Genomic DNA, 72,089 nt, shown 5'->3' with positions numbered 1-72,089 from the left:
TACTTCTGTAGTATCATACCCACAGCTTCATCCTCGAACAAAAACAGCGTATCCAGCTTTTTTCTAAATAGCTCTGTATAAATTAAAGTGATTAGGGCATATGTGAGGTGTATTGTGCCACTTTCAGCAAACTCCCCAGTGAGTATGCCCACCTAGCAAGACTCTGCACCTCGTAAAGCAGTCTGTCAGGCTTTGAGGAAAGCTGGCTCCCTGGGCGGTTGTAGGGTTTCATTGCCAGGCTGTATTTTTTTTTAACGAGGCAAGTCAGTTAAGAACAAATTCTTATTTACAATGACGGCTTACCCCGGCCAAACCCCGACTGTAGCCTCAGTCACACCACAATGAGCTATGCTAACACAGACAGGGCAAATTAGTGGCCTGAAAGAGAATACACACCAAACACTGCTCATACGCTGACATATCACACAAAGATCTGTGCTAATACACATACACTACCATTCAAAAGTTTGGGGTCACTTATAAATGTCCTTGTTTTTTAAAGAAAAGCTCATTTTTGATCAGAAATACAGTGTAGACATTGTTAATGTTGTAAATGTTGTAAACGGCTGATTTCTTATGGAATATCTACATAGGCGTACAGAGGCCCATTATCAGCAGCCATCACTCCTGTGTTCCAATGGCACATTGTGTTAGCTAATCCAAGTTTATCATTTTAAAAGGCTAATTGATAATTAGAAAACCTTTTTGCAATTAAGTTAGCACAGCTGAAAACTGTTGTTCTGATTAAAGAAGCAATAAAACTGGCCTTCTTTAGACTAGTTGAGTATCTGGAGCATCAGCATTTGTGGGATCAATTACAGGCTCAAATGGCCAAAAACAAATAACTTTCTTCTGAAACTCATCAGTCTGTTCTGAGAAATGAAGGCTATTCCATGCGAGAAATTGCCAAGAAACTGAAGATCTGGTACAACACTGTGTACTACTCCCTTCACAGAAGAGCGCAAACTGGCCCTAACCAGAATAGAAATAGGAGTGGGAGGCCCCAGTGCACAACTGAGCAAGAGGACAAGTACATTAGAGTATCTGGTATGAGAAACATACGCCTCACAAGTCCTCAATTGGCAGCTTCATTAAATAGTTCCCGCAAAACACCAGTCTCAATGTTAACAGTGAAGAGGCGATTCCGGGATACTGGCCTTCTAGGCAGAGTTGCAAAGAAAAAGCCATATCTCAGACTGGCCAATAAAAAGAAAGATTAAGATGGGCAAAAGAACACAGACACTAGACAGTGGAAAACTGGAAAAAAAAGTGTTATGGACAGACGATTCTAAGTTTGAGGTGTTCGGATCACAAAGAAGAACATTCGTGAGACACCAAAAAAATTTAAAAGATGCTGAAGGAGTGCTTTATGCCATCTGTCAAGCATGGTGGAGGCAATTTGATGGTGGAGGGGTGCTTTGGTGGTGGTAAAGTGGGAGATGTGTACAGGGTAAAATGGATGTTGAAGTAGGAAAGCTATCACTCCATTTTGCAACGCCATGCCATACCATGTGGACGGCGCTTATTTAATTGGAGCCAATTTCCTCCTACAACAGGACAATGACCCAAAGCACAGCTCCAAACTATTCAATAACTATTTAGGGAAGAAGCAGTCAGCTGGTATTCTGTCTATAATGGAGTGTCCAACACAGTCACCAGATCTCAACCCTATTTTTTTATTTTTTATTTTACCTTTATTTAACCAGGTAGGCTAGTTGAGAACAAGTTCTCATTTGCAACTGCGACCTGGCCAAGGAAAAGCATAGCAGTGTGAACAGACAACAGAGTTACACATGGAGGAAACAATTAACAAGTCAATAACACAGTAGAAAAAAAGAGAGTCTATATATATTGTGTGCAAAAGGCATGAGGAGGTAGGCGAATGATTACAATTTTGCAGATTAACACTGGAGTGATAAATGATCAGATGGTCATGTACAGGTAGAGATATTGGTGTGCAAAAGAGCAGAAAAGTAAATAAATATAAACAGTATGGGGAAGAGGTAGGTAAAATTGGGTGGGCTATTTACTGATAGACTATGTACAGCTGCAGTGATCGGTTAGCTGCTCAGATAGCAGATGTTTGAAGTTGGTGAGGGAGATAAAAGTCTCCAACTTCAGCGATTTTTGCAATTCGTTCCAGTCACAGGCAGCGGAGAACTGGAACGAAAGGCGGCCAAATGAGGTGTTGGCTTTAGGGATGATCAGTGAGATACACCTGCTGGAGTGCGTGCTACGGGTGGGTGTTGCCATCGTGACCAGTGAACTGAGATAAGGCGGAGCTTTACCTAGCATGGTCTTGTAGATGACCTGGAGCCAGTGGGTCTGGCGACGAATGTGTAGCGAGGGCCAGCTGACTAGAGCATACAGGTCGCAGTGGTGGGTGGTATAAGGTGCTTTAGTAACAAAACGCATGACACTGTGATAAACTGCATCCAGTTTGCTGAGTAGAGTGTTGGAAGCTATTTTGTAGATGACGTCGCCGAAGTCGAGGATCGGTAGGATTGAGCAGTTGTGGGAGCAGCTTGACCGTATGGTACGTAAAATGTGCAGATCAAGCCAATCCAACTCGTGGGAGGTGCTTCAGGAAGCATGGGGTGAAATATTTTAAGATTACCTCAACAAATTCACAACTAGAATGCCAAAAGTCTGCAAGGCTATAATTGTGGCAAATGGAGGATTCTCTGACGAAAGCAAAAGTTTGAAGGACACAATTATAATTTAAATTAAAAATCATTATTTATAACCTTGTCAACGTCTTCACTATATTTCCTATTCATTTTGCAACTAATTTCATGTATGTTTTAATGGAAAACAAAGACATTTCTAAGTGACCCCAAACTTTTTCATGGTAGTGTATACTTCTCTCGCTGGTCATCTGATAGGGAACAAACTAGTAGTGTCATAAGGTGAGTGAGATTGTTGGCTTCTACTTAGCGGGTCATTTTTGCGCAATTTCTAGCTAGCTACTATTTGTAACTGTTACATGTGTGTCAGCCTGTCAGTCACTATCTGTCCTCGTGCAGGTGTTATTTATACGTGCCTTCAAAATAAATGTCCCACAAGCGGTGGGAGTTAAATCATTACACAAAGGCGAGTATTCGTTGGGCTTTTAATTTGAACAACAAATACGTTTTTCAAAACTTTACTATCGCAAATTCTTTGTGATCTGAGCATGATTCCACTGACCTTATTGAATCAGGTTGCGGGCCGAATACGGCTCGGCCTTTGCCCAGGCCTGCTCTAGGAGGATACTTTTTCTCTCTCTCTCTCCCTCTCTTTCATTGTTCCTTTTTCCTAGGGATATATGTATGTGGTACAAATTACAGCATTCCACACAGAAGTGAAGTATGGCCTCCATAAAAATGTCTTCAGAAAAATATTTTTCACCAATTATGTGTCATAGAATGTCAGGCACAAAACTGCTCTCTCATATTCAGAGAATAACTTCCTTTCTCTACTAGTGAGCCTAACCATTTTCCAGTCAGTAGATCAAAACCTATTGCAGAATCACTTTTTTATGGGAAACCTCATTGGTTTTTACTTCCTTCATAGTAATCAAATGTTGCAGTAAGTGAATCACTGGAAATCAAACCACTCAAACCACCAGATAAATAACTCTCTCTCTCCTTCCCTCTCTCACAGGACATCAGTAAATCGACTATGTCAGGGGGTTGGTCCATTATTCCTCTGGGGGTCAATGGGTCAGGCTCCTTAACCATGCTAATGGATCGGTTCACTGGAGCAAGGAGGTGGGGGTGTCTAGTCTATGAGAAGGATGTGATTAGAGTAGGAGGTGAGCATAGAACTAGAAAATACTTCTTTTTTTTCACTAAATGTAATCCATAGAAGGGTCCTTTGGAGGAAGGATTGTTGACATATTTTTGACATTTGTATCTTAAAGCGCAATTGAGAAATAATTAATGAGTGAAAATCAAAAAATATATACTTTTTTTGTTCTAGTTTGATGAGGAATCACCGTAGAGCAACTAGAGAAGCAGTGATCTCCTAAGCGAAATTGATTGTCCATATTCTACATGTTACAGTGGCTTGCGAAGGTATTCACCCACCTTCACATTTTTCCTATTTTGTTGCATTACAACCTGGAATTAAAATTGATTTTTGGGGTGTTTGTATCATTTGATTTACACAACATGCCTACCACTTTGAAGATGCAAAATATTTTTTTTACTGTGAAACAAACAAGAAATGAGACAAAAAAACAGAAAACTTGAGCATGCATAACTATTCACCCCCCAAAGCCAATGCTTTATAGAGCCACCTTTGGCAGCAATTACAGCTTCAAGTCTCTTGAGGTATGTCTCTATAAGCTTGCCACATCTAGCCACTGGGATTTTTGCCCATTCTTCAAGGCAAAACTGCTCCAGTTCCTTCAAGTTGGATGGGTTCCTCTGGTGTACAGCAATCTTTAAGTCTTACCACAGATTCCCAATTGGATTAAGGTCTGGGCTTTGACTAGGCCATTCCAAGACAATTATATCTTTCACATTAAACCACTTGAGTGTTGCATTAGCAGTATGCTTAGGGTCATTGTCCTGCTGGAAGGTGAACCTCCGTCCCAGTCTCAAATCTCTGGAAGACTGAATGAAACAGGTTTCCCTCAAGAATTTCCCTGTATTTAGCACCATCCATCATTCCTTCAATTCTTACCAGTTTCCCAGGCCCTGCCGATGAAAAACATTCCCACAGCATGATGCTGCCACCACCATGCTTCACTGTGGGGATGGTGTTCTTAGAGTGATGAGAGGTGTTGGGTTTGTGCCAGATGTAGCGTTTTCCATGATGGCCAAAAAGCTACATTTGTCTCATCTGACCAGAGGATCTTCTTCCATATGTGTGGGGAGTCTCCATCATGTCTGTTGGAAACCACCAAATGTGTTTGATTATTTTTTTTTAAGCAATGGCTTTTTTTCTGGCCACTTCCGTAAAGCCCAGCAATATGGAGTGTACAGCTTACTGGTCCCATGGACAGATACTCCAATCTCCGCTGTGGAGTTTTGCAGCTCCTTCATGATTGTCTTTGGTCTCTTTGCTGCCTCTGATTAATGCCCTCCTTGCCAGGTGATTGAGTTTTGGTGGGTGGCCCTCTCTTGGCAGGTTTGTTGTGGTGCCATATTCTTTCCATTTTTTAATTATGGATTTAATGGTGCTCCGTGGGATGTTCAAAGTTTCTGATATTTTTTTAGAACCCAACCCTGATCTGTACTTCCTCAAAACTTTGTCCCTTACCTATTTGGAGAGCTCCTTGGTGTGCATGGTGCCGCTTGCTTGGTGGTGCCCTTGCTTAGTGGTGTTCCAGACTCTGGGGCCTGTCAGAACAGGTGTATAAATACTGAGTTCATATGACAGATCTTGTGACACTTAGATTGCACACAGGTGGACTTTATTTAACTAATTATGTCACTTCTGAAGGTAATTGGTTGCATCAGATCTTATTTAGGGGCTTCATAGCAAAGGGGTGAATACATGCATTGCTTTTCAGTTTTTTATTTGTACGAATGTTTTTAAACAAGTTATTTTTTTCATTTCACTTCACCAATTTGGACTATTTTGTGTATGTCCATTGCATGAAATCCAAATAAAAAATCCATTTAAATTACAGGTTGTAATGCAACAAAATAGGGAAAACGCCAAGGGGGATGAATTCTTTTGCAAGGCACTGTATATTTCTATGTAAGCCATACTGTTGCCTGTGTCCCATATATGGGGTTTTAGGCCAGGGGAAACAAACAAGGAGTAATTGGTGACTTTTGTACTAAGATGTTACACTCACTTTGTATTTGTTGTTGTTGTATGTGTCGAAACTGCTTTGCTTTATCTTGGCCAGATCGCAGTTGTAAATGAGAACTTGTTCTCAACTAGCCTACCTGGTTAAATAAAGGTGAAATCAAAAATTTAAATAAAATATCTCTAAAGCATACAAACAAAGCAACATATACCACCCAATGCCCCATTTATAACTGCTACTAACATGGGTCCTTTGTCCTAATCTTGTCTACATTCTGATTGTGCCCATATTTCCAGAAATGTGTCTACACTTGGTATTAAAATGTTTCTGTTATCCATCCACTGTGGCTGCATTGTGACCAGATTACATATTGACGTAATCAGTCAATGGTGCCACTTGTCAATGATTTTAGAGGGCGGAAAAATTATGATTTAAATGGTTTCTCTATCCAGATCTGTACAATGCATGTCTGACTACCCTTGGAGGTGGGCAGGATAATCTGATCACAGACAGATCACAATGTGTCTTTTAATTGTTTAAACATGTCTAAAGATCTGGGCCACAATCAGAATGTGGACAAGATCTGGACAAAGGACGCAAGTTAGAACTAGGTATAAATGGGGCTTCTGTGTGTAACAGGAGGAGAGAGCTAGTGTGTGTACACCAAGGTGTTAGCAGTTAGTGGTAGATGTTGGAATTCTCTCCCTCCAAAGTGAAGCTCTTAATGAAGTGTGTCCATGTCCACAATGGGGGAATGCCGTCTAAAAGAGGATTAAATTCCCTTATTGTCCTGTGTGTGTGTGTGTGTGTGTGTGTGTGTGTGTGTGTGTGTGTGTGTGTATTTATGTGTGGTGTGTGTATTTACTTGCGTGCATGTATATGTTGTGTGTGTGAGATAGAGAGGGAGAGTAGCCTATAGCCTACAAGTCGCCAATTAGACCTTGTTTGTACTTGTCCTAATCAATTAGGCTCGGCATTACATTAAAGACAACCAAGGCCGGGGAGAGTGACTCATTGTCAATGACACTACACCAGCAGATGAATGAGATTACCCATATACAGTGCCTTCAGAAGGTATTAAGAACCCTTGACTTTTTCTTATTCTAAAATGGATTAAATAAAAACATTTTGTCAGCAATCTACACACAATACCCCATAATGACAAAGTGAAAACAGTTTTTTTGAAATTGCAGCAATTTATTAAAAACAGAAATACCTTATTTACATAAGTATTCAGATCCTTTGCTATGAAACTCAAAATTGGGCTTAGTTGCATCCTGTTTCCATTGATAAGATATTTTCCTGTGGTAAATGCAATTGATTGGACATGATTTAGAAAGGCATATAACTGTCTATAAAAGTTCCCACAGTTGACAGTGCATGTCACAGCAAAAAACCAAGCCATGAGGTCAAAGGAATTGTCTGCAGAGCTCAGAGACAGGATTGTGTCAAATTAAATCAAATGCCATTGGTCACATACACATGTTTAGCAGATGTTATTGTGGGTGGAGCAAAATGCTTTTGTTTCTAGCTTCAACAGTGCAGTAATATCTTGCAAGTAATATCTAACAATTTCACAACAATACACACAATACTAAGTAAAGCAATGAAATTAAGAATATATAAATATATGGATGAGCACAGATCTGGGGAAGGGTAACAAAACAGCATTGAAGGTCCCCAAGAACACAGTGCCCTGTATCATTCTTAAATGAAATAAGTTTGGAACTGTCACGTTGGTATAAAGGGATCGGGAGACAGGCACAGGAATCCATAATAAGGGTTATTATTGACCCAAAACACAGCGTGTCATGGAAAGGCACGGGGACGAAGACCAAACAAATACATATACAAAACACAGGGTTGAATCCCAAACAGAAGAGCGAGGAGTACCTCGAATAAATACACCGGTGCGAGACCCGGAACATACACAATGCACAATGATCCCACACGGTACGAAACACGTAATCATCTGCACAATACAAGCGGCACGAAAGCCAAAACAATACCGCACAGGTCCTCACACGACCAATGGACATTGTAACAATAATCGACAGGACAATGGTGACCAAACGGCACACTTATACAATTACTAATCAATGGGAAAAGGGACCAGGTGTCCGTAATGACACAGTTCCGGAGGGATCCGTGACAGGAACTACCAAGACTCATCCAAGAGCTGGCCGCCCAACCAAACTGAACAATCAGGGGAGAAGGGCCTTGGTCTTGGAGGTGACCAAAAAGCTGATGGTCACTCTGACAGAGCTCTAGAGTTCCTCTGTGGAGGTGGGAGAACCTTCCAGAAGGACAACCATCTCTGTCGCACTCCAACCAAGCCCATGGTAGAGTGGCCAGACGGAAGCCACTCCTCAGTAATTGGCACATGACAGCCACTTGGAGTTTGCCAAAAAGGTACCTAAAGGGCTCTCAGACCATGAGAAACAAGATTCTCTGGTCTGATGAAACCAAGATTGAAGTCTTTGGCCTGAATGCCAAACGTCACGTCTGGAGGAAACCTGGTACCATGCCTATGGTGAAGCACAGTGGTGGTAGAATCATTTTTCAGCGGCACGGACTGGAAGACTCGTCAGGATCGAGGCAAAGATGAATGGAGCAAAGTACAGAGAGATCCTTGATTTAAACTTACTCCAGAGCACTCAGGACCTAAGACTGGGGCGATGGTTCACCTTCCAACAGGACAACAACCCTTAGCACACAGCCAAGTCAATGCAGGAGTAGCTTCGGGACAGGTCTCTGAATGTCCTTGAATGGCCCAGTCAGAGCCCGGAATTGAACCCGATTGAACATCTCTGGAGAGACCTGAAAATAGCTGTGCAGCAACACTACCCATCCAACCTGACAGAGCTTGAGAGGATCTGCAGTGAAGAATGGGGAAAACTCTCCAAATACAGGTCTGCCAAGCTTGTAGCTGTTACGTTCGTTGTTTGAAGGATTGGACCAAGGTGCAGCGTTGTAGGCGAACATCTTACTTTTATTGAAATGAACACCGAAAAACAACAAAATACAAAACGAACGTAAAGTAACAACTATACAAAATCAAGATAACACAAACTAAGGTGGGAAAAAAGGCTGCCTAAGTATGATCCCCAATCAGAGACAACGATAGACTCTGATCGGGAACCATACCCGGCCAACAAAGATATAGAAAAACTAGAATGCCCACCCATATCACACCCTGACCTAACCAAATAGAGAAATAAAAAGGCTCTCTAAGGTCAGGGTGTGACGGTAGCATCATACCCAAGAAGACTCAAGGCTGTAGTTCCTGCCAAAGCTGTACTGGGTAAAGGGTCTGAACAGTCATGTAAATGTGATTATGTAAATGTGATATTTCTGTTGTTTAAGTTTTTTTAAACGTGCTAAAATTGATTAAAACCTGTTTTTGCTTTGTCATTATGGGTTATTGTGTATAGATTGATGAGGGGAAAAAATAAGTTAATACATTTTAGAATAAGGCTGTAACTTAACAAATTCTTTCCGAAGACACTATATCAGTAGGACTCACATAGACCTAACATAGGGATTAATACTGGCGTGTACCAAGTAATGTTTCATTCACAACTTCTGGCTAACCAATTGAGTGGTGACATGTTCATTCATAATTGTGGGGTGCTCTATAGTTAAATGACAGATCCAGTGCTAAGTGCAGGATGTATGACAGTGTGTTTATGGTTGTGCGGCAGAACTTCTTGCTGTGAGGGAGAAGTGGTGTGTCATTAACAGCTAAAACAGAGCCATGTACGAAGGAGGAAAGTGGCAATATCACATTTTCTCCCTCTTGTATGTGTGCGTGTGTGCATGCCTGCATGTTTGTCAGTCCCAGTGCTATCAAGCGGCACAATGTAAATAAAGGCCTAATTGGAGACATCCCTCTCTAACCGAGCATTTATGCCGCTCCAACATTTGGCAGATCTTATTGTGTTCAGGCGTGCCCCTTGGTCTGTGTTTTGGACTGTTGCCTGCATGTCTGTGGGTGTGTGTATGCGGTGCTTATGAGCATTGGTGTGTGTGTGTGTGTTTTAATCTCACACTCAGGAATACATTGAATGGTTTTCTCTAGACGGGGGGGGGTATATATTACCTGCCTCTCTCACTACCTGGTACATTTCTATGACTTTGATAAGAAGGAATTTCAGCTTTCATAGCAGAGCCCACGCCTAGTCAAATCAAAGCTGAATACAGAATAAACATGCTCAAACAACACACAGAGTATGTAAACCCAATACAGCAATACTGTTACTACAACAGCACTTCAGTTTTACAATCTGTTATGACATTATACTGTACATCGACCCAAGACCAGGGTTATTGCAGTGTTTCATGTTATAAAGTTTATAGTCAAATATATAAACATGTTTTTTATGGTGAAATGGCTGCCAGTGTTGCATTGTAAGGGCAAGGTGCTTTCAATGGCAGTTAAGTAAATATTTGTAGAATGAGTTCAATGAGGGTTAGCATGCTTCAAAAGAGTTTACAGTATGACACTATACTTTGCCTTTTTCCTCATCAATCTATACACAATAAACCCAGAATGACAAAGCAAAAAAATAAATATACACATTTTTGCAAATGTATTAAAAAAAAGAAACTGAAATATCACATTTGCATAAGTATTCAGACCCTTTACTCAGTACTTTGTTGAAGCACCTTTGACCTTTGGCAGCAATTACAGCATTGAGTCTACTTGGGTATGACGCTACAAGCGTGGCACACCTGTATTTGGGGAGTTTCTCCCATTCTTCTCTGCAAATCCTCTCAGGCTCTGTCAGGTTGGATGGGGAGCGTTGCTGCACAGCTATTTTCAGGTCTCTCAGAAAATTTTTGATCGGGTTCAAGTCCGGGCTTTGGCTGGGCCACTCAAGAACATTCAGAGACTTGTCCCGAAGCCACTCCTGCTTTGTCTTGGCTGTGTGCTTTGGGTCGTTGTCTTGTTGGAAGGTGAACCTTCACCCCAGTCTGAGGTCCTGAGAGATCTGGAGTAGGTTTTCATCAAGGATTTGCTCCATTCATCTTTGCCTCGATCCTGATTAGTCCTCCAGTATTGTATTTATTTTGCTGTATTTATTATGTGTGTGTGTGTGTGTGTGTGTGTGTGTGTGTGTGTGTGTGTGTGTGTGTGTGTGTGTGTGTGTGTGTGTGTGTGTGTGTGTGTGTGTGTGTGTGTGTGTGTGTGTGTGCGCGCACGTGTCTGTGCCAATGTTTGTGTTGTCAATGTTTGTGTCCCAGGCCCTGCCGCTGAAAAACATCCCCACAGCATGATGCTGCCATCACAGTGCTTTATTGTAGGGATGGTGCCAGGTTTCCTTCAGACATGATGGTTGGCATTCAGGCCAAAGAGAATATTGTTTCTCATGGTCTGAGAGTCTTAAGGTGCCTTTTGGCAAACTCCAAGCGGGCTGTCATGTGCCTTTTATTGAGGAGTGGCTTCCGTCTGGACACTCTACCACAAAGGCCTATTTGATGGAGTGCTGCAGAGATGGTTGTCCTTCTGAAAGTTTCTCCCATCTCCACAGAGGAACTTTAGAGCTCTGTCAGAGTGACCATCAGGTTCTTGGTCACCTCCCTGACCAAGGCGCTTCTCCCCGATTGCTCAGTTTGGCTGGGTGGCCAGCTCTAGGAAGAGCCTTGGTGATTCCAAACTTCTTCCATTTTAGAATGATGGAGGTCACTGTGTTCTTGGGGACCTTAAATGCGGCAGACATGTTTTGGTACCCTTCCCCAGATCTGTGCCTCGACACAATCCTGTCTCAGAGCTCTACAGACTATTCTTTCGACCTCGTGGCTTGGTTTTTGCTCTGACATGTACTGTGGGACCTTATATAGACAGGTGTGTGCCTTTCCAATCATGTCCAATCAATTGAATTGACCACAGGTAGACTCCAATCAAGTTGTATAAACATCTCAAGGATGGTCAATAGAAACAAGATGCACCTGAGCTCAATTTTGAGTCTCATAGCGAAGGTTCTGAGTAAATATGTAAATAAAGTATTTCAGTTTTTATTTTTAATACCTTTGTAAATATTTCTCGAAACCTGTTTTCACTTTGTCATTATGGGGTATTGTGTGTAGATTGATGAGGAGGAAAAAATATTTGATCCATGTTAGAATAAGGCTGTGATGTAACAAATGTGGAAAAAGTCAAGGGATCTGAATACTTTCCAAAGGCACTGTAAAAACAATTATATTCAGTCAATTGTACTTCCGGCGCCGACAGAGATGGCCGCCTCGCTTCGCGTTCCTAGGAAACTATGCAGTTTTTGTTTTTTTACGTGTTATTTCTTACACTAGTACCCCAGGTCATCTTAGGTTTCATTACATACAGCCGAGAAGAACTACTGAATATAAGATCAGTGTCAACTCACCATCAGTACGACCAAGAATATGTTTTTCGTGATGCAGATCCTGTGTTCTGCCTTACAACCAGTGTAACGGAGTGGATCACATGCAGCGACCCAAAAAAACGACTCAGAAAAAGAGGGAAACGAAGCGGTCTTCTGGTCAGACTCCGGAGACGGGCACATCGTGCACCACTCCCTAGCATTCTTCTTGCCAATGTCCAGTCTCTTGACAACAAGGTTGATGAAATCCGAGCAAGGGTAGCATTCCAGAGGGACATCAGAGACTGTAACGTTCTCTGCTTCACGGAAACATGGCTAACTGGAGAGACGCAATCCGAAGCGGTGCAGCCAGCGGGTTTCTCCACGCATCGCGCCGACAGAAACAAACATCTTTCTGGTAAGAAGACGGGCGGGGGCGTATGCCTTATGGCCAACGTGACATGGTGTGATGAAAGAAACATACAGGAACTCAAATCCTTCTGTTCACCTGATTTAGAATTCCTCACAATCAAATGTAGACCGCATTATCTACCAAGAGAATTCTCTTCGATTATAATCACAGCCGTATATATCCCCCCCCAAGCAGACACATCGATGGCTCTGAACGAACTTTATTTAACTCTCTGCAAACTGGAAACGATTTATCCGGAGGCTGCATTCATTGTAGCTGGGGTTTTAACAAGGCTAATCTGAAAACAAGACTCCCTAAATTTTATCAGCATATCGATTGCGCAACCAGGGGTGGAAAGACCCTGGATCATTGTTACTCTAACTTCCGCGACGCATATAAGGCCCTGCCCCGCCCCCTTTCGGAAAAGCTGACCACGACTCCATTTTGTTGATCCCTGCCTACAGACAGAAACTAAAACAAGAAGCTCCCACGCTGAGGTCTGTCCAACGCTGGTCCGACCAAGCTGACTCCACACTCCAAGACTGCTTCCATCACGTGGACTGGGAGATGTTTCGTATTGCGTCAGACAACAACATTGACGAATACGCTGATTCGGTGTGCAAGTTCATTAGAACGTGCGTTGAAGATGTCATTCCCATAGCAACGATTAAAACATTCCCTAACCAGAAACCGTGGATTGATGGCAGCATTCGTGTGAAACTGAAGGCACGAACCACTGCTTTTAATCAGGGCAAGGTGTCTGGTAACATGACTGAATACAAACAGTGCAGCTATTCCCTCCGCAAGGCTATCAAACAAGCTAAGCGCCAGTACAGAGACAAAGTAGAATCTCAATTCAACGGCTCAGACACAAGAGGCATGTGGCAGGGTCTACAGTCAATCACGGACTACAGGAAGAAACCCAGCCCAGTCACGGACCAGGATGTCTTGCTCCCAGGCAGACTAAATAACTTTTTGCCCGCTTTGAGGACAATACAGTGCCACTGACACGGCCTGCATCGGAAACATGCGGTCTCTCCTTCACTGCAGCCGAAGTGAGTAAGACATTTAAACGTGTTAACCCTCGCAAGGCTGCAGGCCCAGACGGCATCCCCAGCCGCGCCCTCAGAGCATGCGCAGACCAGCTGGCCGGTGTGTTTACGGACATATTCAATCAATCCCTATACCAGTCTGCTGTTCCCACATGCTTCAAGAGGGCCACCATTGTTCCTGTTCCCAAGAAAGCTAAGGTAACTGAGCTAAACGACTACCGCCCGTAGCACTCACATCCGTCATCATGAAGTGCTTTGAGAGACTAGTCAAGGACCATATCACCTCCACCCTACCTGACACCCTTGACCCACTCCAATTTGCTTACCGCCCAAATAGGTCCACAGACGATGCAATCTCAACCACACTGCACACTGCCCTAACCCATCTGGACAAGAGGAATACCTATGTGAGAATGCTGTTCATCGACTACAGCTCGGCATTCAACACCATAGTACCCTCCAAGCTCGTCATCAAGCTCGAGACCCTGGGTCTCGACCCCGCCCTGTGCAACTGGGTACTGGACTTCCTGACGGGCCGCCCCCAGGTGGTGAGGGTAGGCAACAACATCTCCTCCCCGCTGATCCTCAACACTGGGGCCCCACAAGGGTGCGTTCTGAGCCCTCTCCTGTACTCCCTGTTCACCCACGACTGCGTGGCCATGCACGCCTCCAACTCAATCATCAAGTTTGCGGACGACACAACAGTGGTAGGCTTGATTACCAACAACGACGAGACGGCCTACAGGGAGGAGGTGAGGGCCCTCGGAGTGTGATGTCAGGAAAATAACCTCACACTCAACGTCAACAAAACTAAGGAGATGATTGTGGACTTCAGGAAACAGCAGAGGGAACACCCCCCCATCCACATCGATGGAACAGTAGTGGAGAGGGTAGCAAGTTTTAAGTTCCTCGGCATACACATCACAGACAAACTGAATTGGTCCACTCACACAGACAGCATCGTGAGGAAGGCGCAGCAGCGCCTCTTCAACCTCAGGAGGCTGAAGAAATTCGGCTTGTCACCAAAAGCACTCACAAACTTCTACAGATGCACAATCGAGAGCATCCTGGCGGGCTGTATCACCGCCTGGTATGGCAACTGCACCGCCCTCAACCGTAAGGCTCTCCAGAGGGTAGTGAGGTCTGCACAACGCATCACCGGGGCAAACTACCTGCCCTCCAGGACACCTACACCACCCGATGCTACAGGAAGGCCATAAAGATCATCAAGGACATCAACCACCCGAGCCACTGCCTGTTCACCCCGCTGTCATCCAGAAGGCGAGGTCAGTACAGGTGCATCAAAGCTGGGACCGAGAGACTGAAAAACAGCTTCTATCTCAAGGCCATCAGACTGTTAAACAGCCACCACTAACATTGAGTGGCTACTGCCAACACACTGTCAATGACACTGACTCTACTCCAGCCACTTTAATCATGGGAATTGATGGGAAATGATGTAAATATATCACTAGCCACTTTAAACAATGCTACCTTATATAATGTTACTTACCCTACATTGTTCATCTCATATGCATACGTTGATACTGTACTCTATATCATCGACTGCATCCTTATGTAATACATGTATCACTAGCCACTTTAACTATGCCACTTGGTTTACATACTTATCTCATATGTATATACTGTACTCGATATCATCTACTGTATCTTGCCTATGCTGCTCTGTACCATCACTCATTCATATATCCTTATGTACATATTCTTTATCCCCTTACACTGTGTATAAGACAGTAGTTTTTTTGGAATTGTTAGTTAGATTACTTGCTCGTTATTACTGCATTGTCGGAACTAGAAGCACAAGCATTTCGCTACACTCGCATTAACATCTGCTAACCATGTGTATGTGACAAATAAAATTTTGATTTTATTTGATTTGATTTGAATTGTAAACAAAAATAATTTCAGTTAACATTAGAAGGGCCAGGAGTTTTTCTTGACCAGGTGAGAGTCTATAACTAGAGCCCAGTTTTTCTCCTCGATTAAATTAATTGAAATGGAATTGTACCCAACTCTGAATGTCATTGAGTTTACTTTTGAGAACAAAGGTCATTGACTACAGGTCTAGGGTCAGTTTGTAAGTCAACCAGTGATTCCACCATAAGAGAGATTCAAGGTTAGGAACCAGGTGGTTGGAGTTGTTAAAACTCAGATACATTATCTGGACTGTATCTGAGGTCAAACCTGGAAATGGCTAATAGCATATTTGTGGTGAAGGGTACCGATAAGGTGTGTGTGTTCATGTGTGTGTGTTTTTTTTTACTATTCTTGTGGGGACCAGGGGCTGGATTCACAAAACCTTCTTAAGAACACATTTCTTCTGAAGCACAATTTTTTCCATAACTTTAAAATTGATAAGTAACTTACGAAAAGTTGCTATTCTTGTAAAAAAGTTATTGAAAATGTTCTTACATTTTTTCCTGTTTTTTCTTAAGAAAATAGTTAAGAATAAATTAGATTCTTAAAAAAAGGTTTTCTTAATTCAAAGATAGCTAAACCCTTGTCTTAAACTAGTGGAAGTGAGAAAATACGCTAATGAAAGCAGTAAACATGTTTAATTGACTCACAAACTTCATATGAATGTTTCAGTATTGCTTTTTTATTTTCTTGAGAAGCTTTTAAAGTTTTTGTGTAAGATATGTTTTTTGAATCTGGTCCCTGAAGTACTCACAATGATATCAAAACAAGGAAAATTAAGACAAGAGGGGACATTTTGCCGATCCCCATAAGGTTTAACTTCCTGCTCTGTCTGCATATTGCAAGTCCGTCCGGTCTGGACAGGGTGGGAGAACATTGAGCGGTTATTTGCCTGAGGGATCAATGGAGGTTGAGAGCTCAGAGGGGTCACATGCGATGGTTCAATGAGAGGAAGACAGCAATGAGAGGAAGACAAGTGTTGATAAAGTGCTGATGGTAAACAAGTAGAAAATATAATAACAACAATAATAATAATAATAAAGCATGCAAGCTGGATCAATAAATTAATAGATACATCTTTGAATAAGCAAATAATATAGTAAATGATGGAAAATCATATCAAGGGATAAAGGGATTTAGGCATTAAGAGGTGGATGTAAAAATAAGTGTTAATATAAGAACATTTAATGAAAATAAAAGATAAAACAAGACAGGGCGAAAAAGAAAAATTAAATCTGAACATCCTCCTCATGTTGCTATCCCCTCTGGCTCTCCTAATTTGGCCCCCACCAACCCTTACAGGTCAAGGCTGTATACTATTCCCTACCATTCAAACCAAGTTTGGGCAATACACCTGTATTCAGCCGCTCTTCTCTGGGATAAGGCACAGAAGGCTATCATCTCCAGATCTGTGATGTGGGGTGGGTTTGAAAGTGTTTGACTGGGAGTGTAGGAAAATTTGGGTTCTTCAGATTGGGGTTTCTGGGGTAGGCTGATACAGGTCTGAAGTCCTGGAGTGGGGGAATGTACACTGAGTATCCCAAACATAAGGTTCACTTTCCTAATATTGAGTAGCACCCCTGCCTTTTGCCCTCTGAACAGCCTCAATATGTCAGGCCATAGACTCTACAAGGTGTCGAAAGTTTTCCACAGGGATGCTGGCCCATGTTGTCTCCAATACTTACCATAGCTGTGTCAAGTTATGATCCACACAGGAAACTGTTGACTGTGAAAAAGCCAGAAATATTGCAGTTATTGACACAAACCGGTGCACTTGCCACCTACTGTCATACCCTGTTCAAAGGCGCTTAAATATTTTGTCACCCTCTGAATGGCACACATACACAAACCATGTCTCAATTGTCTCAAGGCTTAAAAATCCTTATTTAACCTGTCTCCTACACTTCATCTACACTGAGTGAAATGGATTCAACAAGTTACATAAACAAGGGATCATAGTTTCACCTGGATTCCTCTGGTCAGTCTTTGTCATAGAATGAGCAGGTATTCTTAATGTTTTGTATATGCAGTGTATGTTGTGTGTGGGTGAATGTATCTTTGAGTTTTGTGTGAAGGAGTTTGTGTTTGAGAAGGCGCTGATGAGGGGTATAATCTGGAGTTCTGTCTCTGTTGGGGGGATGGGGCAGGTGTGTATCAACTGAAAATGTAATAAAATGGCAGTAATGTAATAGCTGCTAATAATGTAATAACGTGTGATTTTATAATGTAAGAAATGCTGATAATGTAATAAATTGCCAATAATGTAACACATGCTGAACGCATAACGTAATAACATTTTGCACATAATGTAATAATTGTTTCATTACGTGTTCACTATTACATTATGAAGTGGGTATTTTTTTGTTCATGAATAGTGTAATAACTTTAACCATTAATGTCATATTCACTCTCTCTTTTTTTCGTGCATATCAAGTGTCCTGCTTCAATAATTGCAGACAACACACAAAACCAAATTCCTGAATCCTAGCTCTAAACCTGACTGTAGCAGTAATGTCAAGACTTTCAAATGACACACTTGACACGCCAATACACAGCCACAATTCCAGTCAGTAAGTGAATCAACAAGTCAGTGAGTCATTCTGTCAGTGAATCAGTCAGTTAGTGAGTCTGTCTGTCTGTAAGAATTACGGAACGAGAGGGAGAGAAAGTGGGTTTGTGAGTGCGTGTGCTTTTGCATGCTAAATTGTTTTAGGAAACTACTACTAAAATTTCAACTGATATGCAATATTTTTTATAGATATAACCCTGCAAACTGAAATGAATCATTAGGACGTCTCCGAAACATCTCAAAATGGTCACCTAAAGTTGTAAGGACGTTCTGTCATGGTCCTGTGGAGGTTTTTGTGTAGTTCACGTCCCCTGCAATTTAAGTCAGGAGACAGTAACTCGTTAAACAACTTCCCGTGGTGCCCCAAATTCCTAGTGAGTTAATTGTTACATGATTCATTTAATGATTAATTTTACCTTAATTTAACTAGGCAAGTCAGTTAAGAACAAATTCTTATTTTCAATTTAACATAGTTAAAATAATGATAGTCATCAGATTAATGATAGTCACGTCATGACAGAGCCTTTTGTACCTAGGCTTGGAGCTCCGGTACCACTTGCTGTGTGATAGCAGTGAGAACAGTCTATGACCAGGGTGGCTGCAGTCTTTGACCATTTTTAGGGCCTTCCTCTGACACCAACTGGTATAGAGGTCCTGGATGGCAGGAAGCTTGGCCCCCGTGATGTACTACTGCTGCATCAATATGTTTTGACCATGACAGTTTACGATCCAGTATCACTCCAAGCAGTTTACTCTCCTCAACTTGCTCAATTTCCACATTATTCATTACAAGATTGAATTGAGATTTAGGGTTAAGTGTTTAGCAAATATCCCAAATGCACCACTTTTAGTTTTTGATATATTTAGGACAAAATTATTTATTGCCACCCATTCTTAAACTGACTGCAGCTCTTTGTTAAGTGTTGCTGGGATTTCACTTGCTGTGGTACCTGACGTGTATAGTGTTGAGTCTTCAGCAAACATAGACACACAGGCTTTACTCAGAGCCAGTGGCAGGTCATTAGTAAAGATTGAAAAAAGTAAGGGGCCTAAACAGCTGCCCTGGGGAATGCCTGACTCTACCTGGATTATGTTGGAAAGGCTTCTTTAAAGAACACCCACTGTGTTCTGTTATATACGTAACTCTCGATCCACAATATAGTAGGGGATGGATGTAAAGCCATAACACACACATTTTTCCAGCAGCAGATTATGATCGATAATGTCAAAAGCTGCATTGAAGTCTAACAAAACGGCTCCCACAATATTTGTAAGCCACAATTTTTTCCAAAGGTTTACAAATGGTTGGTAACAGGCTGATTGGTCAGCTGTTTGAGCCAGTAATAGGTTGCTTTGCTATTCTTGGGGAGTGGAATGACTTTTACTTCCCTCCAGGCCTGAGGGCACACTTTCCTGAAGACTTAGATTGAAGAGAGGCAAATAGTAGTAGCAATATCGTCCGCTATTATCCTCAGTAATTTTCCATCCAAGTTGTCAGACCCAGGTGGCTTGTCATTGTTGATAGACAACAATAATTGTTTCACCTCTACCACACTCTACAGAATAATTAGGTCAGTTATGCATGGATGTTAAGGTTCAGAATTTGTTGGTGGCAAGTAATGCTTAAGTTTGCTAATCTTGACAATAAAAAGTCATTAAAGTAGTTGGCAATATCAGTGGGTTTTGTGATGAATGAGCCATCTGATTCAATTAATGATGGAGCCGAATTCGCCTTTTTGGCCAAAAAATTATTTAAGGTGCTCCCAAGCTTTTTACTATCATTTATATTTGTTTCAAAATACAGTTTCTTCTTATTTTTGTTCAGACTTATTTGCCATTCCTTTTGCCTCATCCCCCTCAACCATACAGTTTTTGAATTCCTCATCAATCCACAGGGATGGAACAGTTTTACAGTCAATTTCTTCATGGCTGCATGCTTATTAGTAACAGGAATAATCAATTTCATAAATGTGTCAAATGCAGCATCTTGTTGCTCCCAATTACAGACCACAGGCTCACAAATATTCTTCAGATGTTCAACATAGGAATCATTACAAAACGTATTGTTTGACCTCTTATACACTATATTAGGCCCAGCCTTTAGAACTTTAGTTTTACTATATTATAATCAGTACACCCGATGGATTTAGATAGTGCTTTAAAGCAGATTTCTGCAGCATTAGTATAGACGTGATAATTAGATGTGGATGATTTCATTCCTTTGCTGTTTGTAAATACCCTGGTCGGTTGACTAATAACCTGAGCCAGGTTGCAGGCACTAGTTACAGTTTGAAGCTTTTTCTTGAGTGGGCAGCTTGATGAAAGCCAGTCAATATTTAGGTCACCCAGAAAATATACCGCTCTGTTGATATCACATACTGTACATCATCAAGCATTTCACATATATTATCCAGATACAGACTGTTAGAACTTGGGGGTCTATAGCAGCTTCCCACAAGAAGGGGCTTTAGGTGAAGCAGGTGAACCTGTAGCCATAAACCATATTAATTCAATTGCATTTGACATGAGATCCTCTCTAAGATGTACAGGAATATTACTCTGAACATCTCTTCTGAAGATGTTGAAACCATGTATTGCTACCACTGTGTCATCAAATGTATTATTTCAGTGAGTTTCACCTTTTGATCTCCACTCTGTAAGGCAAATTGGCCTGGTCAAGCCTGGGATAAAGAGGAGTGAAACTATTTTTAGGATCATTAGAATTTGGCTAATCACATGACTGTAAGGTTTGTCTTCAAAGCGAGGAGTGTTGTTTTCTCCCCTGACAGCACTGGCTGTTTGCAAGGTCAGAATGGAAGTGCAATAGTAACAGTGGTCAGGGAAAATAGGATTATTAACGGGAATCAATTATTTGGTGCCAACAAGGATAGTAAAACGAGCATGCCTGTGTGCATGCGTCTTTTCAAGTGTACAAGAAAGGCATCGGTATGGAGAGTGTGTTTGCCACAGAGAGTTCCCGAGCAACATCACACATGGGTCTTAGACAACACTGAGATGTTCCCATAAGAGAGAAGATTAAATTTGGTCAGCAAAGCTAGTCTACCAAAGCTACTCTACCCAGTCGTGGCAGGGGAAATACTGGGCTAGATTAAATCACAAATCAATTGAACAATAAGGGATTTATTTTAAATAAGGTATACTGAATGTACATTGTTTTACATAGGGTGTATGTACATTGTTTTACATAGGGTGTATGTACAGTGAAAGTATTCAGACCCCTTGACTTTTTCCACATTTTGTTACTTTACAGTTTTATTATAAAATTGATTAAATTGTTTTTTTTTTCATCATCAATCTACACACAATAGACCATAATGACAAAGCAAAAACTGTTTTTTATTTAAAAAAGTGCAAATGTTTTAAAAATACAAATGTAAAATATAACATTTATATAAGTGTTCAGACCCTTTACTCAGTACTTTGTTGAAGCAGCTATGCTTTGGCAGCGACTACAGCCTCGTGACTTCTTGGGTATGATGCTACAAGCTTGGCACACTTGCATTTAGGGAGTTTCTCCCATTCTTCTCTGCAGATCCTCTCAAGCTCTGTCAGCTATTTTCAGGTCTCTCCAGAGATGTTCAATCGGGTTCTGGCTGGGCCACTCAAGGCCATTCAGAGACTTGACCTGAAGCCACTCCTAACGTTGTCTTGGCAATGTGCTTAGGGTTGTTGTCCTGTTGGGAGGTGAACATTTGCCCAAGTCTGAGGTCCTGAGTGCTCTGGAGCAGGTTTCCATCAAGGATCTCTCTGTACATTGCTCCATTCCTCTTTGCCTCTCCATTCCTCCTCTCTGACTAGTCTCCCAGTCCCTGCCGCTGAAAAACATCCCCACAACATGATGCTGCCACCACCGTGCTTCACCGTAGGGATTGCGCCAGGTTTCCTCCAGATGCTTGGCATTCAGGCTGATGAAGAGTTAAATCTTGGTTTCATCAGACCAGAAAATCTTGTTTCTCATGGTCTGGGTGTCTTTAGGTGCCTTTTGGCAAACTCCAAGTGGGCTGTCATGTGCCTTTTACAGAGTAGTGGCTTCCGTCTGGCCACTCTACCAAAAGGCCTGATTGGTGGAGTGCTGCAAAGATGGTTGTTCTCGACAGAGGAACTCTAGACCTCTGTCAGAGTTCAAGGCCCTTCTCCCCGATCGCTCAGTTTGGCTAGGCGGCCAGCTCTAGGAAGAGTCTTGGTGGTCCCAAACTTCTTCTATTCAAGAATGATGGAGGCCACTGTGTTTGTAATAGTGCCTGTGTGTAGCTGGTGCAGAGGAGTCAGGCGCAAGACAGCAGATATGAGTACTAAACGTAATTTACTAAATTAAATTAAATTCACAAAATAAAACACAATTAATCGAGCCCACAATAACGGACCGTATTACAAACAAACAATCACTCACACAAAAAACATGGGGGAACAGAGGGTTAAATAATGAACAAGTAATTGGCGGATTGAAACCAGGTGTGTAAGACAAGGACAAAACAAATGGAAAATGAAAAGTGGATCGGGCCCGAACAAGGAGAGGGACCGACTTCGGCGGAAGTCGTGACAGTACCCCCCCCCTTGACACGCAGCTCCAGCAGCGCACAGACACGACCTCGGCGTTGACCCAGGGGGACGAGGCGCAGGGCGTTCCGGATGGAGACGGTGGAACTCCCGCAGCAACGAAGGGTCCAAGACGTCCTCCACCGGAACCCAACATCTCTCCTCCTGACCGTACCCCTTCCAATCCATGAGGTACTGAAGGCCCCTCACCCGATGCCTCGAGTCCAGGATGGCTTGAACAGCATACAACGGGGCCCCCTCGATGTCCAGAGGGGGCGGAGGAACCTCCCGCACCTCAGACCCCTGGAGTGGACCAGCCACCACCGGCCTGAGGAGAGACACATGGAACGAGGGATTAATACGGTAATCTGGGGGAAGCTGTAACCTGTAGCATACCTCGTTCAGTCTCCTCAGGGCTTTGAATGGCCCCACAAACCGCGGGCCCAGCTTCCGGCAGGGCAGGTGGAGGGGCAGGTTTCGGATCGAGAGCCAGACCTGGTCCCCCGGTGCGAACATTGGGGCCTCACTGTGGTGGCGGTTGGCGCTCGCCTTCTGCTGCCTCACGGCCAATTGCAGGTGCACATGGGCGGTGTCCCAGGTCTCCTCCGAGCACTTAAACCATTCGTCCACTGCAGGAGTCTCGATCTGGCTCTGATGCCAAGGTGCCAGAACCGGCTGATACCCCAGGATGCACTGGAAGTGGGAGAGGTTAGTGGAGGAGTGGCGGAGTGAGTTTTGGGCCACCTCAGCCCAGGGGATGAATGCCGCCCATTCCCCCGGCCGGTCCTAGCAATATGACCACAGAAACCTACCCACATCCTGGTTAACTCTCTCCACATCCCCTTTACTCTCGGGGTGAAAACCTGAGGTGAGGTGAGGCTGACAGAGACCCCCAGACGTTCTATAAATGCCCTCCAGATCCTGGACGTGAACTGGGAACCCCGATCAGAGACTATGTCCTCAGGCACCCCGTAGTGCCGGAAGACGTGAGTGAACAGGGCCTTCGCAGTCTGTAGGGCCGTAGGGTGACCAGGCAAAGGGAGGAGACGGCAGGACTTAGAAAACCGATCCACAACGTCCAGGATCGTGGTGTTGCCCTGTGAGGGAGGAAGATTCGTCAGGAAGTCCACCAACAGGTGCGACCACGGCTGTTGTGGAACGGGTAAGGGTTGAAACTTCCCTCTGTGCAGGTGCCTGGGAGTCTTGCACTAGGCGCACACCAAGCAGGAGGAAACATAAACCCTCACGTCCTTGGCCAAGGTGGACCACAAGTACTTCCCACTAAGACAGCGCACCGTCCGACCGATGCCAGGATGACCAGAGGAGGGTGATGTGTGGGCTCAATAGATCAACCGGTTGCGGACAGCAGACGGAACGTACAGACGCCCAGCTGGACACTGGAGAGGAGTGGGCTCTGTACGTAACTCCCGCTCGATGTCCGCGTCCAGCTCCCACACCACTGGTGCCACCAGGCACGAGGCCGGGACTATGGGAGTGTGATCCATGGACCGCTCCTCTGTGTCATATATCTGGGACAGTGCGTCTGCCTTAGCTTTCTGGGAACCTGGTCGGTAGGACAGGGTGAACACACAACGGGTAAAAAACATGGCCCAACTTGCCTGGCGAGGGTTCAGTGTCCTCACCACCCAGATGTATTCCAGATTGCGGTGGTTAGTCCAGATGAGAAAAGGGTGTCTCGCCCCCTCAAGCCAATGTCTCCACGCCTTCAGAGCCTTGACGACAGCCAACAGCTCCCGGTCCACCACATCATAGTTTTGCTCCGCCGGGCTGAGCTTCTTCGAAAACAAGGAAAAGGGGCGGAGCTTCGGTGGCGTACCGTTAGCACTGAGAGAGCACAGCTCCTATCCCAGCCTCGGACGCGTCCACCTCCACTATGAACGCCAAAGAGGGATCCGGATGAGCCAGCACGGGAGCCGAGGTAAACAAAGCCCTCAGGTGACCAAAAGCCCTGTCCGCCTCAGCCGACCACTGCAGTCACTCCGGTCCCCCCTTCAGCAGTGAGGTAATGGGAGCCGTTACCTGACCAAAGCCCCGGATAAACCTCCGGTAGTAGTTGGCAAACCCTAGGAACCGCTGCACATATTTTCCCGTGGTGGGAGTTGGCCAATTACGTAGGGCTGAAATGCGGTCACTCTCCATCTCCACCCCTGATGTGGAAATGCGGTACCCCAGGAAGTAGCGTGTTGGAAGAACTGACATTGACGTACAGGTCATGCTCCAACAGTCGACCAAGCGCCCTGCACACCAGGGACACATGCTCGGCGCGTGTAGCGGAGTATATCAGAATGTCGTTCAATATATACCACTACACCCTGCCTGTGCAGGTCCTGGAAAATCTCATCAACAAAGGCCTGGAAGACTGATGGAGCATTCTTCAACCCATACGGCATGACGAGGTACTCATTGTGCCCCGAGGTGGTACTAAATGCCATCTTCCACTCGTCCCCCTCCCGGATACGCACCAGGTTGTAAGCGTTCCTGAGATTCAATTTTGTGAAGAAGAGCGCCTTGTGCATTGACTCGATCGCACTGGCAATGAGAGGCAGCGGGTAGCTGTACCTCACAGTGATCTGGTTGATGCCTCGATAGTCAATACACGGACGCAGACCTCCATCCTTCTTCTTCACAAAAAAGAATCTTGAGGAGGCAGGTGAAGTGGAGGGCCGACTGTATCCCTGCCCCAGGGATTCGGAGCCATATGTTTCCATAGTCGCCGTCTCCTCCTGTGACAGAGGTTACACATGACTCCTGGGGAAGTGCTGCATCTACCAGGAGATTTATCGCCCAATCCCCCCGTCGATGGAGTGGTAATTGAGTTGCCCTCTTCTTACAGAAGGCGAGAGCCAAATCGGCATATTCTGAGGGGATGCTCACGGTGGAGACCTGGTCTGGACACCGTAGTCGCGCCGATGGAAACCCCTTGAAACCACTTTCGTGACCACCCCTTGAGAGCCCTTTGTTGCCACGAAATAGTGGGGTCATGACAGGCCGTATTACAAACAAACAATCACTCACAAAAAAAACATGGGGGAACAGAGGGTTAAACAAGGAGAGGGACCAACTTTAGCGAAAGTCGTGACAGTGTTCTTAGGGACACTGCAGACATTTTTTGGTACCCTTCCCTAGATCTGTGCCTCGACACAATCCTGTCTCAGAGCTCTACAGGCAATTCCTTTAACCTCGTGGCTCAATTTAGGCTCTGACATGCACTGTCAATTGTGGGACCTTATATAGACAGGTGTGTGTGCAAACATTTCTAAAAACCTGTTTTCGCTTTGTCATGGGGTATTGTGTGTAGATTGCTGAGAATTTGTATTTATTTAATCCATTTTAGGTTGTACCATTACAAAATGTGGAAAAAGTCAAGGGGTCTGAATACTTTCCGAAGGCACTGTATATATCATATTTCCATGTGCCTGAGGGCTTTTGCTATCTAAGGCAGTTGGAAGCGGTCACTGATTGAACTCTCACCTCTTGTGTGAGACACCAACACCTGTTACATCTGTTTTATGGGTATGCATGTTCAATGCTATGTAGTCTACTTCTTTACAGTGAAGTATGGCTGACACTTTGTCAGGTTTGAGTATATTCTCTTTCCTTTCACTTTCACTTTGTTTGTCTTCCTCTTTAAGCCACTGAACCCTCTAAACTAAACTGTAAAAATAACAAGGCCCATGAACTCATTCACTTACTGGAAATATGCTAAGAATATGGATGGAAACAGAGGTAGAGGGGGGGTTAGTGGGAGAGAGAGTGAGAGAGAGAGAGAGGGAGAGAGGGAGGGAAGGAGAGAGAAAGTGAGGGTGAGTGAGAAGGATGGAACAAGCTCGAGAGATACTGTATTTCCCATTTGGCATTTGATCCCTTGGTCCTCTTCTCAGTTATTCCAAAGGATGGATGAGGCAGGGGGGATCCCCTAAAGTTTGTCGGCGGTCATGTAGACGTGCGCTTCCTCTCCATGGCACGCTCTCCACAGCTGTCCCAGGAGAAAGGTCAAAACGCTAAGAGTGGTTTGGCCGATGATTCATAGAATGGCTATCTGTAATGACTGAATTCATCTGCTGTGCTTGGTGTCCAAGACTCTGTCAGTCCTGTTTAGGGAGCAGAGATTGAACAGAAACTTTTGTAGCTGGCTGTTATGGGACAGGAATGGGAAGATCCCTCTCAATGTTCACTACACACAGTACAGACGAAGAGACATGCTATAGAATATGACAGAGAACAGTTAAGGAGAATAAACAGTAAAGATAGACGGAGGTTTGGAATTTGAGATATTCTGGGGTTTGAGGTCATTTGTTTCTATAGTGGTCAGTTTAAGGGTGGAGAGGAAGCAATTTTTTGTGAAAGTACATTTTCGTGATTTTTGTTGTTGTTTTGTTAATTGATTCAGCCTTGAAAGCGTCTCTCTCTCTCTTTCTCTCTCTCTCTCTCTCTCTCTCTCTCTCTCTCTCTCTCTCTCTCTCTCTCTACTCTCTACACCCCCCATTCAGTCTACAATACTCATAGTATTGTGTGACACAGTCACCGACACATATACAAATAAACCCTCAGTCATTCATGCTTGTAGGTGCACTTACTGTACACATTGGTACAGTATACACACACACACACACACACACACACACACACACACACACACACACATACACATACACCTTGTCTCTCACGTGGTGTTGGTCTGTAAATGTTATCAGGGCTGTAGCTGAAGGTTCATTCAGTTTAATATATATAAGATTACTGGAGGGAGTGGTACTGTAGATATTTCACTCACAAACACGTTTCATTCTCCATCAGTCCATTCCACAGACATACCAAGGGCTTACCCTCACACACACAACCACTGCCAAGGAGTGATTGTTCACTTCTCAGCCATAATCGAAAAAGGAGAAGAGAGCGAGAAAGAAGGAGAGACATGTTTTAATTTGGATTTAGGTGAAACAGCTATGAGACATTCCCGCTCTCTGTAAAAGAACGCTCTTTGCATTCTTGCACAATTATTTGTTTACAGTATTAGAGGAAATATGCTTGGGGCACAGCAGATGAGAGTGGAGTAAGTTGAGCCAAAGGGTTAGTTGAGCCACCCCTTGTTTCTAGGAAATCATACACAAAATGTATCATGTGACCATTTATTTAGGAAGAGGTCACCATTTTATGGAGTCTATGAAGGAAGAAACCACATGGGGGAAAAAAGAAAAAAAAGTTTGCAAGCAGTGGTGTAGTGCTATATTTTTGTACCGAGAGATATAGTCTATTAAATACTATTTTAGAATATGCATAAAATGTATCCTCCAATTGCAACATCTGCCTATGCCCACACATATTGTCTCAAGAAATTGTGGATATAGGTTTTTGCCGTACTCGTATCAGAGACACAATGAAAGCACTGGAACGGCAGCGGCAAGACTGATTCTATGAGTTTCTATGGGCGATTCGAGCAGAAATGCAACGAACTGGGCCTGGCAGAAAGCAAAACTCGTAATAAAAAGCCTACCAAAGTAGAGAGACTGAATCTGCGACAACATACTGGACAATATCAATGTTCAGATGAAAGCCAAGTTTGACCACTTTGGTGAACTTAATTTCCTTGGCTTAGTGGAATGCAAAAAAATCAAAACTATGTCACAAATGTTTGATACCAGCAAACGACAGCTTGTCAATGTAATGCCAAGTACTTCGATTTTGTTAGACTTAAGGCTAAGATTCTACAGTTCACAAATGGTACAAGACAAATCACCTGGATAGCTCCTCAGCTTTTTGCTCCAGTATGACCTGACGCATCGACAAACTTACTGCAGCTGGTCCTCATTATGCCAGCCACAACAGAATCCATTGAGAAGTAATTTTCTTATATTTTTACATTTGTATTTTTTAGCCCTTTTTCTCCCTAATTTCATGGTGTCCAATTGGTAGTTACAGTCTTGTTTCATCGCTGCAACTCCCGTACAGACTCGGGAGAGGCGAATGTCCAGAGCCGTGCGGCCTCTGAAACACAACCCAACCAAGCCGCACTGACTCTTGACACAATGCCCACTTAACCTGGAAGCCAGCCACACCAATGTGTCGGAGGACACACCTGGCAACCGTATCAGCATGCACTGCGCCAGGCCCGCCACAGGAGTCGCTAATGCACGATGGGACAAGGATATCCCTGCCGGCCAAACCCTCCCCTAACCCGGTCGACGCTAGGCCAATTTTGCGCAGCCCCATGGGTCTCCCGGTCGCGATCGGCTGCGACAGAGCCTGGACTCGAACCCAGAATCTCTAGTGGCACAGCTAGCACTGCAATGCAGTGGCTTAGACCACTGCGCCACTCGGGAGACCTCGAGAAGTTATTTTCTGTGCTGAAACGGATAAAGACATACAGTCAAAACCGGACCGATCAAGGTCGAATCTCATCCATTGCCATCATCTCCATCGAGATTTGAGACCGAGAGACTTTTAAAAGGGAGGGCAAACAGGAAGGAGTTTTACAGTTTAGTCACTGAGACCTTCAGTCAGGATAGACAGACGGATGTTGTTTACAAGTAGGCCTAAATGTAGGTGAAGGTGTTCATTTACAGTAGTGCCGTCTACTATTATTACATTACACTGAAGTACACTGAACAAAAATATATGATCCCATGTTTCATGAGCTGAAATAAAAGATCCCAGAAATGTTTTATTACACAAAAAGCTTATTTCTCTCAATTTTGCGCATACATTTGTTTACTTCCATGTTGGTGAGCATTTCTCCTTTGCCAAGATAATCCATCCAGGTGTGGCATATCAAGAAGCTGATTAAATAGCATTATCCGTACACAGGTGCACCTTGTGCTGGGGACAATAAAAGGCCAATCTAAAATGTGCAGTTTTGTCACACAACACAATTGTCACGTCCTGACCTTAGTTCCTTTTTTATGTCTTTATTTTGGTTTGGTGAGTTAGGGTGGGCATTTTATGTTTTCAATTCTATGTTATGTTCTGTTTGTTGTATTGCTATGTGTTTGGCCTGGTATGGTTCCCAATCAGAGGCAGCTGTCAATTGTTGTCTCTGATTGAGAACCATACTTAGGTAGCCTGTTCCCACCTGTGTTGGTGGGTAGTTGTTTCCTGTTTTGTGTTTTTTCACCTTACAGGACTGTTTCGTGTCGTTCACTTTCTTCGTTGTTTTTTGTCATTCAGTGTTCAGTTTATTTAATTAAATTTACTATGAACACTTACCACACTGCGTGTTGGTCCGATGATTCCTATTCCTCATCAGACGAAGAGGACAGCCGTTACAACAATGCCACAGATTTCTCACATTTTAAGGGAGCATGCAATTGGCATGCGGACTGCAGGAATGTCCACCAGAACTGTTGCTAGAGAACTTAATGTCCATTTCTCTACCATAAGCCGCCTCCAACGACGTTTGAAAAACGTCCAGTACGTCCAACCGGCCTCACAACTGCAGACCACATGTAACCGCCCAGGATCTCCACATCCTGCTTCTTCACCTGCGGGATCATCTGAGACCCTCTACCCAGAGAGCTGATGAAACTGCGTTTGCACACCCAAAAAATTTCTGCACAAACTGTCAGAAACCGTCTCAGGGAAGCTCATCTGCGTGTTTGTCATCCTCACCAGGGTCTTGACCTGACTGCAGTTCGGTTTTGTAACCAACTTCAGTGGGCAAATGCTCACCTTCAATGGCCACTGGCACGCTAGATAAGTGTGCTCTTAACGGATGAATCTCGGTTTCAACTGTACTGGGCAGATGGCAGACATGTGTATGGGCAAGCTTTTTGCTGATGTCAGTGTTGTAAATAGAGTGCCCCATGGTGGTGGTGGGGTTATGGTATGGGCAGGCATAAACTACAGAGAACAAACACAATTGTATTTTATCGATGGCAATTTGAATGCACAGAGATACCGTGACGGGATCCTGAGGCCATTGGACAAATGGAATCAACAGGTTACGACAGAGAAGAACAGGTACCTATTGTGGGAGGTTTCCTTAATCTGAAATGGATTTAAAAAAATGGATTTAAAAAAATGTCATCATCAATCTACACACAATACCCCAGAACTGTCACGGTTGTCGTAGGAATAGGAACAAGGCGGAGCGGAGGTTGAGTTCCTCATATTTATTTCAAAAGTGAAACTTAAAACAAAAACAATAAATCAATAAACGAACAATGAAACGTGACTACGTGGTGCACAAACACACAATAATATCCCACAAATGCAGGTGGGGAAAAAGACTACCTAAATATGATCCCCAATTAGAGGCAACAATTACCAGCTGCCTCTAATTGGGAACCACACAAACCACCAACCTAGAAATCTATAAACTAGATAACCCCACCAGTCACGCTCTGACCTAAACACCATAGAGAACCGAGGGCTCTCTATGGTCAGGGCGTGACAATAATGACAAAGTGAAAACATGTTTTTAGATTTTTTTGCAAATGCATTAAAAATAAAAAACTGAAATATCTTATTTACATAAGTATTCAGAACCTTTGCTATGAGACTCGAAATTGAGCTCAAGTGCATCCTGTTTCCAATGATCATCCTTGAGATGTTTCTACAACTTGATTGGAGTCCCACCTGTGGTAAATTCAATTGATTCGACATGATTTGGAAAGGCACACACATATATGAGGTCCCACTGTTGACGGTGCATGTCAGAGCAAAAACTAAGCCATGAGTTTGAAGGAATTGTACGTAGACCTCCGAGACAGGATTGTATCGAGGCACAGATCTGGGGAAGGGTACCAAAAATTGTATGCAGCATTGCAGGTCCCCAATAACACAGAGGACTCCCTCATTCTTAAATGGAAGAAGTTTGGAACCACCAAGACTCTTCCTAGGGCTGGCCGCCTGGCCAAACTGAGCAATCGGGGGAGAAGGGCCTTGGTCAGGGAGGTGATCAATGGTCACTCTGACAGAGCTCCAGAGTTCCTTTGTGGAGATGGAAGAACCTTCCAGAAGGACAACCATCTCTGCAGCACTGTACCAATCAGGTCTTTATGGTAGAGTGGCCAGATGGTGTATCGGCTGTTGTCGGGAGAAGAAGGTGAGGACCAAGGTGCAGTGTGGTAAGTGTTCATCATTTTAATAAACTGAACTGAACACTAAATACAAAGTAACAAAAGAGAACAACCGAAACAGCTCCGTCAGGTGCAACACACACTAAACAGAAAATAACTACCCACAAATCGTAGTGGGAAAACAGGCTACCTAAGTATGGTTCTCAATCAGAGACAGCGATCGACAGCTGCCTCTGATTGGGAACCATACCAGGCCAAACACAGAAATACAAAACCTTCCTTGATGTAAACCTGTTCTGGAGCGCCCAGGACCTCAGACTGGGGCGAAGGTTCACCTTCCAACAGGACAATGACCCTAAGGCCACAGCCAAGACTACGCAGTAGTGGCTTCGGGACAGGTCTCTGAATATCATTAAGTGGCCCAGCCAGAGCCCGGACTTGAACCCGATAGAACATCTATATATATATATATACATATATATATATATATATATATATATAAATTTGGACAAAAATAACTGTTTTCTCTTTGTCATTATGTCTATTCTGTATGGTATGATGAGGGGGAGAAACGATTTAATCCGTTTTAGAATAAGGCTTTAACATAACAAAATGTGGAAAAAGTCAAGGGGTCTGAATACTTTCCGAATGCACTATACACTGTATTACTGTGTGTGTGTGTGTGTGTTTCTGGGCAAAGTTGTTTTCTATGCTAACTGTGGGAGTTGAGATCTCATTAAGTCGACCATGTGTGTGTGCGTGTGTGTGACACACTAATTCTCGAAATGTCAACATAAAATAGGATACACACTCGTCACCTACATTCTTGCACATACATACCCTTACACACACACGCGGACACGCACTGAGTCAGCAGAAACAGGAGCTTAGTGACACAGCTGATGAACCTGTGTGTTATTCTTCAATTAAACTATGGATGAGTTCCGAGCTAAAGAACTCTCCTCAGCCCTGTTCAAGTTACATGATTGCCAAATCCCTTTCCAACTCTCTCCCACTCAACTATATTCTTCTCTTAACTCTTTGCTTCTCTCTCTCATATATATATATATATATTTGTTTCCCTTTTTTCCCCCCCATCATTCTTCTTTACCCCTCTCTATTTGTCCCCTGCCATCCTCCATATAGGTGGGTCCAACATATCGCCAGATGGCTGATGAGTTATGTCACTACATTCTTATCTTTACCATAGACCTCCTCTATGTCAGTCAGTCTGTCAGAGCAGTGGAGGCAACAGTGGCTTACTGTGCTGCAGGCTTCCCCAACTGGTGGGTGATTTTATTCCCCCCTCTTGTTTTCTGAGAAAAAAATAAACACCAGCAAATCAGCTCCAAGTGATTTTAATGTTGGGAATCTGTTCCAAAGTACTCCCACACATAATAGAGAGATATACAGTATGTGATCGTATAAAACTGGAAGTTTGAAATTATTATGTTTTAGTTAAATATTGTATCTCGTTGGGCTTCTTGCTATCAATTTGCAGTCTACATATTATTTGTAATTATGTTCTGGCGCCCTGACCATCTGCTCAAGAAAAAATTGGCCCGTGGCTGAATCTAGTCCGTTTGTACTGTATGTTCTGCATACATGCTTGCAGTTCAAGCCTGTAGTACCACACATCACGAGCAGAGGGCATAACTGCATTCATGTGAGATTGGGCATACATCTAACCATGTCAATATATTGATTTTAATGAAAGGGGGTAGAGATAAATGCCTGATGCCTCTAGACTCAGAAAAGGTCAGATGATCATGAGAAAGTTGTCACAATGTTTTGATCCATATCCTTACATTGAGAATTGTAATTGGAAAAGGGAGAGCTGTAACCTATGGAGAGAAATATCACCATCACAGCGGGAAATTGTTTTTTTTCCTCTCCTCATTCAACAGCTGTGGTTTCGCGCACGTTCGGTGCTGAGATATTTTAAAAGGCCGGTCAGTCCATCTGTCCATCTGTCAGGTGATCTGTTGGCACCTGCTGCAAGCTAGCTTCGAGGGAAAACTGAGAATCGTTTTATCTCCCTCTTACAAACTGGTGAAAAGGGGAAGCCACGATACGCACGTTCCAACTTTCCATGACAACGCACAGTGACGCTGGCCACCGCCAGTTGGCCGGGCTGACCACCGCTCACATGCCCAGACAGCGCGCACTGGAACGAGCAGGCCTGGTGGTGTTCCCGAATGCACGAACACACACCTGTACGTTGCGGTGGACACACACGCTCATTCCCACGTTCAGATTCGGTTAAACGGTTCCCGCTGTCCAGGCAACATTGTAGTTCGACTGGGGAATTCATCGGTTGCAGGCGCTTCCAGATCGTTTTCAAATGTTTTGTGCGCAAAGATACATAACTGATTTTCAAAATTGAATCAGCGTATATAGGCAAAAGGGCACATCGAATGCTTATTGGATAATATCATACATTACAGATTGTCAACACAATGCATTCCTTTATTTATGATGGGCATGGTGGCATATTCCATCCTCACTGGGAATCGTTCTGTGCGTAATTCGACTTTTATATATGTAGTTTATTATGGGGATGATAGTTGTGGTAATAACTTTTAGAACTGAATAAAGTACATTAATAGGCTACTACTGTCAGTTTTGTTCTTATTGATTATTGAGGAAACAGCAGTTTCACAGTTTATTATAATGTAATATAGCCTATTTCTCTTCAGGACATATTGCAACACACACAGCACACAACAAAACAGTAAATCATATTTATTTGTATTTAACCCTTCTTTTACCAGGTACGTTGACTGAGAACACATTCTCATTTACAGCAATGACCTGGGGAATAGTTACAGGGGAGAGGAGTGGGGATGAAACCTCCCACCAAAGCACTCTTGGCTGAGGCATTGAAACTGTAAATATCCGGTCTTAAAGGATACAGTATCTTCAACCTAATCTCATCAAAAATATAAATGCAACATGTAATGTATTCGTCCCATTCTTAATGAGCTGAAATAAAAGATTCCAGAAATATTCCATACACACAAAAAGCTTATTTCTTTCAAATGTTTTGCACACATTTGTTTGCATCCCTGTCAGTGAGCATTTCTCATTTGTCAATATAATCCATCCACCTGACAGGTGTGGCATATCAAGAAGCTGATTAAACAGCATTATCATTACACAGGTGCACCTTGTGCTGGGTACAATAAAGGGCCACTCAACGCAATGCCACAGATGTCTCAAGTTTTGAGGGAGCGTGCAATTTGCATGCTGACTGCAGGACTGTCCACCAGAGCTGTTGCCAGAGATTTAATGTTAATTTCTCTACCATAAGCTACCTCCAATGTTGTTTTAGAGAATGTGGCAGTACGTCCAACCAGCTGGCACAACCGCAAACCACGTGTAACTACGCCAGCCTAAAACGTCCACATCCGTTTTTTACACCTGTGGAATCGTCTAAGACGAGCCACCCGGAATGCTGATGAAACTGTGGATGTGCAGAACAGAATAATTTCTGCACAAACTGTCAGAAACCGTCTAAGGGAACTCATCTGCATGCTCGTTGTCCTCCCCAGGGTACTGACCTCCTGACTGCAGTTCGGAGTCGTAACCGATTTCAGTGGGCAAATGCTCACCTTCGATAGGCCACTGGCACCCAGAAGAAGTGTGCTCTTCATGGATGAATCCCTGTTGTGACTCTACCGGGCAGATGGCAGACAGCATGTATGGTTTCGTGTGGATTAGCGGTTAGCGGATGTCAACGTTGTGAACAAAGTCCCCCGTGGTGACGATGGAGTTATGGTATGGGCAGGCATAAGCTACAGACAATGAACACAGTGGCATTTTATAGATGGTAATTTGAAAGGGAAGGAATGCACAGGCCTGCATTCTCATCAGACATGTCACACATTGAGCATGTTCAGGATGCTCTGGATCGATGTGTACAGCGTCTTCCAGTTCCCGCCAATATCCAGCAACTTCGCACAGCCATTGAAGAGGAGTGGTACAACATTCCACAGGCCACAATCAACAGCCTGATCAACTCTATGCGAAGGAGATATGTTGCGTTGCATGGGGCAAATGGTGGTAATACTAGACACTGTTTGGTTTTCTGATCCACGCCCCTAACTTTTTTTTGTGATCAACAGAATTGTATCTGTATTTCATGTGAAATCCATAGATTAGGGCCAAATGAATTGATTTCAATTGACTGATTTTATTATGTGAACTGTAACTCAGTAAAATCTTTGAAATTGTTGCATGTTTCATTTATATATTTTTTCAATACACTTTTCTTTTCCCCTAAAGTGGGGACCCCTCTCAGATGTAGGGACCCCTCTCAGAATTAGGGACCCCTCTCAGATGTTTATTTTTACATCTGCTACATTAAAATTACAAAGTCAAAGGCATAAGCGGCGCGTCCATAAGGCTAGGCAAAGCTAAGCTTTCCCTAAAGTAAATTTAATTAAATGTCAAAATGATATAGAGTAATTAGCTTACTCCTAACTATACCGAAATAAAATCATTAAACATAGGCTACTACACTAGAAAGCTTGATTTTTGCCACGAATGATAGTTAGCGTCTTTAAAAAACAAAAGTGTGGAATGTTTTAAATCGCATTGCCTACAGTCCAAAGGGCCTGCAATTTCAGCAGCGCGTGCGTCAATTGCCAAATAGATGAATGTTGAGTTGCAACTGTCAGAGAGAAAAGCAGAGAGACCCAGCCAGGCTTATCGCAATATTTTAAAATACAATCACGGAAAAACAGTTTTGAAGCAAATGGCTCTTGCTGTAAAGAGAAGACAATGAAAACTCTGTCTATCAGATATCAACATTTTCAACATAATTGAGCATATTCATTATCTTTATCATTGGGTCAGTGCCACTTGTTTGTTTTTGGACAATAATTTCCTCCTCCAGGTTAGATGGATGTCATATTACATTTATCACATTTGAGGTATGATCCAGAACGGTGGGGTAAGGTACAAAACAGCAAGCAGTCTCAGGCCCCACTCCAACATCAGAAGCATCGGCCTCCACCACGAACTGGTGGGACGGATCAGGATGAACCAAGATGGGAGCTGTGGTGAAGAGGTGTTTGAGATCCCGGAACACCCGATCAGCAGCTGGAGACCACGTGAACAGAATTTTGGGAGAGGTGAGTGCAGACAGTGGGGAAGCCAGGGTGCTGTAGCCCCGCATAAAGCGGTGATAAAAGTTGGTGAAGCCCAGGAACCGCTGCAGCTGGACTCTGGACGTGGTCTGGGGCCAATCCACCACCACTCTCACCTTCCTAGGATCCATCTGTACGCTCCCAGCATGCGATGATGTAACCCAGAAAGGGGATGGTTGAGCGATGGAAGTCGCACTTCTCAGCTTTTACAAAAAGCTGGTTCTCCAGGAGGTGTTGGAGAACCTGTCGGACATGGAGGACGTGTTCTTTGGTGGAGTGGGAGAAGACAGGGATGTCATCGAGTTAGATGAAGACGAACTGGTTCAACATGAGAACACCATTAACCAGAGCCTGGAACACAGCAGGGGCGTTGGTAAAACCAAAGGGCGTGACTAGGTACTTGTAGTGGCCGCTGGCTGTGTTGAAGGCAGTCTTCCACTTGTCCCCCTCCCGCATCCGTACCAGGTGGTAGGCGTTCCATAGGCCCAGCTTGGAGAACACGGTGGTCCCCTGGAGTGGCTCGAAGGCCGATGAGATGAGAGGTAGCGGTTATTCACCGTGATGTCGTTGAGACCTCTGTAGTGGATTCACGGACGCAATGAGTTGACAATGTACGTCTCCATAGCCTTTGCCTCTGGACCCGACAGAGAGTACAGTCATCCCCGGGGTGGAGGGGTGCCTGGAAGGAGATCAATCCCTCAGTCATAGGGTCAGTGTGGTGGCAGCGAAGTGGCCAGGGCCTAACTGAACACCTCCCGGAGGTCCTAGTACTCCGCAGGAATGGCGGAGTGGCCCGGGGTAGCCTCTGAGGCCCCAGGAAGACGTCCCGGAACAGGCTGCATTGACTTCAGGCAGTGGGTGTGGCAGAATGGGCTCCAGCCCATGATAGCATCGGCAGACCAGTCAATGAGGGGATTGTGTCCCTGGAGCCAGGAGAACCCCAACACCACGGGAACCTGGGGAGACTTAATGAGCAGGAACTGGATCGTCTCACTGTGGTTCCCTGACACACGTAGGTTTATGGGGGTGGTATTGTGGGTGACCCGGCAAATAGAACGCCCGTCCAGTGCTCTAACGTCCATGGGAATGGAGAGGGGCTGAGTGGGAATATCCAGCTCGGAAGCCAGGGTAGCGTCCATAAAGCTCTCATCAGCGCCAGAGTCGATGAGTACCCGGAGAGATTTTGACAGTTTCCCCCACAGCAACATAGCATGAAAAGGAATGCGAGTAAGGGGAGAGGAAAATGTCTGGGTATGGCCCACCAGAGACAACAGAGAATCAAATATCTTCTGAACTTCCTCCCTGAACACCTCCAGACTGAGGCAGACCGCGGATTGTTGCTCCCACACTGCCGTGGCCCAGGCAAGTGCCCTCCCGGACATCAGAGTAATGATGTACGGTCTGAGGGGAACAAAGCAGGCTGCAGCTCGAAAATTAGAGATCACTGGGAGAGAAAGGCCCGGCAGGTCCCAGAATCTCCACCGTAGTGCTCCAGAGGTGGTAAGCAGGGTTCTCAGGACACTGGGGTGACCAGGAAGGCGGCGCCGCTAACGGCCGAGTTACTGAGGGGCTGGGAGGTTACCGTCGTGGTAGCCTGCCTGACAGACAAGCCACGGAATTGCTCCAGCAAGTGTTCGGTCAAGGTCTGGAACACTTTCATAAGCCCGCGAAGCAACTTCTTGTGCCTTCCAATGGTGGCTCCTTGGGAGGAGATGGAGCTGCGGAGCTGGTCCGAGACTGTTGGGTCAGTCATGGCAAGTTCGTACTATCACGTTTGAGGTATGACCCAGATGCAGACAGAGTTGAAGAAACAAAAGTTTATTCCTAACAACAGAGGCAGGCAAATGACAGGTCATGGGTCAATAATCCAGAGAAGGCATAAAGGGTCAAGAACGGCAGGCAGTCTCAGGGTCAGGGCAGGCAGGGGTCAATAATCCAGAATGGTAGGTTAAGGTTCAAAACAGCAGGCAGTCTCAGGGTCAGGGCAGGCAGAACGGTCAAAAAAATGAGAAGGACTAAAAAACAGGAGCAGGAAAACAAACACTGGTAGGTTTGACGAACAAAACGAAATGGCAACAGACAAACAGAGAACACAGGTATAAATACACAGGGGATAATGGGGAAGATTGGGGACACCTGGAAGGGGTGGAGACAATCACAAAGACAGGTGAAACAGATCAGGAAGTGACAGTATTTGTGTCTCCCCTTTTCGTAGACCTATTATATGGATCAGATCATTTCATTTTTATTGAACTTTATCAGTGTCTTCAGAGTAGGCTATCCTGACATTTTTGTCATATTAAAAAAGATTCTGGTAATATCTCCAGTAATATAATTGTAGTAAAATTGCATTAAATGTGTTTCTAAAAGGAGAACATCTTCCTGTACAAAGAAAAGAGAATAAATGTATCTGATATAGCCTAGGCCTACTCTATGCCACCACACCCTGCATTGAACAATATTTTTTTGTGATTCAGTGATTGAGTTATATTATTAGCCTACATTATGACTTTCCAATCAAATTATCACATTAAGAATACTAGGCTAGAAGTCTGCAAATGCAAAGATGCATGGAATGCTTTATTATAAAAGTGCATTTTTTATACGAAAATTTGCTTTCCCAAACTTGAAACCCAAGCTCAGCCTATGGTTAAAGGGCTTGTTCAACATTTTAGCCCGACTGACTCTACAGTCGGGCATCTTAATACTCATTATTATTTGTTAGTCAGTCAGTCTGAATTTACCCACGATATATTACGGATTTGATCCACACGGCCATTGTCAAGGTTTGATTGGTGAATCTCACTGCACAAGCGGTCAGTATCAGAACACTGCGATCTGACCTCACACATCTGTCAAGATTGGGTAACCACGCCCACCCCTCCTTTTAGCCAATGAACCACTTTCGGTACTTTTCTCAATGTCAACCTCCTTGCGTCCTCTCCTCGCTCCTCGCCTCCTTCTGAAAACCCATTGGAAGAGAATGTCAGAGAGGAGGGACCTCTGACTTTCTCATCCAATGGGTTTGGCGAAGGAGGTGAGGAGAGAGGACCCGAGGAGTAGCCAATGCAATTGAAATTCTCACCCTGGGCTTCCAATCCCTCTGTGCTGCACGACAATTAGACAGTATATTCGCCGCTCGAGAGACGGAACCAGGGGGACAAGTTGTAGACCTCCAAAACTATTTTACGGTGATGCGTTAGCGACAGTAGGGTAGATGAGAGCTGGGATCACTCAAACCAGGAGAACGCGAAATTAAACCGCATTTTATGTCATGTTTGGAAGTTTTGACAGATCTCGTAAAACAGAGTATATTCTTTGAATGTTATTGTAAGCACAATTCTGGGGTTGACATACAGTAGGAGTGGGAGTTTCTGTAATCGCATGTTCCCCTTTTCCAATGGACACGCATTTGGAGACCCCTGGTACACCAAGTAGACCTATGGAATCACTTCTGTAATGTGGATTGCAAATTTATTTGAAAAAAATAAAGGTCTACTTCAGAACGATGTGAGAAGATACGCGTCCTGGATTTTCATGTTTCTGGATATCTTAAAAATTATTGGCAACAGCTGAAAGTCGCTATGCTCAAGGGATTTCTGCTCAGGTGTCTTGCCTGCTCCGACCGTGGGACCAAAATGGATTTGACGCCACTGCAACCCCCCGTCCCCCATTAACAGAAGTTCTAACAGTTCTTACATTTTGTTATTAACCTACGGTTTTAAATTTGACAAATGCTTTGGAAGAAATCGCAAGACGACCCGAATGGATTTTAAATCGACATTTGCATTTGGAATTTCAATCATGAACTTTGTTGACAGTTTGATAACCTTGTTTCTCCTGACGCTTCTGTATTTGTCAGCTGTCAAGGTAAATGATGTATCATAACAGACCCAGGGTCTCTAAATGGACGTCAAGAAATGTGTTTATATTTGTGAAATATGGTCAAGTGTAGGTCGTCCTTGTCGCTCCCCTTGTTAGGTCATTGCTCATGTTTTAACAACCTCAAAATGTTTCGTGGCATCGGATATATCTAAATAGCAAATCTGACACTGTTCCAACTTCATGTATTTACTGTGTGGTGTGTTTTGTCGTTCAGAGGTGGAATAGGCTTATCTAATGTTTTTGAACGAATGTTATAAACTTTAGTCTAGACTGGTGATTGCGGGCCTGCTCAGAACCACCTTGGCGATATTATTACGCTTTTAAAGGCGCAGCGGCATTTTGAATTTGCAGAGATATGGCAGCAGGTTCGCTGCCTGCACATTCGATCCTACAGTTTCATTTTAATAGGCACTATCGGAATACCACTACCCAACTACATCTTAAATGAACATTTCTGAAAAATAGTGCATTGGCTTCATATTTTATTAAGGCTTTAACATTACTTTAACTAATTAAAAGGTAGACATTGATGTAGGTCTATACTGGTTTGCATCATTAATCAAAATGTTGAAGCCTCCACATGACCCTTGGGCAAAAGTTTTTATGATAATAGAAAACCCCCAACCAATATAGCTCTTTAGGAGACTTTTCAGGTTGGGGTGAAAATGGTCCAGCCAAGTCACCCATGATACAAGTCAGTATTCAACGTCCGTCCATGTCAGAGGAAGTCAGGAAATTATGTGGAAGCTGGCCACTAGGGCAAACAGTGAGTGTTGTTACCTTTTCTTTTTACCTTTATTTAACTAGGCAAGTCAGTTAATAAGAACAAATCCTAATTTTCAATGAATGCCTTCAAGTAGGTTTCAGTGTTGTGGATGGGCATAAGCATCTACCTCTGATTACAAATATTGCAAGTTTGAATCCAGCGATTTAATATTTTTTAAGCCTATCCCAAAACCTTAACCATTCGAAGTTGATGCCTAACCTTAAACATTTGGAATTAGTGCTGAAACATAACCTTAAACACTTTGAAATTTGACGTTTGGAACAAGTTTGACATTTTACGTTTAAAACATGGATTAACGTGTCATTCTGACGTGAGACTGTGAGAACTGGTAGCAGCGTTCACAGGTTGAGGTAGATATTATGCGCTTGCATTGTTCCGACTAAACTCAGTAGTCCTCAGTGAAAGCCACTTGGTAATGAATCTCCAGGCCTCATGCAATCCTGGGCAGAAATTGCACAAGTGTGTGTGTGTGTATGATGATGATGATGTGTGTGCGTGTCTGTGTACGTACGTGCTTGCATATGAGTGGATCGATGCCAACCACTGTGGGAGGACTGCTGACAATCAATCCCCACTGTGGAGAAATGTCGCAAACTGTGGGCTGGATACGGGTCATTGTAGCAACAATTAACAAGTGTGGTCTGTTGAGTTGCGTAGCCTACACTCGCATAGAGAATTAAATGGTAACATTTGCAAACAGGCTTACAACTTCTTCAATCTTCACAGTGAATGACAATGTAGGCCTTGGCTTTGAAACAAAACAAACAAACCGGTTGATCTTTGACAGCGCCAATGTCAAATTGTGTCTGCACCACATAGCCTCTTTGGTTACACTTAAGTGAATGTGAACTGCACTGGAATATGACATTCAAAAATGTAAGGCTACAATCTAACCTTCAATTTGTGTGCCCCTTTTCCTTTCTCCCGTGCAGAGTGCCCACATACCGAAAGAAGGATGGAGGATTTCGCATGACGGCGGTAGGTGTAAGGCACCGTGGGAAAAGGGCTTTCATTGGGCTCCCTTGAAGGCAAACTGCCAAGGAAACAGGGTTTGTGTGGTTCACATTGAGAGCACAGGGAGACCCACACCTTCTAGTGGACTGAAGTGTAACTACACTAGGTCCTCAGGTTGGCTGAATAGGCTCCAACATTGAAGCCATTGTAACACATTTCAAATAGAATGTTGTCAATTTTCACTTAAAATATCCATGAATTCCATTTGAAATATTGTGTGAGGTTTTTATAGAATGGAATTGAGTCTCTGGCCCTCATGGGTACTTTACACAAGCATAAGTTGCACAAAATATTTGGAAAGGAGCTGCTTTCGATCAGAAGCTGAATGTTATGTGATATTGTTTCATACTATGTTTGGTTTGGCTGGTATAGGACACTGCAGGGGGTGTGCAGGACACTGCAGGGGGTGTGCTATGATTTCCCATTTCTCCTTTACTCTCCAAGAGGAATCAGAGTTTTTGTCTGTCTGTGGTGTCTCAATGTCTTTCCCAACATGTGCAGCCCCAGGCTACAATGTTTTTAGTGCTTCAGTGCAGAAGGTACCAAACTTTGTGGGGCTGAGAGAGGGATTGAAAGAGGGAGTCAGTACAGAAGCATACCAGAGCCACAGTGAGAGAGGAAATGAGAGAGACACCTTGATGGGTGAGATAATATAATAATAAAATATATAATGTACATATGGCATGTACTGTAGTAGATGCTTTTATCTATAGCGACTTACAGTAATGCGTGCATACATTTTCGTATATAGGTGATCCCAGTGGGAGATACTGGTTGTTGAAGGGAAGTTAATGTAGTAGATGTATATTTTGTAATGTGCATGTGTGATCTTGCCACAACAGCCCTGTGTTTGTTGATCATTTACAGTATGTGTGTATAGGTTCTTGGTATACTAAATGTATGTGCATGTCTCTCCTCAGTGATCTCCTTCATGGAGGTGTACAATAAGAGCCTATGTCAGCCCAGGGAGCTGCTGGTAGAGATCGCACAGGAGTACCCAGAGGAGGTAGAACATATCTTTATCCCATCCTGTGTGGTGCTGACGCGCTGCGCAGGCTGCTGCAACGATGAGATGCTAGAGTGCACGCCAACCTCCACGCATAACATGACCATGGAGGTGAGAGACAAAGTGTTTTATATTTTAACCCTTACATCTCCTTCACACTTCTTCTACAACCCTACTTCTACATATACCAGTTACATCACCAAGGAGGTGAGATACTGACCTCTGATCCCTTACCTCTTACATTTAGACTGGACACCTCCCCAAAATGGCATTTATAACATAATGGAGGTGTAACCCCATACTTCTTTCTCTTTGTGTTATTTCCTCTATCCCCCCATGTCCCCTCACAACACAGTAACATCACTATGGAGGTGAGAGCCCTTTAAACTTTAACCCCATATATTAACCCACTGTTCTTCGGCCACCGACGACGTGGATATGGATTAAGGCATTGAGACACCACATCCATAGCCTCTAACATCCTCCTATCCTCATGTTATGGACAGGAGGGATCTGATCCTAAATCAGCACTCCTACTCTGAGACACTTTGTGGATACAGGCCCTGATCAGTGCTCACTGTGATTGTAGATGGCACCCGGAAGTAGGAACGGACTCTTAGTTATCTAACAGAGACAATCAATATCGTAGAAGACTTCCATATGCCCTGAACATGCCCTGGGCATATGGATCCCCCTACCTCCTACATTGAGACACCACATCCATAGCCTCTAACCTCCACCTATCCTCACATACTATAACATCCCTTTCAGGAATCTCTCCAGCCTCTTTCTGACAATCCATATACCCTTATGCTACATGCGTGTCTTAAGTTATGTGTGTCTATGTATGTAGATATATGTAAGGGATAATCAACGAGGGGCTACGCGTTCTATGGACAATAATGAACAACGTGGAAGCTTCCATGAAGTTGTATTATTTTCCAGAGAAGACATAGAGCCCAAGTTGATTATCCCTTTTATACAATGGCTATAATTTGACACATTGCCGCTAGAAATGTGTTCGACATCAACTGAAGTAGCTAGCTACAGTAGTTGCCATGGTAACCAAACACACACACTTGCTAGTTTAGCTAACCAAACCATCAGTCCTAGCTTGCCGTTATGAAAATCTAATTCAACAGTGCCAATAATGTTTTCAATTTGACTTTTGCTTTCAAATGCAGCTCAAACATACAGTGCCTTGCGAAAGTATTCGGCCCCCTTGAACTGTGCGACCTTTTGCCACATTTCAGGCTTCAAACATAAAGATATAAAACTGTATTTTTTTGTGAAGAATCAACAACAAGTGGGACACAATCATGAAGTGGAACAACATTTATTGGATATTTCAAACTTTTTTAACAAATCAAAAACTGAAAAATTGGGCGTGCAAAATTATTCAGCCCCCTTAAGTTAATACTTTGTAGCGCCACCTTTTGCTGCGATTACAGCTGTAAGTCGCTTGGGGTATGTCTCTATCAGTTTTGCACATCGAGAGACTGAAATTTTTTCCCCATTCCTCCTTGCAAAACAGCTCGAGCTCAGTGAGGTTGGATGGAGAGCATTTGTGAACAGCAGTTTTCAGTTCTTTCCACAGATTCTCGATTGGATTCAGGTCTGGACTTTGACTTGGTCATTCTAACACCTGGATATGTTTATTTTTGAACCATTCCATTGTAGATTTTGCTTTATGTTTTGGATCATTGTCTTGTTGGAAGACAAATCTCCGTCCCAGTCTCAGGTCTTTTGCAGACTCCATCAGGTTTTCTTCCAGAATGGTCCTGTATTTGGCTCCATCCATCTTCCCATCAATTTTAACCATCTTCCCTGTCCCTGCTGAAGAAAAGCAGGCCCAAACCATGATGCTGCCACCACCATGTTTGACAGTGGGGATGGTGTTCAGGGTGATGAGCTGTGTTGCTTTTACGCCAAACATAACGTTTTGCATTGTTGCCAAAAAGTTCAATTTTGGTTTCATCTGACCAGAGCACCTTCTTCCACATGTTTGGTGTGTCTCCCAGGTGGCTTGTGGCAAACTTTAAACAACACTTTTTGTGGATATCTTTAAGACATGGCTTTCTTCTTGTCAGTCTTCCATAAAGGCCAGATTTGTGCAATATATGACTGATTGTTGTCCTATGGACAGAGTCTCCCACCTCAGCTGTAGATCTCTGCAGTTCATCCAGAGTTCATCCAGATCATGGGCCTCTTGGCTGCATCTCTGATCAGTCTTCTCCTTGTATGAGCTGAAAGTTTAGAGGGAAGGCCAGGTCTTGGTAGATTTGCAGTGGTCTGATACTCCTTCCATTTCAATATTATCGCTTGCACAGTGCTCCTTGGGATGTTTAAAGCTTGGGAAATATTTTTGTATCCAAATCCGGCTTTAAACTTCTTCACAACAGTATCTCGGACCTGCCTGGTGTGTTCCTTGTTCTTCATGATGCTCTCTGCGCTTTTAACAGACCTCTGAGACTATCACAGTGCAGGTGCATTTATACGGAGACTTGATTACACACAGGTGGATTGTATTTATCATCATTAGTCATTTAGGTCAACATTGGATCATTCAGGGATCCTCACTGAACTTCTGGAGAGAGTTTGCTGCACTGACAGTAAAGGGGCTGAATAATTTTGCACGCACAATTTTTCAGTTTTTGATTTGTTAAAAAAGTTTGAAATATCCAATAAATGTCGTTCCACTTCATGATTGTGTCCCACTTGTTGTTGATTCTTCACAAAAAAATACAGTTTTATATCTTTATGTTTGAAGCCTGAAATGTGGCAAAAGGTCGCAAAGTTCAAGGGGGCTGAATACTTTCGCAAGGCACTGTAGAACATGTTAGCCAGAAATGGGACCAAGTCACCATTTTGCAAGTTTCAAGTCTTAATCTTTGAGTTTTGAATCAAGTCCCAAGTAATAATGGGCAAGTCTCAAGTAAAGTCCCAAGTTCCACAGCTCAGGTCAAGTCACAAGTCCCTAATTTTGGGTTTCGAGTCCTCAATGGTTGTGTTTTATGCCCTTGCAATGCATCTGTGATTTTGGACTGACATGTTTTACAAACTGCATCCCTTTTCCCCCCACTACCACAGCATCTTTGAAACCGAATGCAACAATTTTGGGGACCAATAATGGCTTAATGCACAGGTGGCAAATGGTTTTCCCTGGGGCCCAGAGTTTTCCTAATCTGGTAACCTAACCAGGTATAAATAAGTGATTAATTAGTAGTTGTAAAAAGGTATTTATTTATATGGGCAATGGGACTAGATTTACATTTTAGTCATTTAGCAGACACTCTTATCCAGAGCAATTAGGGTTAAGTGCTTTGCTCAAGGGCACCAACAGATATTTCACCTAGTTGGCCTGGGGATTTGAACCATTGACCTTTCGGTTACTGTCCCAATGCCCTTATCCACTAGGCTACCTGCCACCTAGGTATACAGATATTTTCTAAACAGGTCAAATGGTTTTAAAGACATTTTGGAAAATTCCTGGGAGGATGGAAACCCTGTTAGACTGCAGCAACCTTGTACTTGTTAATATGAATTATATTTTAAAACTATACTTTCCCTTACACAGACACAACCATTGCAATTGGACAATAGAACTCACAGGGTTGAGCTTGCTTTATGCAGGTTTGCATTGTATAGGCCTATGCAACTGCAATTAAAAGTAACTCACACAGTCTATTTATGTAATCAGTATTGTGTTGTTTGATTAATTTAATTTAATACTTTTGGATTGAAAAGTTCATGGTAGCCCAGCCAGCCAGCACAAGTTTGAATATAGCCTAAACCAAATTTGATCAAGTTCACATTTTCTCCTAACACAAATATATTGGCTATAAATAGGCTACAGAACCCTGGCTAGAGGGGACATGGAGCATTGTCTGTAGCCTATGCAGCTGCCGGCTGTAGTTGCCTATGCAGTAGCCGAGTTGATCAAACTGAGAAATTGTCTCGTTTTCTTCCCATACAGTTTAGGTGTAGGCTGCTGCAACATTTCTGTGAAGTTTTTGCTCGTGTATGTCTGTAGTAATGTGTAATCATGTTTGCTAAATAAATACTGTGGGGCGGCATGCGCTTTGCTAAAGGATGTGCTTTGTACCTGGCCTGCGCAACCTGTGCTTTCCGTGAATCTGATTGTTCAAGACACAGAACAGAATGCACAGAACCTGCAGCACTCCGATATGAAGGACAGATAGGCTTACATAGTGTGCGAGATGACTTAACGAGTCATACAGCGAAGTCCAAGTTAAGTCACAAGTCATAGATGCTCAAGTCAAAGTCAAGAGTTGTTTTTTTTTTCTTTGGCCAAGTAAAAAGTTGCAAAATTTAAGTCACATGACTCGAGTCCCCATCTCTGACTATAGCCATTGAATTCCACCATGCAAATATACCAAATATATTGGTACACAGACTTTCTAGTTTAATTAACCAAACCATCAGTCCTAGCTCGCCATTATGAAAATCGAATTCAGCAATGCCAATTCATGTTTTCAATTTGAATTTTTCTTTCAAAAGTAGCTCAAACATAGAACATGTATGAATGAACTATAGCCATTGAATTCTACCGCGCAAATATACTGTGCATTATAGGGAAATAATGCATGCTCTAGAATGCCCTTCAAGCCAATCAGAAACAGAACAGGTATTCAACAATGCAATAGTATAATTAAGTGATAATGCCCGAGAAGCCGATTTCGTTTCGGGCCGGCAAACCGTGCCAATATATCCTCTAAACACTGTCTTCGAGGGCATTATCACTTTTATACAACGGGTTACCAACGTATTCAAATAATGATTGACACATTTTAATTAAAAACGTTTTGATTAATTTATTCATACTATTTCATCCTTCCACAAGATATAGTCCGACACAAATCTAGGGTTGCTAGAGATGCAACGCAGTCATTCAATCTAAATGTTCCATACTGGCTAGCAACGTTCTTATCCCTTTCTTGCTAGCCAACTACGCCTAACTTACAGTTAGGTCAAAAAGTGCAGCCAGAATAACAGAAACGTAGCTGCATGTGCATTTGTTTAAGCTGTTTTCTAATGACATTTATTTGGATAGATCCATAACAATGAGCTAATGAGACTCGATTTCACCTGGCATAGAAAATGTGCTCACTCCTCAGGACACTGTTGTTCAGAGCAGCTAGCCAACAACACCGCTAACACAATCACTTCAAACTGAAGCTGGAAAGACTGCAAATTATCTGCGTTTCGTTTTTACCTTTTTTCATTTGACATTTTTTTGTATATATCCCCAAAAATTATTATAGCTGATTCCTGATTTCGACATTGCTAAGAAATGTTGCCCGCCTGTCTCTCGTCCCGACTCGTTCATTACTATGGGACAGCGGGAGATCAAATTTGAATATTGAAACAATGTTGCAATTGTCGGAGAGACAGATTGAAGTTTTTTTTTCAAATCTCCGCTGTTGAAAACGAAGTGTTAGTCTAAAAGAAATGTGAGATAATGCCTAGATGCTTTTATAGAGGAGATCAAGTTTATAAGTTGCCTGGCTGGGCTGATGAGACAGTGGAACAGGGTAAATAGGTATTTTAAGGTCATAGATTTAGCCGGTGACAACTTGTGGAATAGACACCGGCTGGAATGCGGTTTTAACCAATCAGCATTCAGGATTAGCCTCACCCGTTGTATAAAAATGTGTAAACAGTATGTGTGTGTGTATAATATATTTTAGTATATGGTGGGAAAGGAGAGAGTCTGTGTGTATGTTTGACTGTTCTATATTAGACTCTGTCTTCTCTTGTTTTTGTTTCCACAGATAAAAAGAATAAAACCCCAAAGGCAAGAAAATAATATCTTTATGAGTTTTACAGAACACAGTGCGTGTGAATGCAGGTAAGATGTGTTTAAGTATTATTTTGTACACTTGCTGCATGTACACACACACACCTACCTACTATCTACTCCAGTGTTCTTCTCTGTTCAGGGCATATGGAGGTCTTCTACGAGGAATTCAGGGGCATTTACTGTAAACAGCGATATTGATTGTCTCTGTTAGATAACTAAGAGTCCGTTCCTACTTCCGGGTGCCATCTACAATCACACTGAGCACTGATCAGGGCCTGTATCCACAAAGTGTCTCAGAGTAGGAGTGCTGATTTATGATCAGATCCCTCCTGTCCATATTATGATATTCATTATGATCTTAAGGCAAAACTGATTCTACTATAGATCAGCACTCCTACTCTGAGATACTTTGCAGGTCACAGAACAGTGATATGGTATGAACCATGTATCAGCTTTTCCTTTAATGCCATAGCTATTCATTTATTTAACATTTTATAAAGATTTCTAGCCTACATTCAGTGTGTATAATTTTCCACCTTTTCATAACCACCATATAAACTGCTCAAACCATTAATTCATTGTTTGTTAACCATTAATAAACTCTTTTGTAAATCACTTTTCACGACTCTAACTAGTTTATAAGTAGACTGCAATGTTTTACATGGTTTTCTACGAACAAATTGAGAGTACTGTGAAATGAAATGTGACGTTTCACAATTCTTGGCCTCCTGTACACACTGGATTAGCTGTGAGCCAGAGGATTCGTTGCTCCATAATCAGCTATAGTGAAATGAGCAACAAAATAGAATTGGGAATCGGCTATTGTTATCAGATAGTGTGTGTGTGTGTGTGTGTGTGTGTGTGTGTGTGTGTGTGTGTGTGTGTGTGTGTGTGTGTGTGTGTGTGTGTGTGTGTGTGTGTGTGTGTGTGTGTGTGTGAAAACAAATCAAGGAGATAAGCCAGGGAGAAAGCCATCTTTGTCATGACTACTTGGGGATCAGGGATGGAAAACACTAAAGTAGTAGAGCGCTACAGGGCCACCCAAGCTGAATCTTGCCTATGTCTATCTATCTGTCTACTGTTGATCTGAATCTGTTTACAAAGAAACAAACGGTGGGCTAGATTTTGTATTTATTATGGATCCCCATTAGCTGTTGCCAAGGCAGCAGCAACAGTAGTCTTCCTGGGTCCAAACACATTAAGGCACTTACATTACATATAAAACAAATATAAAAAACAGTACATCATATGACATTATTACACCACTACATATCTACAAAACAAAATGTATAATACCACCATACAACAATATTACATTGTACGTGTGTGTAGAGTGCATGTGCTAGCGCTTGTGTGCGTATGCATGTGTCTGTACTTTTGTGCGTCTCTTCAGTCGCTGTGTTCCATAAGGTGTATTTTTACCTGTTTTAATTTTCATTTTAATCTGACTCTACTGCTTGTGTCAGTTACCTGATGTGGAATAGAGTCCCATGTAGTCATGGCTCTATGTAGTTCTGTGCGCTTCCCATAGTCTGGTCTGGACTTGGGGATTGTGAAGAGACCTCTGGTGGCATGTCTTGTGGGGTATACATGGGTGTCCAAGCTGTGTGCTAGTAGTTTAAAGAGAACGCACGGTACATTCACCTTGTCAATGCTTCTTACCAAAACAAGTAGTGATGAAGTCAATCTCTTTTCCACTTTGAGCCGTGAGAGATTGACATGCATGTCATTAATGTTAGCTCCCCGTGTATTAAGGGTCAGCCGTGCTGCCCTGTTCTGAGCCAATTCTAACTCCCTCTTTGTGGCACCTGACCACACAACGGAGCAGTAGTCCAGGTGTGACATCTAGGGCCTGTAGGACCTGCCTTGTTCATAGTGCTGTTAAGAAGGCAGAGCAGAACTTTATTATGGACAGTCTTCTCCCCATATTTGCTACTGTTGTATCAATATGTTTTGACCATGACAGTTTACAATCCAGGGTTACTCCGAGCAGTTTATTCACCTCAACTTGCTCAATTTCCACATTATTCATTACAAGATTTAGTTGAGATTTAGGGTTTTGTAAATGATTTGTCCCAAATACAATGCTTTTAGTTTTTGAAATATGTAGGACTACCTTATTCCTTGCCACCCATTCTGAAACTAACTGAAGCTCTTTGTTAAGTGTTGCAGTCATTGTAGTAGCTGATGTGTATAGTGTTGAGTCATCCGCGTACATAGACACACTGGCTTTACTCGTTGATAGAGATTTTAAAAAGTTTAGGGGCCTAGACAGCTGCCCTAGGGATTTACGGATTATGTTGGAAAGGCTTCCATCAGAGTACACCCTCTGTTCTGTTCAAATCAAATTTGATTTGTCACATGCGCCGAATACAACAGGACCTTACAGTGAAATGCTTACTTATAAGCCCTTAACCAACAATGCCATTTAAGAAAAATAAAATTAAGGAGCAACCAATAAAATAACTGTAGCGTGATTATATACAGGGGCTACCGGTACAGTAGTCAATGTGCAGGCGAGTCAATGTGCAGGCGCACAGGTTAGTCGAGGTGATTGAGAGAATATGTAAATGTAGGTAGAGGTAAAGTGACTATGCATGGATAATAAACAGAGAGTAGCAGCAGCGTAAACATGGGGGGTGGGGGGGGATAATGCAAATAGTTCGGGTAGCCATTTGATTAGCTGTTTAGGAGTCTCATGGCTTGGGGTTAGAAGCTGTTAAAAGAAGCCTTTTTGACCTAGTCTTGGCGATCCGGTACCACCTGCTGTGCGGTAGCAGAGAGAACAGTCTATGACTATTGTGGCTGGAGTCTTTGGCAATTTTTAGGGCCTTCCTCTGACACCGCCTGGCATAAAGGTCCTGGATGGCAGGAAGCTTTGCTCCAGTGATGTACTGGGCTGTACACACTACCCTCTGTAGTGCCTTGCGGTCAGAGGGCGAGCAGTTTCCCTACCAAGCAGTGATGCAACCAGTCAGGATGCTCTCGATGGTGCAGCTGTAGAACTTCGTGAGTATCTGAGGACCCATGCCAAGTGTTTTCAGTCTCCTGAGGGGTATAGGCGTGCCCTCTTCACGACTGTCTTGGTGTGTTCGGGACCTTGATAATTTTTGGTGATTTGAACACCAAGGAACTTTAAGCTCTCAACCTGCTCCACAAAAGCCCCGTCGATGAGAATGGGGGCATGCTCGGTCCTCCTTTACCTGTAGTCCACAATCATCTAATTTGTCTTGATCATGTTGAGGGAGAGGTTGTTGTCCTGGTACCACACTGCCAGATCTCTGACCTCCTTCCTATAGGCTGTCCCATCGTTGTCGGTGATCAGGCCTACCACTGTTGTGTCGTCGGCAAACTTAATGATGGTGTTGGAGTCATAAATGGCCATGCAGTCATGGGTGAACAGAGTACTGGAGGGGACTGAGTACGCACCCCTGAGGGTTCCCCATGTTGAGGATCAGCGTGGTAGATGTGTTGTTACCTACTCTTACCACCTGGAGGCGGCCCGTCAGGAAGTCCAGGATCCAGTTGCAGAAGGAGGTGTTTAGTCCCAGGGTTCCTTAGCTTTTTGATAAGCTTTGAGGGCACTATGGTGTTGAAAGCTGAGCTGTGGGTAATGAATAGCATTCTCATGTATGTGTTCCTTTTGTCCGGGTGGGAAAGGGCAGTGTGAAGTGCAGTAGGGATTGCATCATCTGTGGATCTGTTGGGACGGTATGCAAATTGGAGTGGGTCTAGGGTTTCTGGGATGTTGGTGTTGATGTGAGCCATGACCAGCCTTTCAAAGCACTTCATGGCTACAGACGTGACTGCTACGGTTCCATAGTCATTTATGCACGTTACTTTGGGGCTCTTGGGCACATGGACTATGGTGGTCTGCTTGAAACATGTTGGTATTACAGACTCGGTCAGGGACAGTTTGAAAATGTCAGTGAAGACACTTGTCAGCTCATGCTCGGAGTGCATGTCCTGGTAATCCGTCTTGCCCTGCGGCCTTGTGAATGTTGACCTGTTTAAAGGTCTTACTCACATCGGCTACGGAGAGCGTGATCACACAGTCGTCTGGAACAGCTGATACTCTCACGCATGCTTCAGTGTTGCTTGCCTCGAAGTGAGCATAGAACTTTTTTTTCTGGTAGGCTCGTGTCACTGGGCAGCTCGCGGCTGTGTTTCCCTTTGTAGTCCGTAATAGTTTGCAAGCCCCGCCACATCCGACGGGTGTCAGAGACGGTGTAATACGATTTAATCTTAGTCCTGTATTGACGCTTTGCCTTTTTGATGGTTTGTCAGAGGGAATAGCAGGATTTCTTTCCCACTTCTTGAAAGTGGCAGCTCAGTGCGGATGTTGCCTGTAATTCATGTCTTCTGGTTGGGGTATGTACGTACGGTCACTGTGGGGACGACATCATCGATGCACTTATTGATGAAGGCAGTGACTGATGTGCTGTACTCTTCAATGCCATCCGACTTAACCCCTGAACATATTCCAGTCTGTCCTAGCTAAACAGTCCTGTAGCTTAGCATCTGCATCATCTGACTACTTCCTTATTGATCGAGTCACTGGTACTTATAAGTTCTCTTGTAAGCAGGAATCAGGAGGATAGTTTATGGTCAGGTTTGCCAAATGGAGGGTGAGGGCAGAGCTTTGTACTCGTCTTTGTGTGTGGAGTAATGCTGGTCTAGTGTTTTTTTCCCCTCTGGTTGCACATGTAACATGCTGGTAGAAATTAGGTCAAACAGATTTAAGTTTCCCTGCAGTCAAGTCCCCAGCCTCTAGGAATGCCACCTCTGGATGAGCATTTTCTTGTTTGCGTATGGCTTTATACAGCTCGTTGAATGCCGTCTTCGTGCCAACATCGGTTTGTGGTGGTAAATGGACAACTACGAAAATATAGATAAACTCTCTAGGTGGATTGTGTGGTCTACAGCTTATCATGAGATACTCTACCTCAGGCGAGCAAAACCTCGAGACTTCCTTAATATTAGATTTCGCGCACCAGCTGTTATTTACAAATATACACAGACCGCCACCCCTTGTTTTACCAGAGGCAGCTGTTCTATCTTGCCGATGGACCGAAAACCCAGCCAGCTGTATGTTATCCATGTCGTCGTTCAGCCACAACTCGTGGAACATAAGATATTACAGTTTTTAATGTCCCGTTGGTAGGATAGTCTTGATCGGAGGTCGTCCATTTTATTATCCAATGATTGCACGTTGGCTAATAAGACTGATGGTAAAGGCGGATTACTCACTCCCCGTCGGATCCTTACAAGGAACCCCGACCTATATCCCTGATATCTCAGTCTCTTCTTCATGCGAATGATGGGGATTTTGTCCTTGTCAGGTGGCTGAAGTAAATCCTTCGCATCAGACTCGTTAAAGAAAAATCTTTGTCCAAAATCTTTGTCCAGTACGAGGTGAGTAACTGCTGATATCCAGAACCTCTTGTCGGTGGCAGAAACATTGTGTACAAAATAAGTTACAAATAACGTGAAAAAACACACACAATAGCACAATGGTTAGGAGCCTGTAAAATGGCACCATCTGTATAGACATGTACATCTTTATCCACACTAGAGGTCGACCGATTATGATTTTTCAACGCCGATACCGATACCGATTATTGGAGGACCAAAAATGTTTTATTTGTAATAATGACAATTACAACAATACTGAATTAACACTTATTTTAACTTAATATAAAACATCAATAAAATCAATTTAGCCTCAAATAAATAATGAAACATGTTCAATTTGGTTTAAATAATGAAAAAACAAAGTGTTGGAGAAGAAAGTAATATGTGCCATGTAAAAATGTGTGCCATGTAAAATATGTGCCATGTAAAAAAGCTAACATTTAAGTTCCTTGCTCAGAACATGAGAACATATGAAAGTTGGTGGTTCCTTTTAACATGAGACTTCAATATTCCAAGGTAAGAGGTTTTAGGTTGTAGTTAATATAGTATTTATAGGACTATTTCTCTCTATACCATTTGTATGTCATATACCTTTGACTATTGGATGTTCTTATAGGCACTATAGTATTGCCAGTGTAACAGTATAGCTTCCGTCCCCCTCCTTGCCCCTACCTGGGCTCGAACCAGGAACACATCGACAACAGCCACACTCAAAGCATCGTTACCCATCTCTCCACAAAAGCCGCGGCCCTTGCAGCGCAAGGGGAATAACTACTCCATATCTAAAAGCGAGTGACGTTTGAAACAGTATTAGCGCACACCCAGCTAACTAGCTAGCCATTTCACATTGGTTACACCAGCCATTAGGCCGATAGGCTTGAAGTCATAAACAGCGCTGGCAAAACGCAGGAAAGTGCTGTTTGAATGAATGATTACGGGCCTGCTGCTGCTCAGTCAGACTGCTCTATCAAATCAGACTTAATTATAACATAATAACACACAGAAATACGAGCCTTTGGTCATTAATATGATTGAATCCGGAAACTATCATTTTGAAAACAAAACGTTTATTATTTCAGTGAAATACGGAACCGTTCGGTATTTTATCTAACAGGTGGCATCCCTAAGTCTAAATATTCTTGTTACATTGCACAACCTTCAATGTATGTCATAATTACATAAAATTCTGGCAAATTAGTTCGCAATGAGCCAGGCAGCCCAAACTTGCATATACCCTGCATGCAATGAACGCAAGATAAATGACACAATTTCACCGGGTTAATATTGCCTGCTAAACTGGATCAGTAGTTATAACTAGTGATTATGATTGATTGTTTTTATAAGATAAGTTTAATGCTAGCTAGCAATTTACCTTGGCTTCTACTACATTTGCGTAACAGGCAGGCTACTCGTGGAGTGCAATGGTTAGAGCATTGGACTAGTTAACTGTGCGGTTGCAAGATTAGGAACCCTGAGCTGACAAGGTGAAAATCGGTCGTTCTGCCCCTGAACAAGGCAGTTAACCCACAGTTCCTAGGCAGTCATTGAAAATAAGAATGTGTTCTTAACTGACTTGCCTAGTTAAATAAAAGGTAGAAAAAATATATTTTTTTTTAAATAAAAATAATAATCGGAAATCGGCACCCAAAAATACCGATTTACGATTGTTATGAAAACTTGAATTCGTCCCTAATTAATCGGCTATTCCGATTAATTGGCCGACCTCTAATCCACACTATAGCATGGGGTGTAATGCCATAACACATACATTTTTCTAGCAGCAGACATTGATCGATAATGTCAAAAGCCGCACTGAAGTCTAACAAAACAGCCCCCACTATCTTTTTATCATCAATTTCTCTCAGCCAATCATCAGTAATTTGTGTAAGTGCTGTGCTTATTGAATGTCCTTCCCTATAAGTGTGCTGAAAGTCTGTTGTCAATTTGTTTACTTTAAAATAGCATTGTATCTGGTCAAAGACAATTTTTTCCCAAAAGTTTACTAAGGGTTGCTAACTGGCTGATTGGTCGGCTATTTAAGCCAGTAAAGGGGGCTTTACTATTCTTTGGTAGTGGAATGACTTTTGCTTCCCTCCAGGCCTGAGGGCACACACTCTCTATATGATAAGATAAGATATGTCAAATAGGAGTGGCAATATCGTCTGCTATTATCCTCAGTAACCCTCCATCCAGGTTGTAAATGTTGATAGACAATAATACTTCTTCCACACTCACTTTACGTAATTCAAAAGCACAATGCTTGTCCATAATTTGGTCAGATATACTAGGATGTGTAGTGTCAGTGTTTGTTGCTGGCATGTAAATGCCTAACTTTGCTAATCTTGCCAATGGAAAAATCATTAAAGTAATTGGCAATATCAGTGGGTTTTGTGATGAACAAGCCATCTGATTCAATGAATGATAGAGCCAAGTTTGCCTTTTTGCCCAAAATGTAATTTAAGGTGCTCCAAATTGTTTTACTGTCATTCTTCATAGCATTTATTTTTGTTTCATAGTATAGTTTTCTTTTTATTTAGATTACTCAATTTGCAGTATGTTTGCCAATCGGTTGTAATGCCAGATTTATATGGCATACCTTTTGCCTCATCCTTCTCAACCATACCATTTTTCAATTCCTCATCAATGCAATAGGATTTAACAGTTCTTTCAGTCATTTTCTTAACTGGTGCATGCTTATTAGTAAGGTAAGGGCTGTAAGGTAACATGTTTGTTTCTATCTTTCAGGCCAAAGAAAGAAGTGAAAGAACCGAGACACAAGTGAGTACAGACTCTTGCGCTATGTTGATTCGAGAAGCGATGTCTATCCCTTTGTCATTGTCTTTCTCCTTCTATGTTTCACTGTTCTCTCTCTCCTGTGCTCACACATTTTTAGAATTTCTCTCTTAAAATGTGTGTTGTTCCACACAGCATATCAAATGATCACTCACACTACCATGTGGCACCGATCCAATTAGCTTCCTGGAACTCACAAAGAATCACATCCATTTTATTCATTCTAATTTCATGGCCCTTTGAGCTCTCAGGTGAGCCACATGGAAAACCCCAAAATGCTTCACCCAGGTGAACAAGTGACACCTGATGAGGTCAATGTCCTCTGCTCCTGTCATCTAATGTCGTTTTATATACACCTGCTGCTCCTTACATTCCTCTGTTTACATTCCTTCTCTCTGTACCTGCCTTTAAGTATGTCTCAGGGTTCATTCCTTTACTTATCTTTTACAGGATCCTGTGATGTGTATATAACTGTGTGTTTTTAGAAACCCCCTTTAACCATTTTTTGTGTGTGTTTATGGGTCTAGCTTTAATGGATTTCTTGTTTTCGTTCAACTTATTTTTCCACCTCTACATGGGATTGTCTAGTTGTCCTATTGCCTAAACCTACAGGATTACAAGGGTCTTCGGTTGTATTTAGGTTTTATATGTCATGTGTCCAGCGGTATAGATAAGGGTTTGTTTCTGAGACCCTATCTGACTGACCTTGTTTTAACCATTTTATGAGTCTGAAGGCTGATAGCTTTAGTGCTCCCTGACCACCATGTTTCTACACTGAGATGTCCCAGGGGACATTCAACTCTTGTTTTTGATGCTACCGTGCTTTACTGTTTGCTCAACTTTTACATCTGACCATGCTGTGGTGACGGCAGGGCTGGATTAAGAAATCGTAGGCCCTGGGGCTTAGATATTTTCTAGGGCACCCCTCCCGTTTTCCTATGTGTACACCCTTTTGCAAGTGCACACTTTTTTTATGAGCCTAATGAAGAAGTAATTTAACTGTGAAACTTTTTAAATAAAAATATATCTGCCTCTTGGTGGTTGCAGTAAGAAAAATATATATATACACATTTTAAATTTAGCTCTGCTTCAAGGGCCCCCTATTGCCTTGGGCCCCCGGGCTTCAACCCATGTAAGCCCCTGTATTAATCAGGCCCTGGGTGAGGGGCCTCCTGGGTAGTTAGTAGAGGTTGACCGATTATGATTTTTCAACGCCGATACCGATTATTGGAGGTCCAAAAACAGCCGATGCCGATTATTGGAGGCCCAAAAACAGGCACTACCGATTAATCGGCCAATTTTTTATATATGTGTATGTATATGTAATAATGACATTTACAACAATAATAATACAAGTGTTCATTCAAAACTTAATATAATACATAAATAAAAATCTAGTTAGTCTCAAATAAATAATGAAACATGTTCAATTTGGTTTAAGTAATGCAAAAACACAGTGTTGGAGAAGAAAGTAAAAGTGCAATATGTGCCATGTAAAAAAATATAAATTGTAAGTTCCTTGCTCAGAATATGAGAACATATGAAAGCAGGGGGTTCCTTTTAACATGAGTCTTCAATAGTTAAGTTTTAGGTTGTAGTCATTATAGGAATTATAGGACTATTTCTCTCTATACCATTTGTATTTCATATACCTTTGACTATTGGATGTTCTTATAGGCACTATAGTATTGCCAGCCTAATCTCGGGAGTTGATAGGCTTAAAGTCATAAACAGCGCTGTGCTTCAAGCATTGCGAAGAGCTGCTGGCAAACGCAGGAAAGTGCTGTTTGAATGAATGCTTATGAGCCTGCTGCCTCCTACCACCGCTCAGTCAGACTGCTCTATCAAATATCAAATCATAGACTTAATTACAATCTAATAAATACACAGAAATACGAGCCTTAGGTCATTAATATGGTCAAATCCGGAAACTATAATTTCGAAAACAAAACGTTTATTCTTTCAGTGAAATACAGAACCGTTCCGTATTTTATCGAACGGGTGGCATCCATAAGTCTAAATATTGCTGTTACATTGCACAACCTTCAATGTTGTGTCATAATTATTTAAAATTCTGGAAAATTATTTACGGTCTTTGTTAGGAAGAAATGGTCTTCACACAGTTCGCAACGAACCAGGCGGCCCAAACTGCTGCATATACCCTGACCCTGATTGCACAGAACGCAAGAGAAGTGACACAATTTCCCTAGTTAATATTGCCTGCTAACATAACTTTCTTTTAACTAAACATGCAGGTTTAAAAAAATATACTTGTGTATTGATTTTTCGAAAGGCATTGATGTTTATAGTTGGGTACATTGGTGCAACGACAGTGCTTTTTTTTTGCGAATGCGCTTGTTAAATCATCACCCATTTGGTGAAGTAGGCTGTGATTCGATGATAAGTGAACAGGCACCGCGTTGATAATATGCAACGCAGGACAAGCTAGTTAAACTAGTAATATCATCAAGCATGTGTAGTTAACTAGTGATTATGTGAAGATTGTTTTTTGTAAGATAAGTTTAATGCTAGCTAGCAACTTACCTTGGCTCCTTGCTGACAGGTGGTCAGCCTGCCACGCAGTCTCCTCGTGGATTGCATTGTAATCCGCCATAATCAGTGTCCAAAAATGCTGATTACCGATTGTTATGAAAATTGAAATCAGCCCTAATTAATCGGCCATGCCGATTTAATTGGTCGACCTCTAGTAGTTAGTCACAGTGGTGTTAGTGATGGTACAAAAGAACTCTGAAGATCAATGGGCTTGATCAGTCATCCTATGGAAGCTAACTCTAGTCTAGGTTCACCCAATCATTGTACGGAAATGTTCCTTTGTCACATTTTGTTATATACCCTGCATCTGTTAAATCTGCTGGAAGTGAATAGATTACCTGGAACTCATTGTACTGTTATATCAAACAATTTAAACAGGCAGATTGCTCAAGATTGACTTTGAAATTGGACGTCTGTCAGTTTCCTGAGGGTGTCGGGAAATGCCTTCAAAACCGGACACTAGGGGAAACAGTGGGTCTATTAGTCTATTACCATCAATTAGGCTTGGGTTTTGATAGGGTGTTGTGGACGGGGGTGGTGGATAGCTGTCATCCTATGACTCCGGATCAGAAGGTTGCATGTTTATTCCCAGTGGTGGACCCTCATTTGTTATTTTAAGCCCATCCAAAACATTAACACTTAAAAATGTGACATTTGTAACAACTTCGAAATTTTGAGTTGTGCAAAAACGTCTAATTATGCATTGAGCTTGTTGAGATCCATCAGCCAAGACTGGTGACCCAGATTAATTGAAAGAGGCTGGGCTGACCCTTATAGTTTTCATGACATTATCAGCTAACCCATCTATGTGCACGCTTAAATGGCATTTGCCTCATGGAGTGCAACACATCTTCGCATAGAGTTGATCAGGTTGTTGATTGTGGCCTGTGGAATGTTGTCCCATTCCTCTTCAATGGCTATGCAAAGTTGTTGTTTTTGGTGGAAACTGGAACACGTTGTCATACACGTTGATCCAGAGCATCCCAAACATGCTCAATGGGTGACATGTCTGGTGAGTATGCAGGCCATGGAAGAACAGGGACATTTTCAGCTTCCAGATGATGGCAGTGGATGAATGGCACGACAATGGGCCTCAGGATCTCGATACGATATCTCTGTGCATTCAAATTTCCATTGATAAAATGCAATTGTGTTCATTTTCCATAGTTTATGCCTGTCCATACCATAACCCCACCGCCACCATGGGGCACTCTGTTGATAGCATTGACATCTGCTAACCGCTTGCCCACACGACACCATACATGATGTCTGCCATCTGCCCGGTACAGTTGAAACCGGGATTTATCTGTGAAGAGCACACTTCTTCAGCGTGCCAGTGGCCATCGAATGTGAGCATTTTCCCGCGTCGCTAGCGACGCCAAACTGCAGTCAGGGTAAGACCCTGTTGAGGACGATGAGCATGCAGATGACATTGCCTGAGACGGTTTCTGATAGTTTCTCAGAAATTCTTCGGTTGTACAAACCCACAGTTTCATCTGCTGTCCGGATTGCTGGTCTCATATGATCCCTCAGGTGAAGAAACAGGATATGGAGGTCCTGGGCTAGCGTGGTTACACGTGGTCTGCGGTTGTGAGGCCGGTTGGACAGACTTTCAAATTCTCCAAAACTACGCTGGAGGCGGCTCATGGTAGAGAAATGAACATTCAATTCTCTGGCAACAGCTCTGGTGGACATTCCTACAGTCAGCTTGCCAATTGCTGGCTCCCATCAATTTGAGACATCTGTGGCATTGTGTTGTGACAAAACTGTACATTTTAGAGTGGTCTTTTATTGTCCCCAGCACCAGGTGCACCTGTGTAATGACCATGCTGCTCAATCAGCTTCTTTATATGTCATGCCTGTCAGGTGGATGGATTATCTTGGTAAAGTAGAAATGCTCACTAACAGGGATGTAAATTAATTTGTCCACACATTTTTGGAGAAATAAGATTTTTTGTGCATATTAAACATTTCTGGGATCTTTTATTTCAGCTCATGAAACATGGGACCAACGCTTTACATGTTGCGTTTATATTTTTGTTCAGTATAGTTTACATGTTGTCAACAATCTAAGCCAACCCTGTCCATTTTGCCCCATAGTTGCACAAGTGCCGGTTTTGTTGCTAAACAACCAACCCATCTATAGTCCAGTATCCATTTGGGAATGTTAAGTGTAGCTGAGGGAGTGTTTGGCAAAAAGAACAGCTTACACAGCTAAACTTAAATATTAAACTTGTGAAACCCTTTCTTTTTTTGGTCTAAGAATGTCTAGAAGCCAGTGTTCTTTTGATAATTTATTTAGCTACAACAGTGACAAAGTTTTAACTTCTAGATTCATGGGCCGTTCTGGCTCGGACAAGGCTTACTTGTCCAATTCTTATTTACTAGATTTATTGAGACCATTTGATTCTATTTCAGTCCATTTTCTCACTCCTGTAGCCTCTGTGTGAATGAACGATCAATTGATCGATTGATTTGATTTACTGACTGACTAACTGAACTCGGAACTCTCTATTCGGTTGATATGTGTCTCTTTTCCTCCTCCTCTCAGATGTATCAGTGTTGTTGTGCTTCTTTCTCTTTTTTCCAGAAAACTCCGGAAAGGCAAAGGCCAAAAGAGAAAGCGAAAGAAAAACCATGACCAAAAGAATCGTGAAGCGTATGTCAGCTCGGCCTTCTCCTCTCCCAACCTGCACTTGAGTGTGGCACTTCTGATTATTAAGCTTATTTGGGAGGAGTTAATTTGCCCCTTTTTAATTAATTAATTTGCTCACTCACTTCACAGCCCCACCACTCCACCCAATACCACCACCACCCAATCCCACCACATGCATCAATTGGCATGAGGCTTTTCTGAACCCCCACCCCACCGGAGTAGGTAGAAGTCGTCCCTGAATAATAAATAACATCTGATCCTATATCTATGGTTAGGGGTGACTTCAACCTCAAATCACTACAACTCACGCGATTCACCCATAACCCTGCCTCCATACCTCACTGCCACCCTCACCACACCCCCCTGGTGATAAGGAACCCTAGGGGAGATGGAGGGAAAGTATGGCGGGATAGGGTAAAGATAACAGAACTGAACCAACCAGCATGGCTTTTTGCTGACGATCTCAACTAATCCGGTATCTGTTGTGGGGATCATCCAAGGCCTACATCAGTGTTGAGTCTGTCTCGCTTTGCTGTGTCTCACACTCGCCCTTTCCCCCTTTCTTCTTCTGTTTCTTTTCATCCCTCCAAACAGGTTTTTGCTGTTCCGTCTGCCATATCTGGGCTTTGTTTGCAATGTGAGCATATGAGAGATGACAATCACATTGTTGTTTCTTTCTGGGTTATGTAAACCAACAAGTTGTTTTGTGCGTTCACTTTGTCTCCATGGGTCTCAACAAAAAAAAAGTTTAGTTTTCAATAGAAAGAGTTGCTCATGTTTCTGCAATGGGTTTAATGTCAAATAAGAGTTGTTCTGTTCACGTTGCTTTGCCTTTAGTTCTCAATGGAATGTCTGTCTGTGAAAATGGTTTGGTCCACTATCAACCCCTCTGTGTGGAAGCAGAATGGTACAGTCTCTCTAGTGTTCTTTGTCATTTAAACCAGATCTATTCTCTTATCTACTGGTTCTCTATCTAATCTGTGTCTACAGGTGTAGGATCTTAACTTGAGCCAGTTTGCTACAGCAGGAAAATAATCTTGCAGCAACAGGAAATGTGGATTATAATTAATGGGTTCATACATTTTTTTGTTACGGCAAATCAAGTCTGAAATTTTAACTCGCACTGCAAGTTTGCACTTCCTGCCGTGCAGGAAAATTCTCAGCAACAAATGAGTGGTCATATTAAGATCATACATCTGTATGGGAAAAACAACACTTTTAATATTTTAATTCGATAAAATCGAATCCCATATCTTTACGCACAAAGACGACTTCTGAGTTTTATTTGACTATGTAAAAAGAGAGTTTTGGGATGTGTTGAATTTGACAGTGTTTTGTGTTGTAAGCCTCACGTAACTGCCAAAGCTTGCTGGTGCATGTCTAACTGAAACAATGCATACTGTACGTGGGCAAGCCAATCATCAAGAATCACTCCCCCCTACCACCCTACGAGACAGTAGGAGGTCACCCTGCCAGCATAGGATGAGTTGGGGAGAGGGCAATGGTTTTGGGGGTAATTTTGCTGCTTGCAAAGTGTCAGTTTTTGTACAACCCTCCAGTCACATGCTACAATTCCTTCTTTACATACCCACACATACAGAACATTCACACATAGGCAGTGACACTGGGAGTATGAAGTTGCAGCATGTGTGGGTTGTCAGAAAAACACTTCCAAGGTTGTTTCCATATTAACACCATTCTAATAAACATCCTTCCTATCTCTTTCTCCTCCTCCACTCTCCTCTTCATCATCCTTCACTTTTTCCTCTCCTCTCTCTGTCTGTCTGTCTAAAGTCAGTGCGAGCCATGTTGTGATGGCTGTTCAGAGAGGAGGAAGCAGGGGTTCATCCAGGACCCTCTGACCTGCCAGTGTTCCTGCAGAAACTCCAATGCCCACTGCCGGGCGCGTTACCTGGAGCTCAACGAGAGGACCTGCAGGTGTGTTTGTGTGTGGGTGTCAGGAGGACTTTTGTTTTATCACTCTTTACGTCATAGCTCGGTATGGTAACCAAGATGGTGTTTGGTGACATTTCCTGACCACATAAGAGCCTACCATTAGCCAAGAACCTGACCAAGACATTGGCGCTCAGTTCCCAGAGCACGAGATCAAGTGTGTGTTTCATACAACCATACAGCCCTACATCTCTGTTTTTAATGCCTGTCTTACTTCTCTTTGTCTCCCAGATGTGACAAGCCAAGAAGATGAGAGGCCAAACTTCAGATGAAATGACATGATGGAATATTCACAAGATGTTTCACAGCTCAGCACTTTGAACTTTAAACTCTAAGCTCATTTTCTCTGTGGAAAGCATTCCTCTGGACTGACTGAGAAACAGCGGAGAGAGAAAGAGAGAAAATGAACAGACAGAAAAATCATCCCAATGTAGATCTGTATATACTAAAGTATATACTAAAAGTACAGAATTTTTATTGCTGCTAAAAGAAAACTAACTAAAAACCCATCATTATAAAAAAGCAAACAGCTGTGTGGTTTTGTATTTCACTGGCGTGTGACCGGACTGCAGTTTTGTTGTAATTTCATTTATGCAAATTCTTCACTGGATATATATGAGTGGTTATGTGTCGAATCAGAAACAACAACCTAGCTATGTGGTACATAAATCAGCAGAAAAGAGGAGGAAGAGAAGAAGGGAGAATATTCTTGGAGGGATGGAAAGTACTGCCCCATAGACTCCCGTTGCAGGAACCCAATTGCAATGGCAGGACAGCCAATGGGAAAATGGGGATCTGTCACATTGTGACAATTTCTTTTACCTGAAAGCAAGTTCTAAAACTGATGTGTAGAACTTGTGGAATGCTTTGCTGCCCTTTCTAGCAGTGGAACTGGATTTGGAGTGCCATTAATACTTCTAAAGGGATACTGATGATTGATTTTGATATACATGGAAACCTCTAGAAACAACTGATACTGTAGCTTGATTCCATTGAGAAACTGTGCCTCAAACTGTGCTGATCACTTCAGAGTGAGAAATCCTGAATCTGCTTCTTAAATTATTTATTTGTTTTCGGAGGGGAGGGGGATGGTACGCTGTCTGCGGTTGAACTCAATGCAGAATGCAATAGTATCGATGGCAAGCTGTCTGTATATATACTATACATACTTAATATCCCTTATGTCATAGTCCGCTATAGATAATTTATAATGTTAGAGTATTTTCAGTATTCAGTCCTCTACCCGTATTTAATTTGATCTATTTATATATACAGTGTTATGTTCTTTTGGGTTTCCCCCCTCCCCGCTATGTGATGTCATTATCGTCTCCTCTCTGCCTAGCTACAAGGAGACACTGCTCTTGGCTTTTATAAGAAAAGAAAATCTTTATGTAAACATTCCTCAAATGGATCATTTGTATGGACGGCCTTTTTAAGGTGGGGGTGCTGCGTGTGATTTTCACCCTGCTCGTGTGTGTGCGTGTGTGTGTGTGTGTTTTTAGAGGCAGAGTAGGCTTATGCTTGTTTTGAGCTCCACCACGCAAATAACAATAAACCCTTGCTAAAAGAAAGCTCGGCCTACCAAGTCAATGCTTCCATTTTGTGTTTATATTACAGCTAGCAACCTACACTACATTCGGAAAGTATTCAGACCCCTTGACCTTTTAAAAATTGTTTGTTACGTTACGGCCTTATTCTAAAATGAATTAAGTAGTTTTTCCCCCCTTATCTATCTACAGACACAATCCCATAAAGACAAAGCAAAAAACAGGTTTCTAGAAATGTTTGCAAATGTATATATATATATATATATATAAAAAATAACTGAAATCACATTTTATGTAAGTATTCAGACCCTTTACTCAGTACTTTGTTAAATCACCTTTGGCAGTGATTACAGCCTTGAGTCTTATTGGGTACGATGCTACAAGCTTGGCACACCTGTATTTGGGCAGTTTCTCCCATTCTTCTCTGCAGATCCTCTCAAGCTCTGTCAGGTTGGATGGGGAGTGTCGCTGCACAGCTATTTTCAGGTCTCTCCAGAGATGTTCGATCGGGTTCAAGTCCAGGCTCTGGCTGGGCCACTCAAGTACATTAATTGACTTGTTCTGAAGCTGCTCCTGTGTTGTCTTTGCTGTGTGCTTAGGGTCGTTGTCCTCTTGGAAGGTGAACCATCTCCCCTGACTGAGGTCCTGAGCGTTCTGGCGCTGGTTTTCATCAAGTATCTCTCAGTAATTTGCTCTGTTCATCTTTCCCTCGATCCAGCTAGTCTCCCAGTCCCTGCCTCTGAAAAACATCCCCACAGCATGATGCTGCCACCCCCATGCTTCACCATAGGGATGGTGCCAGGTTTCCTCCAGGCGTGACGCTTGGCATTCAGGCCAAAGTGTTTAATCTAGGTTTCATCAGACCAGAGAATCTTGTTTCTCATGGTCTGAGAGTGTTTAGGTGCCTTTTGGCAAACTCCAAGCAGGCTGTCTAGTGCCTTTTACTGAGTGGCTTCAGTCTGGCCACTCTACCATAAAGGCCTGATTGGCGGAGTGATGCAGAGATTGTTGTCCTTCTGGAAGGTTCTCTCATCTCCACAGAGGAACTCTGGAGCCTTTACAGAGTGACCATCGGGTTCTTGGTCACCTCCCTGACCAAGGTCATTCTCCCCCAATTCCTCAGTTTCTCCGGTCGGCCAGCTCTAAGGACTTTAAGGACAATAAGGACTTTAAGGACAATTCCTTTGACCTCATGGCTTGATTTTGCACTGACATGCATTGTCAACTGTGGGACCTTTATATAGACAGGTGTGTGCCTTTCCAAATCATGTCCAATCAATAACATTTACGACGGGGGGACTCCAATCAAGTTGTAGAAACATCTTAAGGATGATCAATGGAAACAGGATGCACCTGAACTCAATTTTGAGTCTCATAGCAAAGGGTCTGAATAGTTATGAAAATAAGCTATTTCTGTTTTTATTTTTAATACACGAGCAAAAAATGTGAAAAAACAGTTTTCGCTTTGTCATTACGGGGTATTGTGTGTAGATTGAGGGGAAAATGTATTTAATCCATTTTAGAGTAAGGGTGTAACATAACAAAATGTGGAAAAAGTCAAGGGGTCTGAGTACTTTACGAATGCACTGCCATCTCAAGAGTATACGATTTCATGAAAATAGTACATTTCAGTCATTTATTAGACATTCAGAGCAACCAGCAACTTGCTCAAGGGCACATCGACATATTTTTTTGCCTAGTCAGCTAAGGGGATTCTAACCAGTGACCATTCGGTTACTGGCCCAACACTCTTAACCACTAGGCTAATTACCTTGTACTTATTGTTTATTTTTTAATGATAGCATGTTTTTTTTTCCTGTGACAGTGTAAAGCATATTATTTACATTCTATTGTTTTTTTTTTATATAAAACTGCTTTGATACACCACCTTACTAGTTTATCAACTACATATACTCCACCAACCAATTACATTCAATACACTTACCAACAACAACCACTACACCAGCATTTGCATAACACCTTCTGAACCAACCCTGCTAATTATTTTAGTAACCCATGTTGGCCAGAAAGCCTAATCCCTCTGTAAATGCGGATTACAGGGAGGTTGTTGGGTCTTTGGCCATGTTTGTTTTTAAACAGGCACCCTCTTAGTCCCAGAGTTTACCATTTCCCGCCTGATTACCTATTAGCGCAGAGCGCTAGCTAATGAAGTTGTGTGAAAACACTTCTTCAACCCAACAATTTATGCTACTCATGAAATATACCATAAACCCAGTTAATCCCAAATAGCCCTTGCATGGCTTAACACCCTTAAGAATGCAGTAAACGATTAAATCTGTGATTTTCTCTTGAATCCAGGGGATGTGAGTGAGCTAGCCATCTGTTTGTCTCCCCTATCTAGCTATGTAAACGTAGCATAACAAGTTAGCTAGCAGACCCACTGGACTTTACTCTGTTGCTTAGCAATGGTGAGTCTGTGACAGATTGGATTGTTTATATAAAGGATAGTTTAATGTGAGATCCAAGCCCCCTAATGGAGGGAAAATATGATGGGATGTCCAGAATTATGTTTTTTTATTTTGTTTTGTTGTCATTTAGTCAATGCATAGTTATTTTACTACTTTGTCTATACATATCTGGTTTCTTGCTTTTAGTAACTCTTCAGAAATACAGAAAATATTACGTTTCCCTTACAAAAATGTACGATGGTACTACTATGGTACTTTCATTCATACCACGGTACTTTCACTTATACCATGGTATAGTCTGAACCATGGCAATGTACTGTGATTTTAGCTTAGAAGTATGATGGCACTACCATGGTAATGCCATTGTACCTAAATAATGTTTGGTACCATTCTTCATAATTGTGCGTAAACATAGCAGAATGTATAATGCAGGTTTAAACCATGCTATTTCCATAATCCACAGCTATGCCAAATTATGCAATACCATGGCATTATTTAGGTGCATGGCAGTACCATCATACTTCAAAGCTAAAACCCTGGTACATTTCCATGATTCAGATTTATACCATGGTATAAATGATGCAATCCATGGTAATATTTTATAGTATGGTACAATCTTTATTAATTATGCATTACCATAGTACAATGGCAGTATAAGGCATTAAATAAATAAATCCAAGGTCAAAAGAGGTTGGTTGGTATATATATATATATATATATTATTTTTTTTACCTTTATTTAACTAGGCAAGTCAGTTAAGAACAAATTCTTATTTTCAATGATGGCCTAGGAACTGTGGGTTAACTGCCTGTTCAGGGGCAGATGGGTTTATATACCAGTATGGGCAAGTTTCTGATTAAGTCAGAGGTAGGCTACTACTGTTGGTCCTAGTTCATCTGTATCATCAAAGAAAAATAGAAGTTGTGGAAAAGGGAAAGTACTTAATGTATTACCAATACAGTTTTTTACTTGTTTGGGTTCCCTGTGTTGCCAACCTGAAATGTGGGAGAATGTCAGATACATTTGTAAAAATAGTGTATATGAACACCCCTTCAAATTTGTGGATTCGGCTATTTCAGCCACACCCATTGTTGACAGGTGTATACAATTGAGCACACAGCCATGCAATCTCCATAGACAAACACTGGCAGAAAGTAGAATTACCTTACAGAAGAGCTCAGTGACAACATGGCACTGTCATAGGATGCTACCTTTCCAACAAGTCAGTTTGTCAAATTTCTGTCCAGCTAGAGCTGTCCCAGTCAACTGTAAGTGCTGTTATTGTGAAGCGGAAACGTTTAGGAGCAACAACTGCTCAGCTGTGAAGTGGTAGGCAACACAAGCTCACTGAACGGGACCACCGAGTTCTGAAGCGCGTAATGCGTAAAAATTGTCTGTCCTCAGTTGCAACACTCACTACCGAGTTCCAAACTGCCTCTGGAAGCAACGTCAGCACAATAACTGTTCGTTGGGAGCTTCAAGAAGTGACTTCCCATGCCCTAGCAGCCACACACAAGCCTAGGAACACCATACACAATGTAAAGTGTTGGCTGAAGTGGTGTAAAGATTGCAGCCATTGGACTCTGGAGCAGTGCAAATGCATTATCTGGAGTGATGAAATACGCTTCACCATTTGGCAGTCTGACGGACAAATCTGGGTTTAGCCGATGCCAGGAGAACGCTATCTGCCCAAATGCATAGTGCCAACTGTAAAGTTTAGTTGAGGAGGAATAATAGTTTGGGGCTGTTTTTCATGTTCCGGGCTAGGCTCCTTAGTTCAGGTGAAGGGAAATCTTAAGGCTGCAGCATACAATGACTATCTAGACAATTCTGTGCTTCCAACTTTGTGGCAACAGTTTGGGGAAGGCCATTTCCTGTTTCAGCATGACAATGCCCCCGTGCACAAAGCCAGGTCCATACAGAAATGGTTTGTCGATCTGTGTGGAAGAACTTGACTGGCCTACATAGAGCCCTGACTTCAAACCTATCGAACACCTTTGGGATGAATTGGAACGCCGACTGCGAGCCAGGCCTAATCGCCCAACATTAGTTGCCGACCTCACTAATGCTCTTGTGGCTGAATGGAAGCAAGTCCCTGCAGCAATGTTCCAACATCTAGTGGAAAAGCCTTCCCAGAAGGGTGTAGGCTGTTAAAGCAGCAAAGGTGGGACCAACTCCATATTAACACCCGTGAATTTGGAATGAGATGTTCCACAAGCAGGTGTCCGCATACTTTTGGTTGTGTATATGGGTAGGTTACTTTTTAAATGTAATCCATTAAAGTTACTAGTTAGCTGTCCAAAATTGTAATCCGTAACGTAACTTTTGGATTACACAAATTCAGTATCATAATCGGATTACATTCCTCTACTTTTAGATTACTTTCCCCTTATGAGGCATTAGAATAAGACAAAAATGTGTGTTACAAATTGAATGACATCTATTGCAGGATAAATCAATGTTAAAGTTTACATAGCTGGCCATATATGGATGTTAAATTTTACTTTATGGATTGGTTATGTAGGCTTCTAACCCATGACTTTCTACTACATATAATAATACGATTAAATTAGACTTTGTTTTTTAATGTAAAGATTTATCAGAATTACAGTCATTCCAATAAATGTTACACACCTTGATCTTCAAGAATACTACTTTGAAATATGGAAGTATAGATTATCCAAATTGTTTTACCTGAGCATGACGCCAAAACCAAGGACTTATTAACCAGCCCTACTCTGTTGTTTATGATGTTGTTGTCATAGAGGACAGATTGGGCTCATTGATTCCAGTTAAAAAAATAAATGCTGCGCTCATGGAATGACATGCTTTGAGTACTACTGAAAAGTGCTATTTACATGTGAAAAATGAATGTCATATGCTGCATTTGCTATAGGCCTATTGTTTATTGTTTTGTTGGTGACAATTTGATATCTTGATAATATGCAGCTGTTTAAAGGGCAAATCCACAGATGAACCAATAACAAAATGGTTGGCCCGCCTCTGTTTTTGGTAAAAAGCTGAGGGCCTCTGTTTTGGTAAAAAAACAGGCTATAAGCTTATATGTTGGGTTCTCATGGAGTATGACAGTTGAAGTAAGCTCATGAGCCATTTATAAGTTATTTTCTTCAAGAATCAATGGATATATATAATTTATAAATACAAAAATGGATGTAGCAATTACAGATTGCCCCCTTTAAGACTATCAAAAGTTTGAGCATGTGTCCATTAGGCCTATGGATTTTTTTTTATGATCAGCATGAATTAGATTGAGCAATAAAATCCCATTTTTTTTCCGTAGGCTTGGATCCGCAATATTTAGCTGTTGCAAGAGTGCATTTTCACTGGCTGTCCACTGGTAAAAAAAAACAAAAAAAACAATGATTGATAGGCAGCTTAAACTTGTTGAATTCAACCATCATTG

At 42.6% G+C, this 72,089-nt stretch overlaps 1 protein-coding gene across 3 annotated transcripts; it reads left to right on the top strand.

The window, feature by feature from the left end:
- The first annotated feature begins 39,891 nt into the window (after nucleotides 1–39,891).
- On the top strand, nucleotides 39,892–66,279 carry vegfab (vascular endothelial growth factor Ab). 3 transcript variants are annotated; one of them, XM_024378126.2, is made up of 9 exons: nucleotides 39,892–40,673; nucleotides 42,408–42,453; nucleotides 42,991–43,131; nucleotides 43,410–43,606; nucleotides 49,291–49,367; nucleotides 57,480–57,512; nucleotides 62,671–62,739; nucleotides 64,531–64,674; nucleotides 64,921–66,279. In XM_024378126.2, exons 1-9 carry the CDS (start codon nucleotides 40,569–40,571, stop codon nucleotides 64,940–64,942), a joined length of 834 nt encoding a protein of 277 aa, XP_024233894.1. In that variant the 5' UTR covers nucleotides 39,892–40,568; the 3' UTR covers nucleotides 64,943–66,279. The 3 variants fall into 3 exon arrangements, with proteins under 3 accessions (XP_024233894.1, XP_024233895.1, XP_024233898.1); XM_024378127.2 differs by lacking the exon at nucleotides 62,671–62,739 and having other exon boundaries at nucleotides 39,893–40,673; XM_024378130.2 differs by lacking the exon at nucleotides 42,991–43,131 and having other exon boundaries at nucleotides 39,894–40,673.
- The last annotated feature ends 5,810 nt before the right edge of the window (nucleotides 66,280–72,089 follow it).

The sequence above is a fragment of the Oncorhynchus tshawytscha genome, linkage group LG18, assembly GCF_018296145.1.
Source record: "Oncorhynchus tshawytscha isolate Ot180627B linkage group LG18, Otsh_v2.0, whole genome shotgun sequence".
NCBI classification, from domain to species: domain Eukaryota; kingdom Metazoa; phylum Chordata; class Actinopteri; order Salmoniformes; family Salmonidae; genus Oncorhynchus; species Oncorhynchus tshawytscha.
Note: the sequence above shows the minus strand (reverse complement) of the source record. Positions and strands in the feature narration are given on the sequence as shown.

What these genes read in the sequence shown, in the direction of transcription:
- vegfab (XM_024378126.2), top strand. Translation starts at nt 40,569, where the DNA reads ATGGATTTTAAATCGACATTTGCATTTGGAATTTCAATCATGAACTTT. An exon ending in TGAGAGAGACACCTTGATGG is followed by an intron (nt 43,132 to 43,409) that starts GTGAGATAATAT and finishes GTCTCTCCTCAG; the next exon opens with TGATCTCCTTCATGGAGGTG. An exon ending in CGCATAACATGACCATGGAG is followed by an intron (nt 43,607 to 49,290) that starts GTGAGAGACAAA and finishes TTGTTTCCACAG; the next exon opens with ATAAAAAGAATAAAACCCCA.